The sequence below is a fragment of the Fundulus heteroclitus genome, unplaced genomic scaffold, assembly GCF_011125445.2.
Source record: "Fundulus heteroclitus isolate FHET01 unplaced genomic scaffold, MU-UCD_Fhet_4.1 scaffold_546, whole genome shotgun sequence".
Taxonomy (NCBI): Eukaryota; Metazoa; Chordata; class Actinopteri; order Cyprinodontiformes; family Fundulidae; genus Fundulus; species Fundulus heteroclitus.
In genome coordinates, this window is record NW_023396974.1 from 540 (window position 1) to 65,000 (window position 64,461).

The 64,461-nt window shown below is 41.9% G+C and overlaps 1 protein-coding gene across 1 annotated transcript; it reads right to left on the minus strand.

The window, feature by feature from the left end:
• Positions 1–12,982: 12,982 nt before the first annotated feature.
• Positions 12,983–51,366, minus strand: LOC105933426 (eukaryotic translation initiation factor 3, subunit E, a). Its single transcript, XM_012872963.3, has 13 exons — positions 51,224–51,366; positions 46,639–46,756; positions 46,273–46,390; positions 43,094–43,136; positions 40,876–40,980; positions 35,803–35,928; positions 35,373–35,497; positions 32,656–32,782; positions 31,228–31,329; positions 24,233–24,342; positions 16,119–16,221; positions 15,608–15,742; positions 12,983–13,136 (listed from the first exon to the last, which is right to left on the minus strand). The coding sequence occupies exons 1-13, from the start codon at positions 51,311–51,313 to the stop codon at positions 13,101–13,103; spliced, it is 1,338 nt and encodes a 445-aa protein (XP_012728417.1). The 5' UTR covers positions 51,314–51,366; the 3' UTR covers positions 12,983–13,100.
• Positions 51,367–64,461: the final 13,095 nt, after the last annotated feature.

Consider the following 64,461-nt stretch of genomic DNA (forward strand, 5'->3'; position numbering starts at 1 on the left):
CCTGGTCTGAGAAGGGCCCAGACCAACACGGACTTCCACCATCTGAAAACAACTCAGTCCCTAAAAAACATATAACTGGTTATCCGAATACAATTTCTTAAACCAGTAAGCCAATCCACCGGATAGTTATTTACACAGGCTACTATCATTTCATTGGAACCAAGGTTGGAGGCAGTGCGCCACCAACCATCTTCCTGTGTGAAACATATACAGAGACTGAAACGAGGCATTTCCAGTCAGAGTAACCAAAATAATAATGGTGGTAAAGACTAATTACTATAATAGCTTTGGTGAAAACCTTTTACTGATTTTTTTACACTGCCTTACTTTTCTGTCAGGCTATGAAAGTAATGGATGTCAAGAGATTTTGTGCTACAACATCTCTTAATATTAAAGTTTCACAACATATCTTGACAAAGAAAATCTCTCTAACAAAACGCAGTCTAGCTGCTGTTTGAGTCCTAGCTATTGTTGTGGAGGTGAGTGGCTGAAAGCTTTCCATTTGCTACTCTTATTTTGAAGTAAGAAAGAAAGTAGTTATGGATGTGTTGTCTATCTAACAGTATGACACAGTTGGCTAATGAACACCATACCTTAGACCAGTGTACAACACACAGTTACAAAAGCCCAGAACAAACCAGCCACTGCTTTTACATCATATTTGTTGGGTGGATTTTTGTATAAAAGAAAAAAAAAAGAAACAAGAACCAGATTCAAAACATCTGTAAGCAACATGAGAATACAGCAACTGGTTAACCGTTGGCTGCTAATGTTAGCATCTGCTTCTGAGCTTCCTAAGCTAAAGCTAAGCTAGCGGGCTAGTTCTAAAACTGAAACTGTTTTAGAAGCCGGCTTCGATCTTGTACCTCTCAAGCTAATTAATAGCTTCACCCTCCACAACCAAATTAATTTGATTCATTCAAAAGCATAAGAGTCACCAATTGCAGGCAAGATAACTTCTTCACTTTGTTAACTTCTTATGGTCTTTTAACAGAACTTCTCTTCAAAACTTCTCAAATATCCTTTTAAAATTATACTAGGAAAAGCTTGTTATAGCGGTGATCGCCACACTGACTTTCTGATGAAGGAATTGGTCACAATTAGAAAGGTCCTTTTATATAGATATATATATATATATATATATATTATATCTAATATAAATATAGATATATATAGATTATGTATATAATTATTCTCTCAAAATCTTCTCAATTAAAAATTATAAATATAGGTCATTTTCTGGTCTTCTTTTCTGCATTTCAAGTCTAAAGATGAATTATTTAAATTAAAATATTCATTCTAAAGTCCTTAAGCTATATGATTATTAAACGTCCTACTAAGTCTTCTACATTAAACTGCCACGCTTACAACAGCATTACTCTCAAACTCAAAACAAGAAGAGTCAAGCTTTAAAAAGGGCTGTGTTTCAGGACACAGATTTTACTATTCTCTGCTGGCTGTATGGATTTGTAAGCAATAAATTAAAACTAATTTCTACAATTGTTTTTCTTTCTTTTCTTCCCTTTTCCGTTCTTTTTGCATAAAAAACAGACCAACAACCCTCCGAGATGTTATGCCTCCCTGGACTCACTCCCTCACCACTGGTTTTATGCAGTCTCTTTGTCCTTCACAAACATCTGGAAACACAGCACAGTTACAGATTACACAGCTGAATATGATCTGGAAACACGCCGGGGCCTGCTGGGAATTTAGATTCGGGATTTCTGTGTAGAAGCGGAAGGGTTAACCGTATCACATGGCAACTTTTCACCACTCACGACCGCCGTTACCTATTCATTACCTGTTTAAACATCTTAGGGCCCCGCTGTGATTCTCTGTCCCTTCAGGCAGGGCTGCCTGGTACTCAGCCTGATTTTATGTAGTCAGCAGGTGGCATCATTAGCCCGAGAATAAAAATGAAAAGTAATCCCCCTGTGTCTTGCTATGATATCATAGTAGGGCTCATTGGCATCGTTTTCCTGTTTCTAGTGGGCAGGATAAGAGCTAAGGAGGTGTAAATTTAATATGTTTCGTCATCTGGTTTGCATTTGAAAAAGATGGATGTTGATGGTTACTGCAGCCAAATGGGTTGTTGGGTCATGCCATGCTGTGTGCAAGTGAGACAACACCAGCCAGGAAACCGCACAGAGATCCCAATCTGGTCTGCGCTGAAGTCATACAAAACTGTCTATTTTACGCTTCGAACCCCACCCCCTCCCCTCCCCTCCCCCTAATTACGCTGGCATCTCTATCCCTTACACCTCAGAGCAGTGCGGCGACGCGAGCACGGCATATCAATGACAAAAACGCTCTCTTCCATGCAAATGAAATAAGACGTTTGCTAAGTTGCGCAGGATGTGATTTGCGAGGCCAGAAACTGTCAAGCCGTAGGGAGAGGAATGTGCTCAGACAGAATCCGAGGCCTGCTGGGATGGTTCCCTGTGCAAGCCACAAAGGCTGCATATGAAGCTGTCACAGAGAGCTTGGAGGCTGGACATTCAAGTTCAAGCTTTGCATGGCAATAGATTTATTTTTACACATTATTTGTTAAAAAATGACCATTATAAGAGAAAAAAAGAAAAGTAGCAAATACTGAAAACTTTGAAGTTTGAATGGTAAATTTGTAGGTGCAGGTCTGAGTGCAAACTCATACATACTTTCAACAGTTACGGGCGTCGAGTTTTTAAAACCAATACGTTCTCAATCACACTGCTCCCGCAGTTTAAAGGCATTTTTAATGAGTTACCACAGAACGTCCCAGAGTGACCAGATGGTTCTCCAGGAGAACCCAGAGGGAGCATTGAGTTGCACCACGCTGCCCTTCTCCTCGCTTGGTAGCTGCACCCTGCCACCAAGCTGGCTGAAAAGGCCACCCAACGTTCCGCCTCCTGCTAACAAGAAGGGGACGACGCTGGGCGGTTTTGAAATGTTTCCAATGTGGCAAAAGTCAGGGACAAGATTAATCATGTTCAGTCATGTTAGCAGGGTATAGGACTCCAAAGGAAGCTTAATGAATAAGTTATAAATCTATAATACGATCAGGAAGGACACAAAACAGAGGTCAGCAGTAGTGGGGCTTCACAGAAGGTGGCCACCTAAGAGAAACGCTTATCAGGGCATCATGCAACTTTGTTCCGGCTCTACTATACACTCTGGCAGTGGGATCACTTTGACAAGTGGAGCATCTCTTTTTCTAAGCTTGTTGCACGCAAATGAAAGCTGTCTTGAGGTCAACGTGAAAGTTAACCTCTTGATCTCATCCCTGCCCTCTCCCTCACCACCCCCACGCAGTTAAAGACTCCCCAAACAAACAATATGACTTGACCATACCTGCTTTTTTTTTCTTCTTCTTCTTCTGAAAAGCTCTTTGAAAAAAAAAAAAAAAAAAAGACCGTGACATGCCGTCTCCCTGCACGCCAGCTCACACAGCGCACAGAGAAAGAAACACAGAGGAGCTGAGAACCGCATGTGCGCCAGTACCCCGCAGTGATTGCCCTGATTATTTGCAGAGGGCAGCGGAGGGCTCGCAGAGTGTGGAGGTTCCCCTGGCCACGCAGCGCATATGATTAAATTGGCGATTGCCTCAGTATTTACAAGTCCCCAACCTCCCTTCTTCACTCCTCCGGTGACTTTCCCCCCTTCCCTGTCCCAACTCCGTATGCTGTTCTGATCCGGCTGATGGGTTATGGGTATGTCACGGGTATGAGGTTGAGGGGGGGCCAGGGTTGGGGGCACTTTTCCTAATCCGAATGTCTCCTCATTCATTCGCAGCACAGAACTGCTGTTACAGAGGGACTGATCCCCCCGGCTCGACTCCAGCGCCTCCGCTGAGCGATTGTTATGCAGGTTTCCGACCAACTGTTTAAAGTGGTTATAAGATCAATTAAAACCGGCTTAGGGGTAAAGCTGGATGGGAGATGTGCAATTGCGAAGTTTTGGGTTTGGGAATCTACAACAATTCATTTTGGATGGAGCCGATCAGCAACTGATTTTTACGTTTTATATGTAAACTACGACAGAAAGCGTCTCTAATGATAAAAGAAAAAGACAAAACAAAACTGCTTGTTGGATTGGTAAACCAAAGACGAAACACGTTTTTCTCTTTTAAGAGAACGCGCGTAATCGCGCGTATTTTACGCACCAATAATTAGCTCTAAAATTGTTAAGTGACGTAAAGAAAATGTTTTACAATGATTCGCACGGATAATGATATGCTGAAAGCCTGGTGCAGCACGGACTTTGTTTCCCTGATGGAGAATTTCTGGAGAGTTCTGGACCGACAGCTCTCACCTATCATTTTTGATGGATTTTTCCCCCCACTCGTTTTACGCGCAGCGTTCCAGAGATCCTCTATGTTGTTCTGACTATACTAGAATATCACTGTCTGTCATGCACAATCTGTAAATGTCACTCTGCTTAACGCAGATCTAAAACACCAAGCTTTGAACTCCGGGTTACCTCTCTTGTTTCTCCTCCAGCGGTGCGACGGCGCCTGACAGTTGCTGTACTCCATACAGTTCAAGACGATCAGGGCAAATGAGAAGAGTCGAAACTGCATCTGGACGGCGGTCTGGTTTGCTCGGAGTCCAATAAAGAAAAGGAGAAAAAAAGAAAAAAAAGAGAGCCCACCGGCTTGGCTTAAGAGAAGTTCTCTATCTTTTGGTTTTGTCCAATTTGTCCCGTTTCTTTTAGCTGATCCTTGAATGTGTCAAACGTCAGTGGAGACGCGACATGGCATCACGTCTTCGGCTGGAAGCATTTTTTTTTAAAAAAGCGCGCTGGTGATTCTCCTGTTAATGTGTCCGTGGAGGAGCGCTAAACAGAGGTGTGATAAGAGAGAGTAACGAAATCAACACCTTCCCGTGATCGTAAAAGATGAAAGCAGAGATTCTTCTGTGTGTTAATGTCCAGATCCTCCCCGAGCTGCCCCCCTTGTAACCCCTAAAAACTGGGCACGAAACGGTGCGTAACAGCAGCCACGGTCACCCCTGGTTCGCTTCTCAAGAAAAGATGAAGTGTAATTCCTCTTCTAGGTTCCGTCTGAGTGCAAGTGCGGCTCAGCAACACGCAGCATCCCTCTCTCTCTCTCTGAATGACTGTAAGGAACTCGCGTCTTGAGAGTGGAGGTCCGAGAAGGAAAGAAGAAGAAGAAAAAAAAGGTGGTGAATGGGAGGGAGGGTTGGTTCTTCTTTTTTTTCCCTCGAGCTCTCTTTATGTCTTGGACAGGCTTTAACCTGAGGTTTTCAACCTCGTTCAGTCTGCCCCGTTCTCGGCGTGCCGCTTCGCTTTAAACGTGTTGGAGTTGGAGTGTGCGTCCTGCGCGCCGCTGACTGAATGGTCCTGATGCTCTCAGCCGGTTTCCTCATATAGCGGCGTGTCGCTGTCACGTGCGGAAATTTCCAGCTTCCAGCCTCTTATTTAAGATGTCGAGGAGGGTATTCTGTTCATCAGCCCCGCCGCTGCCCCCATAACCATCCACACACCCACCCATCCATCCAGCCAGCCAGCCACACTTGGCCGGTTCGAGGTTGCCCCAGGGTCCTAGTGAGCGTGAAAAGTTGGAGGATAATTAAGAATGGAAAGGAGAAAAAAAAGTTCCCTTGTTATTTCTGAGATGATTTCCTTTCTTGCCGGCTGCGGATTTTAGACCAGCTCAATATCGTGGGCCGAGCAGAGGCACGCCTATCATTTTTAGGGCCCTGAGCAAAGTGGGATTTAGGGGAGCCCACTTGTAAAGGGGAATTTACGATCTTGATAGAAGTTAGGTTGCAGTGTTTGGAAAAGAAAACACGTGTGTGGCTGGCAGCTTGTGAGACTGAACCTCATTTTAGCTGAATTAAGCCTTTTAAGCACAACATCAGAATGCTTGTATCCACGGGATGCCATTCCATATTAGTGGACATTAAACAACTATAGCTTGCTTCTGCAAGAAAATCTTTTCTCAGCTGTACGACTTCTGTGTTACTTCACTAATATGTTCCTGAAGGCTGCCAGCCGTATGATTCTGCCTCATCACAGGTAACCCACCGGTCTGTTCCAGCTCCACCAAAAGTGGAGTAATCTATCAGACTTTGTGCAACGATGCTGAAGATGGTCTGCGTCTGTTCCGGGTCTTGTAGTTGTTTGGAAGTTAGCCTGTTCGATCAGCTGACCATTACTCTGACATCCCGGAAGCCTCCACTAGTGCAACTTTCCCGCAGTTAAACTCACATTGTCTGGGAGAAAAAAAAATGGCAACGCTAATATTAGCCATATTAGACTATTATAGTTTGTGTTGAATGGACATTTTTTTTCCTCTGAGTGGTTTGAAAATGCTGAAATCAGCTCAAACAGACGTTCAAGACCGACTAGCTTTTAGCCTCTCGTCGCTCTTTTCCACAAATTCCCTGTGATGCAACATGGTTTTGCTGCAGGTAAGAGATCTGCTAATGAAAATAAGGTCAACGACCTCACTTTAAAACATCCAAACTACTACTTTAATCACTCACCAACCATAACATTACCAAGAGTGTCGCTTCTAAATTGTCATTTTCTAAATTGTGTTTTGTATAGAAAATCACCAAATATTGTTAATGAGCCAAAGATTAAATTCACTAAATCTTACCTGACCCTAACATTATTTAGAAAATCAAAAGCATCAAACTAACTGGAAATTTTATCAATTAGCAGGAGGTTGCTCTGCTATTTTTGGATTGATCAGGGCTCAGGGTTATATTGCTTAAGAGTTCATTAGCCCAAACAGATATCAGAACAAAAATGAAATAAGATCAGATAAAGCTTTACATCAGGTTTCCAATATTTTTATGAGCATTTATCACTTTGGTTCAGAAAAACAGCTCAAACACATCTGTCATAAATTTGCAGATGCATTGCACGTGAAATGTGGCTCCAGCCCAGACAGAAGTTGCAGAAATGATTCTTTTGAATGTCATATTTTAAAAAGTTCAATTCAGATTTAAATGTTCGCTCTTTGTAAACAGAATTACAACGTTGGAACTTGGGCGTCTGAGTCGGGGTTGGGACCCCACTGGGGTGGGATTTGCAAATCAATCTGTGAGATCAAAAAGTCCTTTACGAAAAAAAGTACATTAAAAAAGCCCAATATGTTTATGATACAGGTACATAATCTTTTAAAAGAAAAAATAAATTTGAAAATAAATTAACCATGTATTGGTTACCATTATTTAACTGCCTTGAGTAGTGTGCACACACTCCATTAACAAGTCTATTTTGGGGTCAGAAGCTGAGGTGTGAAAACCACTGCTCTAAATTAATTATAATTCCACCTGATTAAATATTCATTTCTCATCCATGTTGGGATGTTTCTAATAGAAGTTTGACATATCTCCTCACACTTCCATTTTTTTTTTTGCAACCCCTCCATCAGTGCTTTTTTCTTCTCATTTGTCAGTGTTGTTCTGAGGCCTCTTCCCTGGTTCTCCAATCCATTTTCCCCTTTTTTCCTCTCCCCCTCACCGCTGCTGGCTCTTTAGAACCGTTCCATCTTTTCTTCTGCTGCCTGAACCTGCTGTGGTCTGCTGTAGCATTAATTCCTTAAGTCCAGTTGGTCAACAGGGGGAATAACCCATTATCAGCCTTTTTGCGGGGCTAATCTGCTCCGACACTGCCAGGCAGCCAGACCCGCTGCCTCGTTTATTGAGCGGCCAAAACACATGTTAAAAAAAATTAAAATAATCTTTGTATTTATTTGTGGAGGATGCAAAAGTGCTACGAAATGATGATGTCCCCCTCATCACCAGGTGGTCATCCTCTCCTTTACTCAGGCCTGCCTTACCTTCCCTGAGAGACGGAACCCTGGCAGCAAAGCGCAATAAAAGCGTCGGTGTGAAAATGGTGGAAATCAGGTCGTGACCAACCGATGCTGCAGAGTTCATTTGTGGGAATATATTATCTCTCATCCATCTTGGAATGCGAGCAAGCCAATGTTCTACTCCTTTCAGCCACTAGGTGTGGCACTTAATCTTTTAGTTATTTAGGGAAATATTTTATAATGTGAAAGCAACATTGCCCAAGAAAGAAAAAAAAAAAACAAGTTCTCATTCTTAACTTTCTGTGTAAGTGACATGACAAAAGGTCTCCTGACTTTAATTTACATGCTGGTTTTACAGTTTAAAAGGGCAGAGAAACCAGTGGGAAGAAAGCCTTTGGTAGTAAAATCTACTCTGAGGGGAAGATCTTTGTTTTTGAAAAAAAAAAAAAAAAAAAAAGGCTTTCTGAAACCTTTGGTGACCTTTGTGCTGCCTTTGTTTATTTGTCCGTCCAGAGAGCAGTGACAGACACTGCGGTCGGCACGGCTGTTACAGCCACAGGCTCTGCTGCTGGTTTGGATTCCTCTCTACAACAACATGCGAGAGTGCACGGTTAAGGTGAATGCGATAATTTAGGCCCTCTGGCACTTTTATTTTCATGATGTGTCACGGAGAAAAGGGGGCCGGTAAACCTATCACTCTGCCCTCCCCTCCTTCGCTTGTTGCAGTGCACACAAGTGGAGGTGACGTCAGCATTTGGATGGTCTGGCTCGGAGCCCTCAGCGCCATAACGGCAATGAGGGGAGCCGCCGTGCGCTCTTGCTCATCGGGGACCCACGGCTGGACGGGCTTCGTTGTGGGTTCTCTCATAGTTTTCCTCGAACAAAAGAAAAGAAAGAAGCGGCGAAAAAGAAGCCCAGGCCACGTAAAAGTCAGTGTCTGAAATGTCAGGGATTCAGAAATAAAGCCAACATGACATTTTGAAATAAAGACAGGCCGCCGCAGCCCGTGCATAAAAGATAATCACAACGCAGATCGAGGTCCTGCTAGGAACCGTTCTTTATCTGGCGATGAAGGCCATTTGATGTGTTAGGCCCACAGAACAGATATCACAGAAAGCAGAACTTGTACAAAAGAAAAAAACAGTTAAATTAACTCATCAGATCAGTCGGCCAGGAGCAAAAAAACCCAAAAGGAAAATTCATACCCAATTCAAAAAAAATTCAGGCCTACCTATTTATTTGTTGAAACATACGCCATGTTCTTTGGTTACAGCTACCTTTCTGTTCATAAACAGATAATCTGTCCCACCTGTCCAGAAAGTGTCCGTTTTCCACATTTTGTTTGGCCACCTTTAGGATGGGTGGCCCTATGTGACTGGTGGCAGCATGACGTTTGCTAATGAATGCTGACAAAGGAAGGTGGCTTGTGGGTCCTGATTGACACGCCAAGGCACCAGCAGAGGATTCTGGGATGTGTAACATTAGCTGTGGATGTGCCGTCTACCGGCAGGCCAGCTCTTAAAAAAGAAAACATCTGGAATGGTCTCGCAGGCCAAATATAATTATGTTGCGGCCTGAAATGTTGTCCACGGGCCTGGGTATGGCAAATGTGATCTATCTTTTAAGGCAGCATCTTAGATATTGGTCTGGAAGTGTTTGGGAATTTACATGTTTTGTATTTTTTTGGCATCGACTTGCACAAATTCGAGTTAAAACCATTAAAGCAGGGGTGTCTAAAGTGCAGCCCAGGGGTTAGTCAAGGCTGCTGCGTCGATTTTGTGGAGCACCAAACCGCAATTGAAGAATGATACAACTCTGGCCCGTCAGCAGAGGTGGCTGATGCTCACTAAAACATTTTTAGGATGAGCTTTTCCCTGACAAAGAAAAAAAAAAAAAATGTTATTGAAATGGAAAATCTTAGATAAAACACAACATATCTCTTTCATTAATTGTTTTGTTTTATTTGTAATTTCCTAGTAAGTGGACCACAAACATTCATGGACTTTTACTTAAAACCATTAAACTTCCACAGGAGCTGTGAGCTATCTTCTACGGGGCTATTATTCAGTCGGTTTGGTGCACATCCACAAAACGGGACTGCTCCACACTACGATGGACAATTAGGACTGCATGGCAGATCGTTGGGGCTGAACTTCCCTCCATCCAGGACTTGTACAGGTCTAGGATAAGAAAAAAAAAAAAAAAAAGCAGCCAGTATCTCTGCAGACCCCACACATCCTGGACACACACCGTTCAGGCTGCAACCATCGGGTCAGCGCTGGTTTTATTTACAAAAAACAGCCGCCTCAGAGACAGTTTCTTCCCCCTAGGCAGTCAGTCTGAGATAGAGAGAATTTCCCTTTTTATATATCTATGCTATAGTGTCTTCAATGAGAGCAAAGTGGAACCAATGTCAAATTCCTTCTGTGTGTGCACAAACTTGGTGATTAAAGCAGATTCTGAAATTATATCCTTTTTAATTTCCTACTGCAGAGATGTCTTTGTTTCTAAACACTCACTGTGATATCTGTCTAATAAAGATAAGGAATTCATTACCAACAACTTTCAAACAAAACCACAAACAGTTCTAATGACCGAACAGTTTCAATCTAAACTTAATTCAACTAGTCTGGTTGACTGTTTGGTCACCACGGGTCAGGTCAGGCAGGGCGCCAGAGAAAACCATAGCAGACCAGTAGAATAAGTGAAATATCCCACTGTGTCAGAGGCTTTGAGAGATTTCTGCTTTATTCTTTCTGGTTTGAGTGATTGAAGTTCTATCTGTTCCAAGAACACCAAGACTTGAGGACAGCAGTCCTTTACTTCGGAAACAAAACAGCTAATTCCCTAGCTATAGGTATTCACCAAACACCAGAGGGTCAGGAAGTGAGCAGCATACCCAGCATTTATTGGTGGGATTGTTGAAAAATGAAAGATGGGCTTCAAACAGCAGGAAAAATTGCTCAACTGAAATCATGTGGCTTTCCCTGAAATAATAGCCATTTGTTTAGAAAAAAAAAAACATTAAATAGGAAATTTTGACTTTAGCCACTTTTGAAATCTAAAAAAAGTATATCAGCCAATATCCTTGCAGACCCCAAAGTTCTCCAGTCTGTGTGCCGCTGTATTAACAGCAAGCCGTTAAGCTGTAAACGAGCGAGCGATGGGTGGCAACCAGCAGGTCTCAGTAATACTGATGTTTGAAGGCTGTGTGTAAAATCTGTAAACATCTCACATGCAAGTCACTCAACATGGCTCCACCACCACATCTATGGAGGCATAGGAGAAAGAAGCCATGGCTTTTCCTCCATTTAAGAAAACTGGTACAAAAAACTAAAGAAACTGTAATTTCAGACCCCAGGTCAACAAATTTTACAACAGGGAAAAAAAAAAGAAAAACCTGTAAGCCAAATAAATAAATGTCAGCCTGAAAGATTGGCCACTGGCTGCCCCGTTTTCTTAAAATAAATTAAATAAATTAACTATGTGATGGTTAACCTCCAAAACTTCTCAGGAATATTAGATTTGGGGCCGATTCGAAGTTTTTTAAAGCATTGACTTGTCGATCCTATATTAGCTGATTCCCAATTTAAGATGCAAAATTAATAGCAATTCAAAAAATATGTCTTCATAGACTTCATTATTTATATCTGGAGCTGAGGCGACGCTACACCGCATCTGTGAGAAAGCAGCCACAGTAAAACAGGTTTTCACCCATTTAAAAATAAGGAAGTACGATGTGGGGCGCAACTTGCATTTATGGACATGATCGGACGGAAAACTCGAGCTGTCGAAAAGGTTGTTAACATTTCCAAATCCAGCATGTCGGGTAGCAGAGGCAGAGCGCTGAAAAGAACAGAGCAAGGTTGCTTACGTTTAAACACATCTGCTGCAGCAACCTGAGGAGTCAGCCGACACGTCTATGTTCAAAGACAAGCTTCCAACTTCGTAGTGAAAACGGGCAACTTTGATTCTTCTTCCTGCTGTGAGAACATCAACACCGAAGAGCGTGGGGGGAACAGTGTGACCTGGCGCCGCATCGGTGCGTCCACTGATCAGCAAAACGGTTGGATTTTTGAGTTTTTAATGAGCTGATTTCTTGTTGCATCTGTCATTCTACAAATGACAGCTCCTCTTTGCAGGAAAGCGGGATTTACCAATGAAACAAAATCTATTCCATCATTCAGCCACTTTTTGTACAGTTTTACACAAAGTTTGCCCAAAAGCCTTCAGTGTGTTAGCTAAACCGCTTCAGGTGGAGACGCCCTTTGTTCTGGAACCTAAAACATTAAGGCAAAGGGTTCAGAAAAGTAACAACTTTGTTCATTTATACTTACACTTATCATGGCGAGTCGGACTGAATCCATTCAGCCGCTGTCTGGCAGACAGAGCAGGTATTCGTGTTGCTCCCGTTTGCCCACAGCGCACTCATGTTTATCAACCGAGCAGGTCTGTGACGCATTACGGACAAAAATAAAAGGAGGAAGGCACCAATTATCGGTCTGTCCTCTGTCTCCTCTGGACGGAACAAAGTCACACGGGGTCCGTTTGTGGGTGAAAGCATACACACAGGTGATGCAAGACACGCTGCCCTCTGCTGACTTCTGATTCCACCCTAAAGAGCAGGTGCATTTTACATCAAATCCTTATTTAGTTGTTAAATTACACGTAAGGAAATTACAGGCGTATCTGAAAGAATAACAAGCCGTTTGTGAGCGAGTGCAATAAAGTAGGTGTGTGGGGGGGAGGGGGGGTAAAAGAAGAAGCGAGTTATAAGAAGGTTAAAAGCAGAGGAAAAGAGCAGCGGGGGCTGGATGGGACATTAAAAAGACGGTGTCTGTCTGGCTAATGGTTCTTTATGGCTCCCCCGCGTCCTCAGATGGACAGGATGACTGGCAGAGTGTGTGACCGTGGGGAACTGCACGTCACCTCTGTTTGCCCCCCCCCCCCCCTTCAGCTGACGTCCCAACTCAGCGAGGCTGCCTGCCACGGTGAAGGGAACCACCGAAACACCATAAAAAACCCAACAGACTAAACAGCCATTCATCATTACTGCGCACTCACGAGCCGCATCACACGCGGCAGCCTGGACCGTCCCGCTCGCTGGCTCACTGTGCACATTAAAACTTCATCAAGTGTTACTGATAGAAAAGCGCTGACCGCTCAAACCTCAGCGTCTGTTCGCAGCGTCCAGAAATAAAAGGCAAGTAGAATGGTTTTACTGGTCACTTTTATTGAGTTGGTGATGACTGGAACCAAAAGCATGACTAGTACAGCGTTTTCTGGCAGACAAGTGTGGGATAACGGATGATCCGTCTTCATCGGGTAGTTAAAATCCGCTTTCCTGACCGGCCCAGTTTGGTGTCTGGGGAAAAAAGAAAAAAAAAAAAGAAAACACAGAATTAGACTTTTTGCTGATACTTGGGGTCGATCAAAACCAATCTTTTGTCGCAGAGTGTGGTAAATCTGAAAAAAGGAGGGAAAAAAAAACAGATGCAAGCAGTTAACCAGTAAATGTGAGTGTGTGTGTGTTCTGCTGGTGAGTGCTGGGTGGCTGACAAGGACCCAGTCGGTCCAGATGGCAGGCACTAAATGTTCTCTATATGCAAGTGATTTGTCGTCTTGGGGACAACAGGATGTAGCGGCGCTCTGTAAGTTGTTTGCAGCCTCTTTTGTCTAATTACAAAAACTTGGTAATGAAGCCGCCCGTCTTTAACTAGAGCGGTTTATAGCGGCAGCCGGCTGCAGATATTCAAACAATAGGAAGGAGAAGTTTCTAAGTAAACATGAAGTTTTCAGCAGGATCATCACTGTCAGAGGAGTGACCCAGGCTGCTGGTTTTAATGGAGGCTAAAGTGCCTTGTAAAAGCGTTCATACCTCATGAACTCTTCCACATTTTGCTACACTGCAACCATAAACTGCAATGTATTTTATTTGGACATTATTCTTGTTAACAGGAATCTAATCTGTAACACAGTCCACCTTTTGAGTAACTTAATCTGGGTATAAATCCAGGCCTCAGAGACTTGCTAGAGAGCATTAGTGAACAAACAGCATCACTGAGAACAGGGAAACAGAGCAGACAAGTCGGGGAGAACCTTGTGGAGACGTTTAAAGCAGGTTTGGGTCATAAGCATCTCCAAAGGTGAACATCTCTAACCTGACAACAGCCAGCTGCATGTATCGCTCCGCCTAGCTCCACTCACATACATCTGGGACACGGCCATAGGCATTGCCTTTACTGAAGGCTGGGCCTTATCAAAACTCCTTGCATATGATTGGATAAGCCACTTGTCTGTCATCTTTATCAACGTGCTATTTCAACCACTCACACCGAAGCTAACCCGTGACGCTGATGAGACCGACGCGGAAAAAAAAAAAACTTTTATTTTTTTTTTATGTGTTTGCGGCTGTAGTGCAGGGTTTCCCGCAGCGCTATCCTGGCGAGGCGGCCGCGGAAAACGTGTCGTCCACCCCCCCGCTCCGCGAGCCGGTCCGCGGAAAACGTGTCGTCCACCCCCCCCGCTCCGCGAGCCGAGGCGCTAAGAAGAGGGTGGAAGACAGCCGGCAAAGCGCCGCGGGTCGGAGTCGATCCCGGGCTGACCGCCCGAGCCGTTCTCTGATGTTCTTTTAATGAAACAATATCAGATAGATTGGACAACATGGAAGAAATAGCAGCATCAATGCTAACGCTTGCTTCCTCGATGCGAGCCGCCATTGTTGTTGGAATCTCACGGTGGCTTCTCCACTACGTCACATCCATGAAACACCCGCCCTGCGTCCTGATTGGCCAGACCAAAAATTTGGTTAGGGAAATCATTTTCAATGAGCCGTGTCCCAGATGTATGTGAGTGGAGCTAGGCGGAGCGATACATGCAGCTGGCTGTTGTCAGGTTAGAACATCTCACAGAGCAATACCAATGCAAGTCACACTTTCAGATTTGTATTTAAAAAAAAAAAGTAAAATCCTGTACCGGTGATATGTGGTACAGCGATAGAGCGGACAGCTCCCACATGGAGGCGGCTGGTCCTTGGTGCAGCCATCTGTGGTTCACTCCCTGACCTTCAGACCTTTGCTACATGTCTTCCCTATTCTCTCCGTCTGATTACTGTCAAATACGGCCGCTAATGCCTCAACACCTTGAAAAAACACTTCTTCCTTCAACATCACTTATGCACTACTATTAGTGTGTTGTTGCAATGTACAAACATTCAAAGGGTATTAATTCTTCTGCAAGGCACTGTAAATCTTCAAGAAACGCAGCTCGAAAGCAGCTGCACCGGTTCAAAGTATGATCATTTTCTGGTAATTCTGAGAATCCGTAGCATCGGCGCAGTGGTACGCGTCATAAAAACACACAGGGTCAAAATCCAACTGACTTAAAAGGGATTTGTGGACCCTAGGCCAGCCATCTGCAGCAGGTCTTAAGAGCTGGGAACTGCAGTCTTTGAGTAATGTTCACCAAAACCCAGCGAAGGCATCCTCCTCATTTACACTGCTGAGCTGAGTCACTGCGCCCAGGCCACATTTTATGGTTGTTTGGAATCTACCTTGTCATTAGGCCTTTGAAGAGAAATGGTAGGATGAAAGCATTAGTTCTGTTAAACCTGCTCTTACTGGCTCGTTCCGTGTAAGGAGAGCTTTTGTTGATGGTTGTTCATCAACATCCTTTAGCCTTGTTCTTTTGAGCCGATCATTTCAGGTTCTTTGAACTGCCCCGGTTCACGTTGACCTTCAATCTGACCATTTGATGGGAGTTATGCGCGCCCTACGGCGACAGGCTGGAAGCGAGTGTTTGTGCAGAGTTTAAATGTGCAGTGAGAGCATTACTCACCTCGTTTCTGTTGCTAGCGGCCTGCTTTTTCTCAATGTTCATAACCAGCATTTGGCTGCGGAACGAGAGGCTCTTGGTTTTCTCAATCACCTGTTGGTAAGGCGATATGGCGTTGTTTCCCATGACAACGTGGCCCTGACACAGAAGAACGAAACAAATTAGACACAATCCTGAAAACGAGACGATCGCGCAGCGTTTTTAATGTGATATTCTACAAATGCCAAGCTAAAGTTAAATGGTTCTTGTTCATTTCCACTGTCGACAACTCTGCATGATTCATCTGGTCATTCAGGAGGACTGGCCTATGTTCTGATAATTACAGAGAACCTTTGTGACGTGTATGACCCAACATACAGGTAGCATAAAAAGCCTCACAAAGGGAATGCAAAGCAGTCCAGATGTTTTAGCTATAACTTCAGAAGAACATGATTCAAAGTTGTAAAGAAAGAAAAAAAGAAGACAAATCCATGATTTAAGCAATGAACCAACGGAGAAGGACAGAAAGCCTCACCAGTTTGGAGTCGATCTTGGCATCCAGCCTGGCGTTGCGGATCAGGTTTACAATCCATCTCTCAGCCTCCTCAGGTGACATGTTCAGTTTGTCAGCCAGCATGCTGGTGATGAGAAGGACAAGGAGATGAGGAGCTTCAACTTGCTTTGAAAAACAATGTACTGTACAGGTTGATGCCATATTAGTAAATCATGTGATATGACCTAACATATTACTCAAAGCATACAGGTTAGTGAACACAAACACCTCAGATTTGACCTTTCACCTACTTTAACCTCTGGAAAAAGGGTCATGTTTTGGAGATCTTGTCAACATAACATATTTTCCTCAAACAGACTCTCTAATGCCTGTTGACACTCCAGTAGGGGCGATCTCATTTAGTTTTTAAATATTAAGACATTGCTGCTGGTGACCCGGGTTCTAACCCCAAATAACCAGCAAATGTACAAAGAGAGTTTGCCCAGCCTAACAGGGTAGTAGGACGTTGGTTACGTACTGTACCCCCAGATTCTGTGAGTATAGGTGCGGCCCTTTAAGGATAGCGCTAGTGGCCAGTGTTGCACTGCACAAGAGGGATAAACCCACTAACGATAGCCTTAAAGAGCGGAGCCTATACAAAATAGAACTGACCGTTGTAGCGTCGTTTTTGTGTTAATGGCCGGTTGTGCAATCAAGCCATGAGGGGGGGGGGGGGGGGGGGGGGGGAATCTGTCTATATTGTAAGCCGCAAAGAAATTCAAGACTTTTACAGACACCAAGGAAAAGCCTGAATTTAAGTATCATGAAACAATATGTTTTATTGGGTTTTTTTTTGAAAATCCAATACTGCCTTCTACTTCCAGTCTGGCTGTAAAACTAGCTGCTATCACACCATAATGCACTGCTCTGAGGAGGGAAGGAAAAACTAGAGACGACAGTCTACTGTTGCCCATTTAACATCTTTATTGCTATATTCACCGACCTTTCATTAACCTCTAGAATTTTTCCCAAAAAGCGACTAGCAACAACGACTTTTAGAGACCTTTATTTTAATAGTGACTTTACCGAAAACACCAGTCATTAAGGAATCACTTTATTGAAGCAGCAGCAAGAGCTGCTATGAGGGTTCCTGCTTCCCTCAGCACTGTCTTACAAACACACCACAGCTGCTGCCTCGTCATAAAAATATAGTCCTTATAGTAGTCTATTTTATCTTTAAAACTGTTGCACTAAAATAATTCTCTGAATTTGACACACAATCATTTATTCACCTTGTTCACTTTGTGTGCCTCTATTACTGTCTTTTTGGTACAGTTTGTTTCACGTGGTGTGGATTCAGGCATTGTATTAAAATTCATAAATCATTTTATAAAAAAAAGGTAATTTTCAGTTCCAAACACATTTATTCACTATTTTTTTGGCAAAAGCTCTTCTACAGCCTGGGTCACGAATGAACAAATATGCAAATTAGACGATGACGTCTGAAATTAATGACCATAACAGTGCTACGTGCTAAGCTAACAGTACGACAGATGTTTGAGAGCAACATAGGTCAGAATTGCTTTAATCGTGCATCATCAAAGATGTAAATCTCCAGAGACAACATAAGCTAACGCTAGATGTTATTATCTTGACGGACGGCTAAGTGACGTGTTTCTGCCTGTGCTCTCCCCACCTACCCGATAAGGACCCTGTCAGTTATAACACCTGAATACATTTTAGTCCCGAGAAACATGTACATATCTTTTTAATTAAGTTGTCCCTGTAATAAAGATTGCTCCATTCCAATGACTAAGAAGTGATGCTTCAGAATTGTACTGAAGTTACAAGATTTTTAATAAAATATCCACCGACTGGTTTATAAACATTAACATATTTCAATTTAGCCTAATCACATATAAAAAGAGTAGATGTCTTTTTGCTTTGGAATTATTAGAAACAGACTTAGAGGATAACTCACACAGATACTGATAGAAACAATATTGTTTTACTTGCTTCTGGGTCTGGCTGCTGGGTTGCTAATGGTAGCGTGGCAGTAGAATCTAAACGACCAGTAATATAAAAATGTATCTTCAGTGGGTAAAGAACAGCTCACGTCTACTAAAGGGCACGTGAAGCTAAACATGTGGAGGAAAACGGCAGACTCCCACCATCACTGTAATACAGCCTCAGAGAACCATTAGAATAGTCCAACAATATCCAAGGAGCAAGCGGTGTCTTAAAACATTTGCCTGAACAACATACGTGCAGCTGTTAAAAAAAAAAAAGAAATATCAGATCACTGTAAACAATCTCTTCAGCTGAATATGCTGCAATAAATCATGCAGAAAATATCTGACAGAACCAAAAACCTTTTAGTTAATGTAACAATATGTATGATTAATGTTCCACATTTAGTGGTAAATAAATAGTTACCATTTCATTTTCACAATGGCGCAATGTGTTTTGCTTCAGGCAAGGTTTATAACACAAAGCACACCCAAAGAACCTCTAATGGTCCTATACTAATGGGAGCGTGATTTACAGACTATCAGGAATTACTCCATTAATGGTGCTGGGACTACCCCATGTCGTGAGCCTTCATTTAGGTACCTGTGTCCATGTCAAACACACTCCGTCTGGCCGCTGAAGCTGGTCATGAGTCACTGTTCCAACCTGTGACTGTCGCCTAGATAAAAGCCAGGGTGGACACAGGCTAGCTCCCTCAAACATCTCGATATGGATGTGTCACAGAGGAGGGAGCCGAGGTAGCGGGGCGCTGGTCCTCTTTGATCCAAGGCTTTCCCCACTGCAGCTGGCCTCCCTTGTGGCTTTCTAAATAACTAGACCCCCTTGATACCCTCATCTAGACCCCCTCCCCCGACGTTTCCTGCCCTCATCCTCTGACCCGCCCCACCACCTTCCGTTTCCACCACATTTCATATAAGGGGCCCAATAAATATTCTCAGCCACTTTGACTCTTTAGATGAGGTTGCAGTCGTTATATTGTAAGCCTTGCTCAAAGTCCAGCCCCTACCACAGCTGAAAAACCTGATCTCTGAAGGGCTGTCATAAGGTATAGCGGGGTGGGATTTTTTTCTGTATAAGAGGTTATAAAGGCCAATATAAAAACTATTTACTCCACTAATTTTCACTTCCTGGTCCATTAATCTCACTTTGTGAGACTCAGTCAGTGTAAACTCAAAACTTACCAGACCCAAAACACTTCTCAAGACCACTGCCCCCCCTTCAAGAGTTTATTCACTACATTCTTGTAGTGGAAAGTACTCGTATTTGGGAGTTTGAACTTACAATATGACCGTCTTGCCCTTAAGGCTCAAAAAGAAAAGTTAATAAAAGCCTGCCACTTTCTAACCCATGAATGTTGCTAAAATGGTGGCAAAACCACATGAAAACAGGAAGGGAAGTGATGTCAGTCTGTGGAAGGGGCATAAACAACAAATAAGTGGCATTACCTCAGCATAATGAGGCAAATAAGGGTTGGTTTCCCCAACCCTAACTAACCGTGCACATCTCATCAACGTCCACCACAGAGGCGGGTGAGAAAGGCAGGTACCGAGTTTAAACGGCGACGTGTGTGAGCAGGGCCCTGACTAGCTGAGAAACTCAGAAGATGGAAGCGGATTCAGGAATCTGTCAGTCACAACAACACTACGCTAACACTCGGCATGTTGAACAGCTGATTACAATTCCACCCTTTAAAGCCAGGAAAAATGACTCATGACAACTAAATTGCACCGATGGATCATTATTGGGAATCGGACAAGTTCGAAGAAGTGTTCAGGTTGTGATGGAGAACACATGTCACAGATAGAAATGTGACACTTAAATTTCCATGCCTCAAAAATAGCTAAAAGGAACTATAAGTAATAATGACACCTATGGCTAAAATCAGATCAACACGTACACAATGCCTTTCACAGAGTCCCGCCATTTACAATGGTAACAACAGGATAAGTATATGATGTTGTCTTCGGTTCCATTTCTGGTCTGCTTTTCTTACTGGCTTCCATGTTTGCAGGGTGCTGCTCTTTTGCAAAAATAAAATAAAAATTGCAGCGCTCTGCTTTGGGAACCCTGGGAACTGTCATATGATTGGCTGAGGAACCAGGAAGTAAACACGGCCTACACTCTGAACTGAAGTAGTTCCGGACCGTACCTCTAGGTTTGAAAGGAGAAAACATGACTAAGACATTGATGATGGAGAGGACCCATTGTTTATAGAGAATGTTACTTCCATCCCAGGTGAGAAATTAAAATGATTTAGACTGATTTTACAGTAAATATCTTATTTATAGCTCCTAGTAAGATATTAACTAGAGGAAATAACAGAATCACCAGCAGTTCTTCAATAGGAGTGATCTGACAGGAGATGTCAAAAGCATCACCAACTAATTTTATAGAAGACCATTTCTGAGCAAATTATCTCATATGTTCGGTATATTTTCCACTCGAAATTGGTATCAATTTCAGCTTAGTAAGAAACCTAGCCTTTTCAGTTTTTTTTCCCCCCCTAAATACATAAAATATTACATCTCTAATTATATTTTATGTACAAACTCCAATATGATTTATTTGGAATGTCTGGCATTGATCAATAAATGTAGTGTAAAATTGGTTAGTAGCAGGATAAGGATATCTGGCTTTTGATTTTCTTCCCACAAATAAAACCTTAAAAGTGTGATAAGATCCAGTACTTCTAAAAAACCGTAGACCAAGTGCTGTATTCAGAGAAACAGCCAAGATGCTTCTGGAAACTGGAGAAGCTACAGAGATTCACAACTCAGGTGGGAGAATCTCTCACTAGAACAACTATAAATCTGAAGACCAGCAACAGGAAAGCTATTGTTAAAAGAAAACCATAACAGGTAACATATGGAGCTGTAAAGAGCAAAGCAGGTGACATGGCCAACATGTGAAAGAAGGGATTCTGGTCAGATGAGACCAAATTTAAACAGCTTGACCTATGTGTAAAACAATTTGTGGTGTAAAAAAACTAAACCTGCAGATAAATTCCCTATGAGGAAATATGGTGGTGGCAGGATCATGCTATGGGGATGGAAGGACGGGATAGTTGGACGGAGTTGAATGGACCAGAGATTGAGCTAAATGAAGGGAGTATCTTGAGATAATACTTGCAACTTAGACAGAGCTTTAAAACAGCCAGAACCACAATGACTTTACTGTTTTTACTAAGACTGGGTTTAATTCTGTATAAAATATAGGCAATTGGTGCATCACACTGAAGATAAAGATATGAAGGTGTTAAAAGCGTCTCAACTCTTTATATATTCCTTCATCTAACTTTCTTTTACTTCCAAACAATCAAGTAACCCGAGAAAGTTGGGAACGACACCTGGCTTCCAATTTTCCAGCAATGATTCAATGATTGCAGCACAGGGTGGTGTGGCTGTTTTGCTTGATAATTTAAGTAACTGGGGGCACATGTCAGTCAAGTCCAGGTCAGATGTGGTGATCAAAACAAACATGGTCTGGTTTCCTCACCAGGGACTTAAGCTAATCTCCAACCCTTGTCAACAAGCTCTGTTCAGCATAACACGGGACCACCAAGCGCCCCCAAAAGGCCCACAGGCTTGGCATAGATCAGGCAAAGTTCTCTAATCTAATTTATAAAATAAAGTCTGGCAATGTTTTCCTCCCAGGAAGCACATCAGAGGTTCTTTACCTTTATGTCTCAGTGAAACGTGTTTAACAACCCCACTTAAGTCCTCAGTGAAAAGAAAGAAAAAGAGTGGAAGGGTGAAAAGAGAAAGGGTGGAAGATGTGCGAGGGAACAAGGACTGGGTGGGATCTCTAGAACCTACACTATTGACATCTCCTGACCCATGAGCCAAGGCGAAAGCCTCCATGGCTGGTTTTATTTTACACAATCATGATCTTGTTCCCTGGGGTACAGAGATCAGTTTCAGTTCGACCCCTTACTCTCTCTGGCTCCTGAGCTTTCGACTTCAGGCTGGAGAGGGTGAGGGGGGGGGGGACTCCTGTGAGTCTCAATCCCAGCCTCACACTTGAGGAGAGGGGTCAGGATTAGGGTCTAACTTGGTTAGAGAGGAGCGAAGGATGGGGGAGCTATCCCCAAAGTAGCTCCCTTCTTAACATAACTGCTCTAAAAATGCATGCATTGTTAAACAGCAACACATGATAGGGGCTACAATCCATTTGGAGCAGCCTTGCTCTGGGCTTGGGGGTAAAATTGATTTTTTCGGGGAAAACCAGCATGATTGTGTGGTCTTTTTTAATGACTCAATTGTGAGGTAGAAAAGATCTCCAGTGCTACATCCAAAATACCCGAGCACCTCCTTCCAACTACAAGCGAGCTGTTGTGTACAAATACGTTCTAGGGATGAAGTGGAGAAAATACTCCCCCAAATAATCACATCTCAAGCGTTTATACAAAATCTCAAAAGACAAGTGAGCACTTGAGGTCAAAAGAGAATCTTGCCACTCAAACATTCATGGAAAGAGTGAAACTAAAGCCAGTAAATCAAACCAGGAAAACAAGGCTAAATTGAAAACATACACTTTGGACAGTGAGAAGTCTAGACAAGATGGTGTGTGTGTGTGTGTGTGTAGGGTGAATCACATTTTCTCTGCCTACAGTGCGTTTTACATAAGCCTTTACTGCATAAAACGACCTAATCATGCCCGTGTCTGGTCCACTTTTTTGGGCCAAGCTGTGGGCGCAAGGCGGGCTAAGTATCTGCGAAACCATCATGGCCAACGGCTGTAAAAACCTCCTCATTAAAAAGCAGCCATCAAATTCATTAAAATCCACGCTTGGGTGCAGCAGGCTTTTGGGAAGGGAACTAATGACTTGGAATCCGGCTGTCTGTCAAAAATAGACCTTTTTTCTGTCCTTCGTCATAACACCCACCAAATAGACACGGAAATCCCTGAAACCACCCCTAATTTGTGTTGCTGCATCCGAAACCTCAACAAGCGAGAGAGTTGAGGACACCAAACAAAAAAAAAAAAAATCGCTGTTCAACTTCCTCTTTCAGTGTTACCACTAACCTTTGTGGTCCTTAACAAGAAAATGGATCCAATTGCAATAAGTCTGCCAAAAAAGAACCAGGAGTCCTAATCAATTCCAGACAATCTGCAACAGGAGATTTAGACAGGCCCTGATCATGTTCCACCGTTCAACCTTGACAACAGACCTCCAAGGCTCTACAAAGCAGCCAATGCCATTGTTTCTATGTGGACAAAAGTGATTAACTCTCGCTTTGCATTGTTTGTTTGCACACCAAATATGAAACCTTAAGCATTAAACACACGTCTAAGGCCGTTTCTAAGAAATCCAGTGAAATAAAAGCTTCAGGAACCAGATTTAACACAACTGAACAACAAAAAGCTCTGATATGAGAGACTGAATACTCTTATGTGTATGAGGAATCATTTCTAACCAGGCTGAATGCTGCCTTTATCGCTGCTACTTTCCAAATCTGATGCAAGAAGGCAGCCAAATGCTATAATCTCTCCTAATTGCAGACAATTAAAAACAATCTTTTGACTTTTCTCTCCGCTAATGCTATAATTAGCAATTACTACATTTCTTGGTTTGGGGGACACATCCAAGGTCAACTGTATTTCGCTGTAACTAAACCGAATTTCAGAAATATGACCACTGCAGACGTAAAGAACCCGCTAACCCTGATGTGCCCTGCAAATACCAGCAACAATGTTTCTGCGCACTGAAGCAGCTGGGAACGTCTACGACCGTCTAAGCCTTGACCTCTTCCTGGGAGAAAGAGAAAAAAAACTGAATTGGCCTCGGACAGGTGGTCTTCAAAGTCAAGCCAGCCGAGCAACCTGAGGAGACCTGGAAGCAGTTAAACCGCATAATGTTTAATGCTAGAGATGTGTGGGGTCAGCATGGTTGTGTGGGAGATAAACACTTATCTATGAGGAACATATATGACATAGCAAAATGCAGACCACCTCAAACGTCTAATTTGAGCTAAAACTACACAGTCCCTTTTTTTTTCTTTTCTTTTTTTAAGAAATATCCCTTCTAATCATTGCATCTCGCCCCAATTTAGACTGTCTAGTGGGAAAATTTCTGCTTGAAGCGAGGCCTCCCATTGCTCTGGGGCTTGTGTAACAGGACCAACCTGATGCTAATGCACTGATGAATTCTGCAGAATGTCTCGAAGATGAAGAGTCGGGCATTTTCAATGAAGTCCTCCAGGCACGCAACCAGAAAGAAATCGTTCACTAGAACCTGCGTGACAAAAAGCAAACACATACATGGTAAATGTTCGCTCGGTTAGTTTCAGTGTTCAGCCTTGAGTTCACACCTGTCACCAATTACAGTGAATCTGCTCAACCAGGAATTTAGTCAAGCTCTCCCCGAGCAACTGCCATCCTTTAGCTAATGGAAAACGTTCTGAAATCTATCATCGTGATTTAATTCCCACCCCTCACCATCATAAAAACCTGCCATTTTACCAGTCCTGTGCACACTTATGCGACCCACTATATACATGAGAAGCTCTACCTCAAACCAACAATTAATCACTACCAATGTTTACATGCGCAAAATTCCTTAATGGGATTTAAATGCATTTGAATTGAAAAATCTAAATAAATCTGAATACATTGTTTATATTGGCACAAAATCAATTAACCTGATCATGACCTCAATTTACATACACCAGGCTTTATTCTGAATAAAAGTGCTTGGACATGTACAGAGTCCTCAGATTTCCTTAAAAAGCACAGAAGAAATAGTTAGGGTTTTTGATATTTTTTTTCTTACTTTATCAAACAATCATATATAGAAACAAACACATAAGGGTGTTGGTTCTATGTCTTTTGGGTGGCCAGAATAGACCCGTGCCAGGTTCCAAGAACAGTTGAGGTGTTACTGCTCTCGCTAATAAAGCTACAGGCTTAGCAACACATGCTGTAGGTATTCCTGGGTTACAGCAGGCGCCACATGGGGTACACATGCGCAGTCAATGCAGTTTGCCATAATCTGAATGACATGACCGGAACAAGTGTTTAGATGGACGCTGTTCGGATTAACAATCGGCATAAAAACCTCTCTCATTCAGACTTTATCCAATAACAATATTCTAGTTTACCTGAGGCATATTTATTCCAATCAGCCCTTTATTCTGATTGCTATATGTCCATGTAAACATAGCTAATGATCATCTAAGACAAGTTTAGGGCCCATAAGGTGGCCCATAACTGTTGGCCTTTAAACCTAAAAGAGGTCCAGTGCTTGATAAGAGCTTGTGCTACACTCGTTTCTTAACTAGGAAAAGTTCTGTTTTTCACAACTACAGAACCAGGTTTGTACATATAAAATGTATTTAATTTTGTATTTGCCCCTACATTCCTGACAAATAGCAAATACTTATATTAATAAGTATATTTTTCTGTCTTCTGTTTTTACCTGGCGCTTTGCAACAACATTTTGCTCAAAAGTGCCTTGTGAATCTGCAGATAAATGCAAATGTCATCCTAGTAGTTTTGATCTTCCTTTTGCATTATAAATTGCTCTATAGCAGGGGTTTTCATTAGGTGAGGCGCGCCTCCCCTGGGGGGCGCCAAAGAGTCACAGGGGAGGTGCATGAAGACGGAGAAGAAGACAGCACTCTGTGAAACAATGTAGCGATATTCGTGCCTTCTGTTTGAGCGAGCAGGAACCAATCCAAGCGCGCAGTGAAACAACTCTCAACGGTCAAAACCGGTCTGGCACGGTCTGAAAACTCTTCTCAACCCGCTGTCCTCGCGGTGAGTTCCATCTCTGCTCGCGCGCACCTGCTCATTCCACGCTCAACACCAGCTGTGCACTCGCTCGGCTGTTTCAGCCAATCACAGACAGTTTTTTTTCCCATCCAATCAGAGTATGGCTTGCAAATACTGCATTCAGATGAATTAAATCAAAATGCTGCAGCCTTTGGCAGAAATGACTAAACATCACCGAGGGATTGAAGAAAAACAAATAAAAAATGTAATATTTTAGCCTAAAATATTTAGGCTAAAGTATTTAGACTAAAATATTAGAGTTACTAAGTGAGGTGTGAAAAAGAGACAAAATGTTTTTGTCTCTTTTCTTTCCAGCTTCTGGGAGGTGATGCAAAAGTTTATTCTGATCATAATCATCATGAATGTCATCATTATTTAAAGAGCACTTTAACACGAGGTAACACTAAGTGCCAAACATCAGAAATACATCAGATAAAAGATAACAACTAATAAAATGCTTGTTTGTTAAAATAGCACTAGGTCTAAATTGTGTATAATTAGCCTAAAAAGTAGATTGGAATATGGAATATGTTGACGTCTGTTAAATTCAGGTTATCTTTTTTATTATTATTTCAGTTGACGTCTCCTGTTGACATGACTTCAGTTTGACATTGGCATCTGTTTAGATCAGTTTGTCTGCTGTTGAAAACAATTGTTTATGAATTTGCTCTAATGACAGTTCAATTTTAAAACTAAGCCCTCTGTCCGTGATGTTTCAGTAAAAGTAGCATGTAAGATGGAAATATTTGGATGTATATTATTTTATGAATGTACTTTGTTAAAAGAAATACAATAAAAAAACATGCTTTGGGCTATCAGTTGTTTTTGAAACGCAGCATTCTAGGAACACAAAATAAACATGCATTTACTGCAGGGACCTGTGTGTGGTAGGTTTGTGGTTGGGGGGGGGGGGGGGTGGTCATGGTTATCTTTACTTATTCCAAGGGGAGGTTCACATTCAATGAATTTGAAAACCCCTGCTCTATATTGATGAAGGATAACAGTTTAATAAAGCAGTAAATTATTTTGTCATATTTATAAACACATTAATGCCATGTTTGTGAAGACTCTTTGCTATCCTGAGCAGCATTTAAAACGTTTGATTGGCATTTTAGAGGGTCGCAAGATTAAAAAAGGGGAATTATAAATAAAAGCAGGCACCCCAAAAAGGAAACAGACCCACCAATGAGGGCCCAAAAGAATAACTCAAGATAGTCTCCACCTACAAAACTTGTCTAACCCTCGACATAAAGGCTAAAAAGAAATAACCTGACTAAATCTTTAGAGAACAGAAGAAATCAAGTTTTCCGTGTTTGTAACTTCTTCTAAGTCATGAACTTTTTTTTTTCCCCTCCTTTTTGCATACGTCTGAAGTTTGATGGTGACAAAGCGAGGACAAAGTGAGCCGGGTTTAAAAACAGGGCTCCATTGTTGTGGCTCCTAGCACAGAACGAAATAGTGGTTAAATGTGATGAAGACCGCTAACGTCATTATGCCCCCTTCACCCGTCCTAAATTTATACAGACAACATAAAAACAGAGGTTTTACAAATACCCACCATGGAAAGCATTAATAAAAGCGTTTTTTTTTTCTTCTTTTTCCAGAAACACAATTTAATGCAAGCAAAAGCAGCAAAGGCAAAAAAGACAGACTAGTTTTACAACATGTTAGAGACGGAAGAAAAACAGCAAGATGAGCCGAGCTCATTTCAATGCAAAGCCTGTTTAGCGTCCTTAGAATATTCCAGACTTTTTATAGCTGTTAACCCAAGCTGACTGAATGTTGTCAACATTTTTAAACAACACTTGCTCTTCAATTTTCTTCAGGTTCCCAGCTGCTGCCAGAGCAGTCTGTTAACCTAACCGTGGAAAATGGTAGTGCTACTGTTCTGCTGGGTTTTCAGCACCAACGTCTGTGATTTGGTGTCTGAAAGGGGGCGGAGAAACAAAACTTGTGCTAAACAACTGTATGATCTAAAACCATGGAGAAAAAGCCCTGTGGGCTAAAGTCTTCCAGTTGCTGAGGGACATGTATCGTGTTTTAAAGCACGTTTTTCAGGAAATTCGTTTTAGGATAAACGTTATTGGTTTATGGTGGCCATGAGACGAAACCGGTTACGATTGTGGAAGGCACAGGTAAATAATCTCTTGGATAATATGACTCTTAATGGGATGACATCTTGGAATACAGTCTGTCCAGAAAAAAGCATTTGGTGAGGAAAAGCCCAGCGAACAGAAGTACCACCTGAAGGTACTGCCCACAGACAGGTCCTTACCAAGACCCATTACTGGCGCTTAGACGAGACATGAGCGATACAGTCTTACTTGAACCTGTTTTTTCCCTCATGAGAAAAACAGTAGAACATTTGCTCTGTTCTACTGTAACCGTTCGTGACCCAGCTACGGCCCCAGAGGTACCACTGTGTGAAATTTTCACATTTCTCACTGCTCGTTGCATTCCAGCTCTCCACTGAGAGCCATTTTGCAGCACAGGCTTTCAACTTTAAAAAACGTATTAAAGAATTACTCCCCCTTTGTGCTCTTAAGCCTAAAACGCTGTTATCGGCCCAGGGTCCCGGTTGAATCAATCCAAACTACGTGGTGCTATCAAACAACGCATTCTTCAGCTACATCTGTGCTTATCTACGCTTGATAAACTTTGAACAGCTAAGTACCCCAATTATTGTCATCTGGGATTTAGACCACAAAACTTAAACAAATTCTAAAATGGGCTGAAGAGCCCTTTTGTGCACGATCTGTGGGCCTCGCTACACGTAGTCCTTTACTTTTCGTTCAGAGACATGAAGGCATGTCACATCTGACAGTGATTGGAGATGCGGGTAGAGTGGGCACGGATCTAAAAGGGAACCTGCGAGGCCAAAACGGGATCATTTAACACAGGCTAATTTGCCCATTTAAAAGCACTTTTATGGCATTCAGCGAACTTAAAACAGGACAGCTGAGAAACAATACCAACATCTGGCTGTTGGACTACCCTACGAGCATAGAGATGCTCTCAATGACTCGAAATTGATGCACTGTTAGGAAAACGCATGCGAGCGGGGTATCCATTTACCTCAATAGCCACTGTCTGTGAAACATCCCTTTTCCTTTGAAGTAGCCCGTTTAGTTTGAAGCCTGCATGTGTGTTTCTGATGCTGGGCCAGCTGCTTTAGTGGCTTCAAACAAGCCAACTTTGATAAAATGTTCATGTTTGCAGACCAGCACAGGTAATGCACTGAAGATACTTTCAACCATTTTTTCTACCACCACCCACGTTGTTAGGTTAGGTTAATGGGCTTTTGTCACAACTGAGCATACTTAAGCAAAGACGTGGAATGACTTGGGTTCTGACCCAGGAGGAAATGTGGAAGCTCATCCCTTTACAAGAGAACTGTGTGCAGCAAAGTCACAACCAAACCACAGGACACTCAAAAAGTGGCTACAAGTATTTAACAAGCCACGTGATAAAAAGAAAAACAAAAAAAGTATTATTTTAGCTGAAACCTGATGTTCTATTGTTGATGGCTTCATGTTTCAAGGTAAACCTTAAGTTTAGTGGGTTTTTATTCAATGTTTATGTTTCGCTCTATGTCTCCAGATTGGTGCAGATATTATTATTCCAACTGGCATGATAAAATGTTCATTATTGTGGTAAACAATTACTGTTTTCCTGTTTTAAATAAACTCTTATGAACTGGTGACCTGGCCAGGATGTGTCCTGCTTCTCGGCCAATGACCACTGCAGATAAGCTCCAGGTCTCCAGCAGAGAGAGTGGGGTGGGGAGATTTGAAGGTTTTTATCAGACCAGATCTATTCATGCTGCAGCTTTATTAGCTAAAGGCAAAAGATTAAAAGGAATAGTTATTCTAATTATTGAATATAGTGATACAGAGAAAGACCTGCCGTGATTTTTGTCTACTGATAAACCCAGAATCCGGTTTAAAGTGTGTAATCACTGGACTTAAAGTATCAATATAACATACTGTCATAAATTTCATCTTAATGAAAAACAAGTTTAAATGCACGTTTTAGAACCTTGGGTTTTTGATGCACTGCAATAAAAAAAGCTTTTTCTACAAGTGGGCTTCGAGTCACTTGAGACACCCTCTCTTCACCTTTTCAAGCCAAGCCTGAAACACTGTCATCCACACGTTTAATCACTCTTTATCTCAAAGTGTAAAGGTTTTGATTCTGGTTACATCAGAGGCAAATCTGTGCATTAAACGATAAACGGGGGACAGGCGGAGCAACTTAAAATGTATGTTGACAATCAGGTAATACATGCTCTTAAGGATTACTAAGGGACTTGTATCTGTGTGTGTACCTTGGACGGTCCTCACCCATGAAAGCGTTGAATCAAACCTCTTGATGTTCAGCTAAAAGCAACATGGCTCCAAAGAACGGGTAGAGAGGAGAACTGTGCTCCTGTAATTTCCCTACATTCGGGCTGAAGTACGTTGGGGATATTGTACAGAGATCAAAAACCATGTCTTGTTGTATCAAAGAGGGAATGATTGGTTTCTTTGAAAATCTGCACGTGTTTCACATCATCGTTGTATTATAGATAAGAGGTGCTCAGCCAACCTCAGCCTTCTGGGTCTGGTTTGAACATAAAACCATCTGTCCTATGCCTTCCTATCAGATTTTTGAGCACGTCAGCTTAAGCAGCGACCGCTTTTTCTTTTTTTATTAAAACAAACGAGCAACAGTCCTCCTCCACGGTAAATGATAAAAATCACCAAATGTTTATTTCAGCTGTAAAACCCTTTCATCTCCACCATTCTACGCGTGTTTAGTTTCGGAGTCAACACCCAAAGCCTTCGCTGTGTACCACTCGCTCTATTTTCAGGTACTGTAGTTACATTTAGCTTTTATGAAGCAGAATTGGACCTCCCTAAATAGCGGTCCAATGACAGATCTCTCTCCTGAAACAAGTGTCTGCACGCCTCTGTGGAGGCTTTTGCTTATAAAGCTTTCACTGTTAACAACCAGCCTGATGGGTCAATTACAGGCCGTAGTAAAGTCTGACTAAAGCCTGAGTCATGCAGCATCCAAAAGGACCTCTATATGAGACGGTGAGATCCAGCGGACAGACCCCTACTGTTCGGCAGCGGCCCCCGCACCGAAACGCGGGCGGAGGGTCAGACAGATCACATGACTGTTAACCGTGTTTACTGCTACGGCCTGTTAGACGGTTCACACGGTGACCAATAAATCAGACGTCTGAGAGCCACCGTATTGTTCCGCGGAGGGACAGCACAGAGACACAGAGTGTTTCCCCGTCATCTAGGAGTGAACGGATGAAATGAAAGATGCCGACTGCGTCGCTGAGGTGGTTACTTACAGACTCGCACTCCCTGAGCTTCCTCTGGGCGCTGTCAAAGTCAAAGTTCACATACAGGCACTCCACAAACTCCGTGATTGGGTCTTTGTAGGTGTAGGACTCCTAAAAAAACAAAAGACAAGGATAAAGTCATGTATCGTTTTCTTTACTTTTGTCAAAAAGCTGAGTCATTTTAGATTCAACAAAACCAGCCAGAAGGCTTTCCAGTGTAATCATATGGTGCCTTGCAAAATGACCCATATCCTGTCAACCGTTTCGCATTCAGAAGTGGACAGAAGGTTTTTAACAGATATGTGAAAACTGTGGTGAGATAATACTTTATAGATCCAACTTTTGCTTTAATTGCAGCCGCTAAGTCTCTTGGAGTACGCTTTTGAAAGCTTTTGACAATCCATCTGCCCTGGTCCTGCTGGGAAAGAAAAAGTATCACCACACATGATGCTGCCACCACCATGTTTCACTGTGTGTGTCTGCGTCTGTGTTTGAGGGGGGGGGGGGGGTAGTTTCCTCCACAGGTGGCATTTAGATCATCACTGTCAGTTCTGGTCTCATCTGACCATACTACCATCTTTCACTCTTACATGGCAAACTTCCTTTTAGCTTCCTTTCTTCAGGTCCACCATAGGTGTCATGCACTAATACAAACTGTCCTGAGATACAGAGACATTCACAGCTTGGGGTATCGTTTCCTAACCTGAACTCCTCCACATCATCTCTGGACTGTCAGCTTTCAATTCAAATCAATTTTATTCAATTCATGAAACATGTCATCTCGAGGCCCTTTCCAAAGTCAAGTTCAATCAGATTATACAGATTAGTCAAAGAATTTCCTAAGGGAACCAGTTGATTGCATCAAAGTCTTGACAAGCAGCATTCACTCCTCCTGAAAGCATAGGGCTAAAGGGAGAGTCGTCTGCATTGTCTATGGCTTTGCAGCAATCCCTCATACTGAGCAAGCATGAAGCGACAGTGGAAAGAAAAACTCCCCATTAACGGGAAGGAAAACCTCCAGCAGAACCAGACTCAGTATGAACGGTCATCTGCCTCGACCCACTGATATGTAAAAACTGTGGTGAGATGATACTTAATAGAGCCAACCCACTTTGATCCAAGAGATGGCTTTGACACCACATTGGTTGTATTGAGAGTTATTGGAATAAAGGAGGCAGAATATAAATGAACATCACAAAAAATGTTGAAAACAATTAGTCCTTTGCCTGCAACTTTACTATTAAGTGCTAGTTTGTGCTAGTCTATTACTTGAAATCCAAATAAATTAAACTTAATGCAGTCAGCCAGGTTACTGCCAGGAGTTTAGCCTAAGAGGAAGCAGTGGTCACTTAACCATTGTTTAAAACCTAATGAATGTGTGCACTTTATAAAGAAAATAAAGATAAAAAACTTGAGTGTTTTTAACAAAACTCTTACCTGCTGGATGACTTTCACCAGATCCTTCAGAACCTGCCGGCGCTTACGGACATCCTTGTTGGTAATGACCGCGGTGGTAAGGTAACGCAAGATGTGGGGGCACATAGTCTGGATTGCATTGAGGTATCTGGAAGCAGGGAGGGTAAAAGTAATCACTTATTAGAGCAATGTAAGCAAAGACATGATCTTTACAGAGACACATAATATAACATTCTGGCTGCCTCCCAGGCCTTTGGCATTTTGACTTAAGAAGAAGCCCTTGCAGCTAAACAGATAAATGTCCTAACAGGACCTTCATTTCTGCACATGGGCTCCAGCTTTAAGCTGCCTCTTTCATTAGAGTCCTGAGAGGTGAGGGGGGGGAGGGGGGGGGGGGAGAGGAAACCCTGGCAAGAAGATATAGATCAGTGAGCACAGACGTGCCCAGTAGCTGAAACTCAATCCATCAGGGACTGATGCACCAACCACAGGTCAACTTGCTAAGGGCTGAACACAAGGTACACAATGTTGTTACAGGCTGATTCTAATCCCACGCCTGCTAGGGAGTCAGTGTGTGGCTGAAAAGACATGAGCCCAGCTCTGCTAGCCCCAAAGGCCAGAAATTCACATCACCTGTATCACCGGAGCCGCTCTCCACCAGACTAACTTTGAACTTAACCTCAGTGACCACATCAATTTAGCAAAGAGGAAGCTGAGTGGGGCCCTTCGGGTCTCCCATAGCAACGGCTAGAGAAACACATGGTGCTGAGGAAAACAGCACTGACAACGATTTAATTAGGTGAATCAATGAAAGGGACAGGGGACCTGTGGCAGCTGTGATGTTGAGTCTCAAGCCAGCCGTGGGTTCCTCTGCAAAGCCTTTCATTGGTCTGATTTTAGGAGGGCTCCCTCCTCCTCCTCCTCCTCCTGTGAGAGACCACAACGCTTCATGCTGTGGTCTTGATTAACTTACACCAACTCATTCTCTACCCCCCCCCCCCCCCCAATAACAAAATGTCCAAATTCCAGCCTTTTCCAGAGGCCATTTATTGACCAACTCGGTCCTTTTAGGCAATTTCTAAAGTATGGATTCAGAGATATTTCCACAGCTGGTTGGATTCATAAGCTGCAAAAACCACAGACTGTAAAAAAAAAAGTCACAGAAGGGACCGAGCGAGGCGTGGTGGTGGAGAGCATCCTCATATACAGAGGCCGTTTGTCCTCAACATCTCATCTTGGGTTCAAATCCCAACAGAGCGACCTTTGCAGCGTGTCTTCATCCTTCTCTCTCTGCCCATTTCCTGTCCCCCGTGTTCCTGAGTAACGGCAATAAGGCCACTAGTGCTATGAAAACAAAAGTCAAACTGGAGGAACAAACAGATGGACGATAAACTTGGCGAACGGCTAATTAGCGGCTAAATAGACGACAGACCTTATGATTGGCTATAAAGCTCAGAAACATAAACTCTGTTGCCCAAACTTATCCAGACCGGGGAAGGGCTTGAACTAAGTTCCAGATTAACTGAGCTAAATAACTAATTTCTTTGGCGTTAAAAAGGAAACCCACGTATATTACGACAACAGCCCTTTTCATTTGTTGATCTTTGAAGTGACAAACAGCAGGTGATGTATTGGTCAAAAGCCGCTGAAGCTGAAAGGCAAACGCTGGGCTGCAGGTGAGAAAGGATCTCTATGGCAGCCCGTCCTGCAAGCACAGAAACATTCTGACTGACAGTCGACGGATCGCTGCTCACTTCCTCAGCAGCGTGCAACGTCTGTCAGTAGAACACAAAGCGAGCTGTGGACAAACATCTGCTGACTGCAGGGGTAAGGGAGGTCAAATGTGAAGCTGGACCAAGCCGCCGGTCACCGACTGCAGCCAAAAGGAAGTGCTGGTCAAGGGATGGGAAACCAGAGCCAAGCCAAGCCTCAGCGGGGGAAAACATGGGGTTTCTACACTGTGAAAATGCAAAGCACACAAAACTACCTCAGTTTGTCCAAACAGATGCTGGGGTGAGCTGTTCATGAGTAATTATTGGCCAGGCCTCCTTAATCATCCACAATAAAATTAAAAACGGAGTAAATCTCAGGGAACCAGACATTTGAGTGTGCTGTGTTGTGGTCTCCGGTCATACTGTCTGCGGAGCACAATCATCTGTACAATTATAAAAGCCTGCAATCACAACGGGGATGGGGGGCATCAAAATAGGTGGGGTGCAAATTTTAACACACTGTGTAAAGTTTCCGATCTGCGATACACATGGCCTGCTTCTCGCCTCGGAGAGTAAACAGACCACACGGAAAACACGCGCTTCTGAAAGCACTTTAAAAATACCAGCAGGCTTCGCGAAGGAGCCCAGCACCCAAAATGTGTTACTAAAGCAAATCGTTCACACTGCATCTTCGGCGTTGAAAACCAGAGGAGCTATTATGTCAACGCGACAAACCCAAGCCTCGCGCGGCTCGACCCAGAAAGTGTCCCAGGCGACCAGCGCCAACGCCGTTAGTCTCAGCGTTTGTTCGTTACAGAGACGGCTCTCTGTTAAAGCACCAAAGGTGATTCTCACCAACCACATCCGCTCCTAGTGTCATCTAACAGGCCAGACGAATGAAAGTTTCCATTGCAGAATGGAAATGTATTAGGAGTTGGTATCTCTCAGCAGTTGGCTTTGAAGGAGACTGACATTTTGCTTCTTAACAAAAAAAAAGAAACGTACTGGAACACGAGTTGTACTCACTGCGGCTGGTAGAGGAAAAGGTCAATGATGTTGTCTCTGCCCTTTGGGTGGTTGAAGAAGACGAAGAGGGACCAGTGAATGAGCCACGTCCGCTGCTGGAGAGACTGGAGCGGGGAGCTCACGGACTGGACGGGACCAGACGGGGAAAAACGGTCAAACCGAGAGGAGCGACGGAACGAGCTCGTAAACACAAACACAGGGAGGCAACAAGGAAAAGGAAACGGTGTGTGCTTGCCCTCTAAATGGCAATCAAATACCAACGACGCCTTCGTACGGCGGTCCAACTTCTTATGTGCTCAGATGAGTGTGTGTGTGTGCGGTAAGAAACAAAACGCCACAGTGGAGCTGTTCTGCAAGTGAAATGTCAATATGGGAGTCTATGTAAGGGAATCTAGATGCGGTATCAAATTCTGAGAAGTGGGGCATTTACGTTGTTATCGATAGTCTCTCTCAGGCGGGTCAGGTCCTCCATGGCTGCCTCCCAGTTCTGCATCAGGATCTCAGAGGCCAGCTTGCCCCACAGCGAGTTCAGGGCATTCCTGTCTGTAGACGGCACCTTTGGGACAGTTTCACAGAGAACACTCGTTCAGAGCGGGATCAGTCACAGCAACCGAGACAATACAGCTCGCCGTGATTAAGCGCGTAAATGTGTCCGACGAAGCGGAACCGCGAGAAACAGAACTCAGCACTGAAGACCAAATGCTAAACAAGAGAATAACTGGTAATTACTGTTGTGCACTGGCAGTCAGCTGGCTGAAAGAGGATTACTGCACGTTTCCTTGCTCTCAGCAAAGACAAATTCAGGTGTCTGAAAATATTTCTGCTAATGTAATTATGGCAATGCAACTAAAGGTGCGTCACCTATCATAGAAGCATTACACTGTGTTCACACTACAACAAGCAGCTTGTTTGTTAAGCCTTCCTCCTCGGGCTCCACCGGAAAAGGTTCAGCTGAACTCTGCTACTAATTTTAGCAGCTATTTACTTCGTTCTACCTAATGTTTCAGATTGTTGTATCATTTTAACACAAAAGGAATAAATATTGCTCTTCAGTTTTCTATAAAACTAATTTAATTTAAAACAGTCATGGTGATCATTCTGGGAGAATCTCTTGCTGTTTTTGCTGTGGGCCAGAGAAATGATTTAAATGAGCTTCAATATATCTGTCCTCCCTCTGGAAAAAATTACATATATATTAAAGGGCAAACAGAACCTGTTTGAGTCTATGTGGAATTCCTTCATTAATTATGTCAAGAACTTACATCCATATCTCAGAAGAGATATGAAGAAGAAGGTGCAAGTGATTGAAGAACATGTGAACTGCAGTTCCCAAAGACAATTTATTTATGGACATATACTGTTAAACTTAATTCTTAATGTAAAGAGGTTATGTACGAAAAGTGACTAGTTGCACAGGAACTAATACTGTGAGAGGTTTTTTTTTTCTTCTTTTTTCTGTTTGTATTTTATTTTGACTTGAACAAGTAATACTACTGCTGCTGATATCATATTTTGTAGAGTGTTCAAGATGTTTGCTTGAACTGCCAAAACTTTAATAAATATATTTTGGGTGGGAAAAATGAGCTTCAATATAAAACTGATACTTTTACATAATTTTGCTGAAAGAGAAATTATTTGAAACATTCCCATTTTGTTACTTTTTTAATTACTGTTTATTTCCCCTGACTGCAGTTTAGCTCAGACAACAAAGAATGGAAATTGCCAGAACATTTCAGGCTTTTCGTCGCTCACTCTTGCAGCTACCGCGGGTTAATTGGACTGAAGTACGAAGCGATTCTGACAGCACATCTCGGGGAGGACAGTTACTCCAACATGCTGCAGGTAGCTGTTTCTGATTTTCAGAACAGCCTGACACAAAGAAGAAGCAGGTAATGAAACACAGGTGGGAACCCCCCCCCCAACTCTGATCCTCTGTCGGTGGCAGACATTGGGCTGCACCCAAGGCTTATGGGAAACTTGGACTCATTAGTTCATGACAGCGTCAGACAGCAGACTGATGACACGAGTGGAGCAGGAAGCCAGGGTGGACGTCTGCTGAGCGTCCAGAGAAACCTAGAAGCCGACCACATAGCCGCGCTGCTCCCTGGACGGCCACCTGAAGGGGACTATGAGACACGACCGACAGAACGAGAAAACACCTAAATGCAGCTGCTCATGTTGGTTGGATAACCCCAAACGGATCAGATGGCATATGATGGAATGGTGGCGGTCTCGGTGGAAATACAGAGGACTACTTAGACGAACAATGACGGAGCTTTAAGTGCCCGGCGACAACAAAGGCCAGGGCAGCAGCTCTGGCTGCACGGCTCTGGTAAAGGTCAGGGTTTCATCTGTAGAAGTGGCTTTTTCTTTTGCTTTTTTGGTTTCCTATTTTTTTCGCTCCTGGAAGTCCCTGCCTGCTACATTTGGCTGACCCCCAGGCCATTATGGCAGCGTTCGCCACACACACACACACACACACACACACACAGAGTCCGGCTTTTACTAGTGGCCACGCTAGAAAAGTTTCAATACCTGGCTTTTTCCAGCAGTTACCTTAAGTTTCCACTGGTTTGTGAAACGGGCACATTTTCCCTGACTGACCAGCAACAATAAATTTACTGTGCTGGGGTTCAGGCGGGACACCCAATCTTTATTCTGAACATCCAATCCCTGCATTAAGTGATGATATGAATAAGTTGCTCTTTTCGGGCTAGGCCACACTGTAACAAGACCTGAGGCATGGATTTTGCAAGGCTGGCTTCCTTCGTTTAATTGACTGGGTTTCCCACGTTAAATGACTTTATGGAGCCTCACCTCTCCCCTACGGGGGAGGGAAAGGGGGGGGGGGTGAAGACAAGGGGCTTGTGAGGATGGGAGGTCCACAAAAGCCCTGAACAGAAAGGAGAGGGAGAGCCGTGCACACACTAATGAAATCCATTTCTCCCTTCTCCTGAAAAGCCCGCTGCATTGTCAAGTTTAGGCAACAAAGATCTGGTTACAGAGTCCGGTCTGGCTTGAACTTTACACCGAGGCTCTAACAAACTGCGGGGCTTTTTTGTTTTTTTTTTAAGTCTACACTAGACTTTGAACAACTGAACTCAATTAGAGCAATTTTGGTTTATTTAGAATGAGCTGGAGAGCCACAAACAACTGTCGCTGGAACAGGCAGACAACTATGCAACGGTCATGGACACTTTTAAAAGCCTTTTCTCCTCCTGCACAAATTACCCGTCACCATGGATGCGGTGGGACGCACGCATAAATAAACAGATGCGCTGCTCTTGGGGGAAACACGGTTCATAATTGCTCAAAATCACAGCTCCGTTTTCAAGAAAGGAAATCCTTCCGACGAAACCTCTTATCTTCTTGACTCTGGTAAGAGGGGGACAAAAGTAAATCTTAATTAGAGCGATGGTCAGAGTTTGTTTTTTTCACTCTTATGAAGGAAGAAAAAAAAAAAAAGATGTTGATCTTATGGTTGCCCGTTCTTTGAGGACTGGGTTTGGCCTGAGCGCTCGCTTTCCCACAAAGCTAAATGCTGAACCAAAGTCAAACCAAACGTAGCGGCCAAATGAGTGACATTTGGAAACCACCAGTTATGCAGGCTGGTTGCACCGGTAATTAAAGGACCTTTAGCTGAGTTTAACTCGCTAACGCTTGATGCAACGTCACATCGCTAGTCGCGTTCAGAGTCCTGCTCTGCTCGAGACGAGTGACGAACCCGTTTACGGAGAAAGTGAACCTTAAAGACATAAGGAGCTACTTTTACTGTGAATAAAAACCAAAGCCACTAATCTAAAGTTAGCTCCGAGTCAGAGTACCTACTGGAAGTAAGCAGCTGCTAGCTGAGCTTTAGCCACCATCCTGACCTTCACGTCAGAGCGACTGTCCTGATCACTACAATTTAAAATGATCACATCAGAGACTCAGACTTTAAATCTAGATTACATTTTTAAATGATCATCAACAAAAGCAGGGTAGTAAAAGCTGTAATCTCTTCCGATCACCGACATTAATAAGTAGTTTTCTTACTCCAGGCATTCATGCTGTCTGAAACCTCTTGTAAACTGCCGGTAACTCGCGCTGCCAAGTCAGAAAGTGTCTCGCATAACTAAGCAGAGCAGCCTGGGAGTCGTGACTGGGGACTCTGGCCACAGTTGTGAAGTCAATAAGCAGTCTGGCGGGGCCCCGCCCCGTGAGAACACTACGGGCAGATTATGCAGCCCGCCGCTGATCGTTTGGCCCAATAAAAGATCCCACTCAAGTACAACAGCATGCACTTAATACACGAGATGTGTGAGGACTCAAATAGGCAATAACTGAAGCTTTTCACATTTATTAATTTCCCACTGCTATCGTGCTCCACCGTGATAACATCTGGCAGAACTTCCACATACAAAAAAAATAGAACCCAGCTAAAATAAAACAATTCAGTTCTGACTGAAGGAATGGAAATAATGGCAGAACTAGACTATGAATAACTTCTGTGCCTAAAATGGATAATAGTTTACAGCTAACGAGTTCCTGCTTTGAGGTTAGGGAAAAGCAGATTAACATGTGCTGATAAAGTACACCTTTTTTAATTTGGCCGGTTTTCACAGGTTGCATTTACATATTTACAGGTTTGTTTGTTTTTTTCTGTACTTCATTGTTTTTCACAGATTTTACTGTTGAAGCCTAATTTTTTTTAAATGAAACTTAATTTACTGGAAACTGAAGCTGGATGATATGGACAAATATCTAAATATTACGTTTGTATTGATCGATTTCCATAACAATCATGATCCAGTTTCCAAATAATCCAGTGTCTAAAAAAAAGAGCATATTTTTCAATACAGACGGAAGGAATTTAAAATAAAACCTTAATAATGTCTATTTTAAGAATGTGACTTAAACTAAGCATTGACGGACATTATGGATTACAAACAATGAAGTCTAAAAAAACGACTTTCTCAACTATCCATATAGTCAGATCAATAAAACTCCTTTGCGTTGTTGTTTAAGAGGACAAATGTCTTCCAGTCCATGCATAAAATAATGAAAATCAGTTTAACAGGAAGCTGTTGTAGATCTCTACTCTTAACAGTGAGCTGTGCCTCCGTCAGCTGAAGGCTGCCTGAGCATGACAGCACCACCACCGTGCTAAACAGGTGGAGATCTTCGTCCATGTGGTTCCAGCATCTTCGTCTATTTGTGAAACCTGAACACTAGAGCTGTATGGCAAGTTTTGACAACACAAACTAAAGGCCTGTCGTGTCTTCTTGTCTGCACTGAAATAATACTTATCAATTTTCATTTTTATTCAACAAAAACTATCGAATAGTGTCTTAACTTTAGACTTTGGCCACCAAATTGAACTTTGTTTTTAAATGGAAGACGACAGAGTAGGTGAACGTACATCCCAGAGGAAACTGAGGCCGCGCGCCATCTTGTTCAACAAAGTGAGGAATGGAAACATCAAACTCTGGAACTGAGTCCATCGTGTGTGAGAAAAGCTTACCAAGACACGGAAGAAGTAGAGGTACTCAGCGGCGCCGGAGTAGTTCCCACACTCGTACTGGAACTTGGCGTATCGGTACAGGGTGTCCAGATACTCCTGACGGAACTTCAGAATACAGAAAGCAGCTGTTTTAATATCACAGCGAGCACAGGGACGCCCGTCAGACCAAGCAAAACAACATTTGAGCCCGTTTTCAATTTAAACTTTGTGCTTGCTCAGTAATTCCGTGCAGCTGTCAGATGTATGGAAGCCGGCGGTAAACGGTGAAAAGTGTTGAGTGTATCTTCTCAGAAAATCTACCGCGTAAGGAGGTTTCAGATTCGATCTCCTAAACTGCAATGATTCCCCAGATGTGTTGGCACCGCAGCGCATTAGCTGGGACCCAAAGTGACGGGCCAACGCCAAGCAGCTGATCATTGAGAAGTTGAAGGAAACTAATTCGTTGTTTGAGAAATCTCTCTAAATGAATAAAAATCTGAAAAGTGTGGCACAGATTTGCTTTCGGCTCTCCTGGTGTCAGTACTTTGCAGAGCCAGCTTATTGCTGCAGCCGTGGCTCCGGGTGTTTTTGGGTCGGTGAACCGCTTTGTGGTCTCAAGTCCTTTTGAAGCATTTAAGACATTTTCTCGTATTTTATTTATCTTCGTCCTTCCAGCCAGCATCTGTCGCCAGCTTCCCTAACCTTAAAGTAAAAACCTCACAGTAAGGCGCTGCCACCTCCATGCTTCCCTGTAGAGACAGTATTCCCAATGATGTGCAGACTTAGTCAAAATACTCGCCTGTGCCGACAAACGTGGCGAGTAAAGCTCATTGTGTTTTTGATCTACACTGCAAAAACAGAACTAACAATAAGTAACATTTTCTTGAAACTAGTGTATTTGTCCTTGATTTCAGCAGCTAAATAAGATTATCTGCCAATGGAAGGAGTAATTTTAATCCTAAAATAAGATAATTAGATATAATGCACTTGAAATAAGTTGATGGAGATGAGTTCTTCCTATTCTAAGTGCAAAAATCTTATTCCATTGGCAGATTATCTTATTTACCTACTCAAATAAAGAACTAATACACAAATTTCAAGAAAATTTGAACTTATTTTAGTTCCGTTTTTGCAGTGTACTTGGCCGGCCGGCCAGCTTAGGTGGACGGCCACATCTCTGCAGCTTCACATTGAACCGGACCTTTTCCGTCTTTGGCCGGTGGATTAACTAGTGGCCAGTGAGATATTAAAAGCTTGGGGTATTGCTTTCTAAACTAACTATACTGTTCAGTTCACCACGGTTTTGTTGATGTCCTGTCTGTGTTCTTCATGATGCAGATGGTTCGCTAATGTTCTCTAACAAAGTCAGCCGAACTGACTTCTAAAGGCCAGCGCTTGTATCGGGGGTGAAGGAGCTGAACCTGAAGGCGTTTACAGATATCATCCCTAAAAAAAATAAGTCTTAAAGTAAGAAATCATCTATCCTTTTCCTTCAGCTTCACAATCATGCGCTGCTCTCCAACGTACTAAAAGGCATTAAAGTATGACGAAACGTAAAGAGGTTCAAGGGGTGTAACTACTTCAGCGAGGCATCGTACGTAGAAACCACTGCCTCAGAATATCCCACCAGAGGGATTTTTCTTTAACTCACGGGAGACTTTTTGTTTTCTTTGCTCCAAACTGGCGAGCGGTGGTCGTGTAAAATGTAGTGAGAAAACAAATGTACACAGGGCGTCGCTTCCAGCACGCTGCTTTTCCTTTATGTGACGGTGTTTGGTGATGTGCGGCGTGTCAGCGGGACCCGCTGATGTCACCCAGCCCAAAATAACGGCTTTACAACAACAGGTCCGGAGAACCGACGCCTGAACTGGGCGGAGGTGCACCGAGGAGAGCGTGCAGGTCAGCAGGATACCGGAGTGGGACGGGACCGATGGAGGGGAGGGTAAGCGGCCCGACATCAGGGTAAATATAGAACCTCCGGCATTCTTGCGGTTCTATCCACGGGTTTCCGAGCTATTCCGTTTATTCTTAACAATTCACCACAGAATGTAAATGTCCGCAGAATTTGTGCAAGCCATACAAACCCCGAAAATGAGTTAAGGGTTTTGGGAAGTAATTCAGCTGCTTCCCCGCTCGGCCCCGTCCCTCCCACTTTGCCCCTGGAGTGACCATGGCTTCACCCCGGAGCCATGGGAAACGCAGGCAAGAAGTGAGGCGTCAGCAGATCGGGTCGACTTACGTTGTGCTTTTCCTCCAAATAGTCAAAGAGCATTCGTCCATCCCTGGAAAATAAAGAAAGACAGTTCCTGTAGTTAGACGCCGTTCAGACCCAGCCGTCGATTGGCCGACATCCTGCCGTTCAGAGCCTCATCCAGGTGCACTCTTCAACTTGTGGTCGAAAAAAACAAGAGGAAAGTGTTCAGATGTGTGTGATGAGCTGTTTATTAGATTTGGTTTGGCTTGAGATGTTCGCCGAGTGAATACAGTGAGGACTGATTCCTCGGCACAGCCTCTGTGTCTCTCTGGGTTTGTCAAAAATCGAGGAATGCACTGGCTCCTCGACACTGTTGTATCCCAAACGCATTTTACTACTTCGCCTTTGACCAAAAAATTCTATTTATGTGGACACCACATCCAAACTATGCGTCTTTCTAGGGTAAATTCAGTTTTATAAAAAGGGGGAATGTGTGAGCGTGCATTCGCTGGCACGTAAGCGTGTTGTGCTAAATGGATTTCGTTGAGGCTGAGGCACTCCTCGCTGTTGCAGGCCAGGTTGAAGCAGCAAGAATGCTCCGAGGTTCAAGCTGGGCGGTTTGTACGAGCGCCTCGCTGCTCTGCCCCGTGTGTGGAATGGCGACCCGCTGTGTGTTGCAGAACAACGTTTCCAAAGATTGATTAGAGACAGCGACTGCAGCACGTGTATCTCTCTGCACAGCGCCTCCAACCATCCAACAAAACCAGAGACTCTGCTTTGGATTTGTGTTCAGTCTTACTGGAGTACCAACACAGACACACAGCCATCACACATTTGGATGGGGGAAAGAAACAGAAAAGTTTCCCATCACAGAGTTTCTAACAGACGCGTCGTTGGGCGCGGGTTCGCACATCAACGTCAGCGCCATATTGTATGTGGCAGAAAAAAGTGAACTTCTGTTGTAGTGAACGTGGATCAGAGAAGATTCCTCATTCCTGTGCTGCATGGAAATGTATTCCGGCTGATTCACTACTTTTATCTGCCTTCTATAAACTAAGGCTGCACCATGTTGCAAACTGGACACACTAAAGCTGCAGAGTGGCAACACTAGGAAGAAGCTGTGCAAGACCATTCTTTTTCAAAGTTTTTAGCTTGCATTCAGTACAGACTATTGTATTTAGACATAGATGTGCATATATAGATTTTCAAGTATTATAAATAAGCCAAATAAATAGCTGTGTGATTATATATATATATATATATATATATATATATATATATATATATATATATATATATATATATATATATATCTATATATATATATATATATATATATATATATATATATATATGTGTGTATGTGTTATGAATATAAGGATCAATTTGTTAAATCTAAACATTGTGGTCTTTAGGAAAATTTAGGAACAGACTTTTTGGGGGAGTATTAAAGAGGTAAAATTACTAATATGAGGAAAAAAAGACCTAGGACAATAAAGGTTAAAAAAAAAAAAAAAAAGTGGTAATGTTATGAGAAAAACGTCATTATGTGGATTAAGAGGGAACATTTCCAGAATAGTCAGAGTTTGCAGAATTATTTCACTCCTGGAGTAATAGGGCCAGGTTAGATTATTTTAAATATTTTTATTCTTTAGGAGAATAAGTTCAGGAGAATGAAGCTAAAGGGATACGAAAATAAACTTGCAATATTACAAAAATAAAAATATTACGAATACAAAGTATATTTAGAGATTAAAGTCCCTCTGATGCTGTTTAAGTGACTGAGTAACTGCAGATTTGCCACATTTAAGATGGCGGACGCTCTGACGCATCGCAGCAGAGGCAGAACCCGCCCAACGATGCGTCTACGTATATAATGTCTATGGTTTCTAAGGTTTTAAGTCTTTGACATGAGAGCCGCATGTCAGGTTTTCTCTGGCTGTATAGTGTGTAAAGTATCGTAGCCCCACCCCCACTTGTTACTGCACAAGCTCAGTCAGCCGGCGAAGGATAGGCAACTATCCGTTTGCATCTTTAGCAAAACAGATTCATTTGGCTGTTTGGAAATATTTGCAGGTGAAAACCATATCTGTTGTCATCCCAGTGTTACAATGTAAAGAGTTAAGTGACAAAAAGGCTAAATATTTTGCACTTCAGAAACACAAAAACTAACATTAAACATACATATATCTTCATATATGTATGAATCAAAATCACATCGACAACATCCCATGCATCATAAGCGTAATAATCTGTATTTTTAATCCTTTTTGCAGCAGTAGGAATGACAGTTGCTCGTCTTATCTCAATAAAAATAAACTTGATCATTAAACACGTTTCTGTTTTTAAGTTATTTTTATTGTGTCTTATTGGTGGACTGAATATAGACTAACAATGATATCAAATCTAAAATGGATGGTAATTGGATCTGTCTAGAATAAAGAAAGGCATTGGGTAACTAATGAAAAAGTTGCACAAAGAAATTGGATTTTATTTTGTCAGTCAGTGCAACTATAATGCTTCTCCTTAATAACCCCAACAGACCATTCTGCAGGTCAGAATATCCACATATTACAAGATAAAAAAAAAATAAAAAAAAAATACAGATCAAGCAACATCAGACTTAATTCAGAGTGTATTGACAAAATAAAGAGCCGGACTGTCCGTCAGCGTGAGAGACGGATTTTTGGACACCAAACGTGACTTTCCTGTTGTGTTGCAAACCCAAATATGTGGCAGAGATCATTCATCCCTGACAAAGAAAATTTTATCTTACACGTCAACATTTGGTAAAATAAAAAATAAAAACACTTCTCTATTTTTTGTTACTGGTCACAAACTACCAACCCGTTTTAATAGCTACAAAATGTATTTTAAACCAACATGTCTTTGGAACAGAAACATATTTTCATTAGGTTAAAATACCCTCACAAGGCCCCAAAGGATAGTAAAATTAAAATATGATCCAGTTTTTTTTTTTTTTTTTAAACCAGAGCAAATAATACAAACCACAGCAATAAAGTTGATTTCAGCCAGTCTCGGCCGGGTTCGCTCTAACCACAAGAATATCTTTGGCGAAGATCACCAATAGCCAATAGATTTAGCGCTCTCACACCAAACAGCATCAGATGGAAATTAAGCAAGCATCTGACGGTTTTTGGAAGAAGACAAAAAAATAAATCCCGCAGCGTACGTTTTAATATGTTGGAAATCAGAGGCTTTACCTGGTGGACTGCATCTGCCGTGTCGTCTCTGGGTCCTCGAACATCTTCACGATCGGCTCCGTCTCCCCCTGCAGCTGCTTCAGCTGGGCCACAACCTCCGTCCTCTTCTCCCTGAGAGCTGGAGAGAGCAGGAGAAAGAAAGATATTAGTTACAGCAGTATCTACACAGTCTGGACACCCAGTCCTGAGCAGGGCTGTAAAATAAAAGTTTACTGCTAAATCAATGCTGAATGGAGTGAGTGGCGCCCAGCAGTAGCCTTTTATGATGTCTATCAAGCGATATTAACTGGATTGAATGATTTGGTGGGTGTTGGCTTAGGGGAAACAGGGCTAAGCGGCGTGTATACAGGAAGCATCAGCACTTACTATGGGGAATTTCCTTGTCAGCATAGAGGTTTCTGTAAACATCCATGGCGAAGTCCACCATGTTGGTGTCGCTAAGGAGGTCCAGTTTGCCACGGAGAAGCTCCTCCTCATTGTAGATCTGTAAAAGCAGCACATTGAGAAACATTGACAGGTGTTCGTGAAAAAGCAGAACCAGCTTTGCCAGCTTCTACATCGCTGTGAATCACAAGAAGTTTCTCTTATAGCCATGGATTAAGTTGCTCACATTTCTGCTGCACCATCCCAGAATATTCCAACTAAATGAACGGCCTGGGCCTTCAATGGCTGACGGTGAGCTCGACTCAACACTGAATCTCGTTTGTACTAAAACCCCAGATTGTCCCGGTGAGGATTACCGCTGTACTCACATCGTCACTAGCTGGGCCAATATTTACTTCAATCTATAGTTTCTAAAAGTTTCCTTGTGTCTCCAGAGATGTTAATGCCGCAGAAGTGATGAAGAGTTAAACATTTCAATAGCCCATTCCATACAAGTATTCACACCGGCCTGGACCAAAGGAGGAAACAAGCTCTGGGCCGTTTAAAGTGGACCAATGTGGCTGGTGTGAACGGAACCTGTCTGGTAAAATGAAGTAGGTTAGAATATCCTACGTGTGTGTCTAGGTGCAACAAGACAAGGCATAAAAAGTTTGTGGTAGCAAATTAAGATGAAGTATGAAAATACAGTTTAATCAGGGAAGGTCCAGTTATAAGTTATTCTTATGTTTAACCTTAACAAATGTATTAATTGGCTATAATTAACATCTGCAATTAATAATGGGATGGTGTGACTTATTGTTCACTCACCCTTTAGCCAGTATTTGGCTTAACCCACCCTTCTAAAAAAACAAGTTGACTGATTTTCTCACTTCATATTAATCATATAGCTTATATTTATATTTTAAAGCCCCAGTGTGTATAATATTCACACTGGTGAACCATCTTGTGGCGCTCTAAATGCTTTATAAACAACCTCTGAGTTAAGCACGTAACAATGATCACAGAAGCCGTGGGGTGTCATAAATGTGACGATGTAAACGTGTCCTCAGTGTATTTGGTACCAAGCTACTACTAATAGCTACGGTCATCGAGTGAAATGGTTTCTGGCCCTGTTGCCAAGTCGGCTTGTTTTTTCTAAAGTTGCTTGTAAATCCTGTGGGTCACGGTGTTTTGGCCTCGTTTCTGAATGTGAAGTCTTATCTGGGCTCTAAAAAGGTGACTATAAACATGAGTAAAGGGACTCGCTTCTGCTGCTGCACTGCAGACGGTGAAGAGGCCAGCTGATATCCCTACGCCAAGTTCCAGCTTCAGAGCCTTGGTGTCATACTGGACAGCCTCTCCATCCTCTCCTTCACTTTCCACATCCACATCATCACCTGGTTAACTTTCATCTTCACAGCATCAAGTTCTTCTTTCACACTTTTACCAAACTGGTTCACAGTCCACTCACCTCTCGACTTTAAAATTTCATCTCCCTTCCCTCTCTGTCCCCCAGAAAACCCTCCATAAACTGCAGCTAGTAGAAAAGACAGCAGCTTCATCATTACATCATCTACTTCACTCCTGTACATTAACACCTCTGGCTCCCTGTCACATTCAATATAAATCCATCCTATGATCATACTAGGCCAACCACAGCCTTGTCCTTATGTACATTTCTTACTTTCACATCTGATCAAGTGAATGCCAGTTCAAATTATTTGCTGTAATTAATTATTATTTTATTTAGTGCCATGTTTATCCATAGAGTGATCTTAAGGTGGTTATAAATAAAGCGTTATATGACAATAAAAGAAGAACTCATACAAACCACACTACTGAAATACTGAGGACAGCAGGGAAGTGATTTAAAATTAATTTTGCCTTTAACATGTTCAAATTTTATGTTTTTCCAGCTATTTGCTAGTTTGACAGAGTTTAAAATTTGATCATACAAATGAAAGACTATAAATGTTTAGGTTTATATTAATGTTTTTGCTGTTTGGCCGACAATTCCATTTTATAGTGGGCATCGATGCTATGGATGCAGAGATAAGAGGCATGTGCATACTGACAGTCTGGAAAGTGGAGTCTGATCTTCAACAACCGACTTGATCAGGTCAACCAGAGCCTGGGACAGCGTGAGGAACAGGTCAAGCTCGGCTATAAACGCACATGTGCAAACTTTCTGGTTACACACACGGTCGGCCATGGATACAGGTGAGTCGGTTCTGTGGCTGTTTCACAGGTGCTGCAGAAAACATGCGTATTTGGTGGCATATTATGCACATACACACACTTGGTAAGTTACGTTTTTTGCATCACGACACGTCAGTCTTCTCATTTTCGTCCGTTTCTCTCAGCCAAGCCCATCTCCATTTAATTATACCCCCACCGTCAATGGAAGATATCTGACCCTTCTTCAAGAATAAGCGTGTCATGCTAACTTAGCCTGAGCTAGCGCATCACTCTTCTTTGTGTTTTAGATAAAAACATGATAGCGAACCATGAGATCCCTGGTTGGTCACCGGTGTTTATCAGCCAAGTTACTGGAAAGAGGGAATAAACACTGACAGAGGTCACAGGTGGCCTTGTCATCTGATTCATTTAACAAGAGCAGCGATAGACACGCTTACCCAGGGAATTGTTCTCAGACGTTCAATCTGCCAAACTTTCGGACTTGTTGGTTCGCTTACATCCAAAAAAAGAATACCTTTGACGACCACTACTTTCATTCATGCCCCCTGTGGCAAGTTGGAGAGTTTCTTCCAATCAAAAGTTAAAATGATGGAACACCAACAAACCTCAGACTGGTAGATGTCTCTTTTGCAAAGACTTGCCCTACTCTCTTTCTGATTGGCCAATGTTGCAGCTCTGCCAGGTTTCATTGGCTGAGAGCAGCTTCAGTTGAATATCTTGAATAAAAAAAATCTAAATGAAACCAAGTGGATCTCATTTTCCAGTTGACGGAAATCCGTCGCAGCAACGGAGAACGTTAAACCGAGATTTAATGCCATACCTGTGCTTTGCTCTTCCACAGCCATTTCAGCAGCATGATGAGCTAAAAGGTGTTTGCGACACCGACATTTTCATTATTTCCAATCCCTTTGGTACAATAACATAAATCCCGACAGAATTACATTATCAGCTGAGTGATAAGAGGTGCGTTTTGGGTTGTCACACCAGCTTTGACAACTGTTGATGTCTTTGTGATCATATTTACTGTATATATGTAAATAAGTGACCTTAAATATCTTTATTTTTCCCATCCACTGTATAGATCTGGATGCACTGTATATACTTCATGCACCTTTTCCTCCTTTGTGCACCTTCTGTTGCTTACAAGAACCGATGTCACAAGTGAATTTATCTATTGTGAGATCAATAAAGTTCTATCAAACCTATTTGACTCCATAAATACCAGTAGGAGGTTATTACAGTTGGAACATCACTCCCAATCTATTGTCCTTCCTAAAAGTCATCTGACAAAAATTTAAATCAAGACCTAGGTTTTATGAAATTACAATATATTAGCCATTTGTCCACCTGTATAAATGTATCTATAATTGATGACAGGACTTCATTACAAGCAGAAATAAACCAATATCCAATGTTTTAAAAGGACCTGTGCAGGCTTTGTTCACACGGAAACAAACTAACAGCAAATGTTTTCAGGTGGATCAACCATATTTAAAAATAAATCAGGACAACCATATCCCCTTTACTGGTGAGAGAAAACACAGACGTGTTAACAGATGCTGCGTTCATGAACGTACAAGCACGTTTTCCAGACGTACACCCTGTGTTTTCATTATTCGTTCCAGGTCAAAAATGTCGCCTATACAAATGGAGCAGATGTTAATCTGTGAATGAGCCTAAACTAAGTTTGTCAAAGCAAACCAGGCGAGAGTCAGCTGGCAACAACATCACTGAGAAAAACTACTATCACCCAGCAGTAAGGGGAGCGTGTAAAACTAGTGCCTCGGCTAAGAGTTAGCGTTGTTGAGCCTTTTCATGCTAGGTTTGATTCTAGGTTGTCCAGAACATCCCTTCTAGTGCAGCAACAGCTCCTGTTTGCCTCACGACACTCTGGATAAAAGCTCCACATCATATCTGGACTAATATTCATCAGTTAGAAGGAGCAAGAGACGCATTTTCACAAGCTAACTGTGGATGCTAGTGTAAAGCTAATATAGCTACTGTAAGAACTTCCGATTCATTCCCTTCACACAAAAGCTCGGTGATATCTTAAGCGTTTCTCGTACGTTTAACTGAAGTGTTTTTTCTTTCGGTCTAATGGATACATTTCATCCTCTAAACAATTTGATGTTTAAACGATTAATTTCGCCACTGTTTCCTTTCAAATAGTTCCCGCCCGCTTTCTAAAATGCCGAACTGTGCTTTTACTTTGAAAACAGGTTTCCCTCTTTTCCGCCTGAAGAGGAAACACTTGACACGCGGGAAGAAAATGTGGCCATCTACTCCTAGGCGTGCTTCGGTGTCTACGGCTATCTAAATCACACACTTTAATTGGTTGAAACCACGAAAAACAGAAAACAATTGTTTTAATATCGATGTATGTTCATACCTCTTTGACGGACAGGAATTCCAGCAGGGGAAAAACCAGATGACGGTCTAAGAAGTGGGCTATTTTAGTGGTGAGGTCGTACTCCGCCATCTTTGCGTCGGGGAAAGGAAGTGGAAGTGTGATGCGGCTGTGTACAGAAGGATTGACCAATCAGAGACACCCTGAGCATCCTTACACACACACACACACAGAGAGAGAGAGAGAGAGAGAGAGAGAGAGAGAGAGAGAGAGAGAGAGAGAGAGAGAGAGAGAGAGAGAGAGAGAGAGAGAGAGACGCTAGTTTCATTTTAGTGTAATTAATAAAATTCTCTGCTAAATGTTTTGGCATATATATATATATATATATATATATATATATATATATATATATATATATATATATATATATATATATATATATATATAGAGAGAGAGAGAGAGAGAGCTTGTATTTCCAGAAAAATAACTTTTTTTTAAACTTTACCAATGTTTTTACACACTTTCTATACAAAAGCTTGTTTTTATTATTTTTCAACTGTAAAAAGTAAAAAAATAAAAATGCATTGTCAAATATCTTAACATTTCCTTTGGTAGTTTGACTTGGTTACGATGAGCTCCTAATGAAAAATATTATAATTACAATATTATACAAATAGTGTTCTACAAATAATAGATTTTCCTAATGAAAAATAAATGCTACATGGCTAATGACAGGTACAATGGAAAAACACTTATGAAAAAAGAAAGTCGACTACCTGTATACCGACTGAATTTTTTATCCAAACCATTTAGAATATAAAAATTTTTTCCATCTCTGAACAAGTACACTGCTCAAAAAAATAAAGGAATCACTTAAACAACACAATATAACTCTAGCCAATCACACTTCTGTGAACTCAAACTGTCCAATTGAGAAGCAACTCTGATTGACAATCAATTTCACCTGCTGCTGTGCAAATGGAATAGACACCAGGTAGAAACTATAGAAAATTAGTGAGAGCCCCCCCCCCCCCAATAAAGGAGTAGTTCTGCAGGTGGTGACCACAGACCACTTCTCTGTTCCTCTGCTTTCTGGCTGATATTTTGGTCTCTTATGAATGCTGGTGTCCACTTTAGTTAAAAGATAAACAAGAAATTTTACCGAGGCGCATAACACATATTCTTGGGTACATGAAAATGACTTTGCTCTAAATATTCAAGAAACATTTTTAGAATGTTCTTTACATTTTACTCAGATTACCCCATTGGCTGTGCTTAAACCAACCAACAGAAAACCTTGAAGGAATGTTCACCGAGGGTCAATGATTTTACAACCTTCAGATTACATTCTGGCATCGCTGATGTTCTACAAGGGTGAGACACTGTTTAATCCTCAGGGGAACATCACCTGAAGGTTCTCCTAAAGTCACACTAGGAAACCGTGGCAAAGTTTTTCAGGGAACATTTAACAAAATGTTTAATCTTGAAAACACATTCTGGTAACATAACATTCCCTGACGGTTACAGTCAGGAGGATAGGAATTTTTAGGGAGCGTTCTCTAAACATTCTACAAAAGGGAACAATGCTAATAGATCCCTGAAAGTTGCTTGCTCCGTACCAACAAAACTTCAAAGAACCATCAGTTAAGGGAATATTCTCTTAAGATTCACTTAAGATTCCATGGAGAAAGTCGTGGTTAACTTCCAGGGAACTTTTAGGGAAATTTATTTTGAAAGTTAGTGTTGAAACTAACCTTTAGAGAACCTTTAGGGAAGATCCCCTAAAGGTTCTCAAATGGTTTTTGAAGGGATATTAGTTTTGAAACATATAGGGAACATCACCATAATGTTATATGCAGTTTAAACACGATTTACCATATTCAGAATTCCATTCAGTTGTATTTATATAGAGCCATTTAGGGATGGATGATAATTCATTAACAATATATATTGATCAATAGACGTGTGTGCAAAAGAAAAAAAGTGTTAGTAAAAAGCTAAATAAAGGAACAGTTTCCCTTCCTTTTGCATTCTAGCCTATCATGTAAGTTAATACCATAGTCGCTACATCCTCTCGACCAATCACAAATACAAGCACTCTGTCACCAAACTCCGCCCCCTTCAATGAGTTCAGAGAGCATGTGTTTTATTTTTATAAAAATTGCAGTTTTGGTAAAAAAAAAAGAAGTTGGTTGAATCAAGGGTTGCATTTGAATTCAGTTTTCTTAATTAACCAACAGCATAAAATGGCCAAAGTTGCACTTAAAATATATGTTTTGAACTTTTTGATAACTATCGGTATCAATCAACATGATCTCTATATTATCCATATGATCTTTTTTTTTCTATATCGTCCAGCCCTGTTGCCAATTCACAACACATGTCATCTCAAGAAACTTTACAAAGTCAAATTCAATTAAATCATACAGACAGAATGTTCCCAGAAGATTCCGGCAAAGTCGGCGTTTGCTAGGGATAATGCTACATTTAGCTCAGGGGAAAACAAAGAAAGTTGCTTCAGTTTTACAAACATTTCAGTCTGTTGCCTTATAACGTTGCTGCTGGTTCTAACTGTGAATGACGTTGTTTTGATTTATTTTTTTTTTCTTTTCTACTCCATTAGGTCTCTCCAAAGGATGCATGAATGTAACTTGTAAACCTTTCAAAACTCCCATAATTTCCTTTGCGGTGTCGATGGAGTGAAATATTTCCTTTTTGACGGTGCGTTCCAAGTGAACACTTTGTTGGGAATAAAAACACAGGCTTTCCTCCAGACACCAACGATATTGCTCCTAAAACTTCTTTATGAGGCTGAATCCCTTTGAGGCCAAATGTAGTCCCATTGCCCCCCCTCACCCCCCCTCCTCCACTCACGAGGCTGCTAAATTATAATGAAAACAACCATGTCATTTCCATCCGCCTGACTTTTCCAAAAGGTTAGAATGTCTTCACTGTGACTCTGGACCATCCTTCTTTGTCTTCGCTGTTTTCAGCAGCTGACACATAAAGGTGGCCATGTGTTAACCATATCCTGCTGACAGCAGCCAATATCAGCTTCTAAATGGCCCATCTCTAACAGGTTTCACTGCTACCTTGTTTTCCTGACAACCCCGCTGCGCTGTCTCGTGTCCCTGCACAATTCCCCCCTTTGTTGGCTCTGGAGTCTCTCTCACTTCAACCCTCACTTCTCTCTCTTCTGGCTGTTGGCAGGTAGAAATGAGTCATGAGCAGCAGACAGCACTTTCTGTGGCCTGTTGGTGTTTTACTGGGTGCTTCTGAAATGGCCAGCTTTCGCTCAGCAGCAGCAGCAGCAGCAGCAGCCCTTTCATAAATGAAAACGGGGGAAAAATACAGCTTGTACCCCACCGAAAGTTCTTCTGTGTTGCCCAGTTTTCTTCAAGAGAGGTCGCTCAGTTATCTTTTCTTACCTTATCCATACCTTTGGCAGCTTTAACCTTGTCTGCATAGGAGCACAAAAATTGAGACGTATTTATTGTTCACTTTGAACTTTTTCCCATTTTTTTTTTCAACATTTTCCAGATATCTTTACAAACAGGAATCTTAAAAGTAGGACATTGCTTTTGTATTCATCCCCAGTGAGCAGCCCAAGAAACTTCGTAGAACAATCTTGATGCCTTGCCTCAGATTCCCAACTGCATTTAGGTCTAGGCTTTGTCTGAGCCAGTGCCAACCTGTACATATGTGTTGTCAAATAAACCATTCCTTTGTAGCACTGGCTAAGGGAGAGTCCTTCAGAACCAGTCTCAATATTTTGAAGCCTCTGACAACTTTTACTCTAGGATTGCACGCTATTTCACCTTGTCTATCTTTCCATAAAGTCTGACAAGCTTTCCAGTCGCTTGGTGAAAATTATTCAGAACTCTGGGAGATTTAAGTTTAAAGTAGTCTTTACATTTTCTAATTTTTTTCTGACTGGAAGTAATATTAACATGTTTGAAGTGACCAAGCAAGACTGCCAACTTAAATCTGGCAAAGAATCAATGGTGGAGGAGGCTGAAGTATTTGTTGATATCAAGGAGGTCTTCCATTCTCGAAGACTTGGAGCTCATCACCAAAGATAATCAAAATACCAGTGGAAGATCTAAAGAAGCTTTCGGCAGATTGCTTTGATTGCTGTAAGCTCAGTAAAGGGTACAACTTAGGTTCAACATGCCTTTTTCTACATAAAATGTAGATAACAGATACATCTTTTTTTCAAAACTGGTAATCCTTTTACAGTCGTCGTCCTTTGAGTGATGTTCGCTCATTTCAATTCAATATAGCACCAATTCACAACACATGTCATCTCAAGGCTCTTTACAAAGTCAAATTTGATCAAATCACGCAGACAGAATGGTCAAAAGGCTTCCTATCTGAGAAAACCCAGCAGATTGCATCTTGACAAGCAGCATTCACTCCTCCTGAAAGATCGTTTAGCCACAGTGGACATCGACTGCATTATCGAAGGCTTTGCAGCAATCCCTCACGGTGAGCATGTATACAGTGACAGTGGAGAGGAAAACTCGCCTATAACAGGAAGACAAAACCTCCAGCAGAACCAGGCTCAGTGTGAACGGTCATCTGCCTCGACTGACCTAGAGTGAGAGAAGAGACACAAAAAAAGCACAGAAGCGTACATTAATCCAGGAATCCCTTCTGTTATATGGTAATAGGAGATAAGCTGCTTCCCCTGGATGGTGTCACAGCTAACAGAACGCCACAACAGGTCTCTTTCAGAAACAAACTTCATTGCAAGAAAATCATTTGAAATCTAAATAATTTTGGGAGTAATTATATTAAGTTATATTGTTGTTGTTTTTTTGCAGAAGGTTTCTTTTTAAGAAAGGGTTATGAAAGATTGACTTCTTGTCTCGGTTATTAGGAATTTACATAATTGTTACGATATGTGATAAAGTCAAGGTTGTATTTTCTCCACAAAGATGTTAAAGATAACAAGGTTAGCTCTTGGAATTTGCTTGATTTTTGTACATTGTGAAACATGTGCTCTTTGCAATCCTATCAGTTTCATAGACATTTGTCTCCTTGCATACTAAATTTCTTCCAAAAGTACCAGAACTTAATAAGCGGTCCACCATGAAACAGAAATATGTGCACTGTATTGTGTGCGATTACAGGTTAATGTGGGGTGTGCACTGATATAATATACTTATTGAGAACTGAAGAAGGAAAAAAAAACACCATCACTGGCTGAGGCAAAACCAGCACACCCAGCCAAATGGGTTAAATACCGCAAATTAGATCTAAAATGACAAGAGCTGATGTATTTTAAACAACGCTTTGATGGCCAAATTGCATTGGTTTCTCTTCTTCGACCAAGAAATCCTCATAAGAAGGTGCCTGGAGAGAGTACTATGGAAAACACACCACGGGATCCTTTAATTAAGTCGTAGTTTGATTGTTTTTACTGTTCTAAAGCCAACCTTCGTTTGTGAATCATATGTAAATTATGTGTCAAACTAGACATGTTGAAAACCAGACTCCTCGAAAAATTCCCGCCGGACATGTAAGTAAAAGACACATCTGCTTCATTAGTTTAGAATTTGATGCCTCAAACAGCTTTCATAATAAAATGTGAAAATTAAACAACCCATACCACTAAATAGGCCAATAGGACCTAATATATACTCAACCCAAGCACAAGTTTTGGAGAGAGGTTGAAAAATGTGGGGCAAAAGAAAATCAAAAAATGTATACAGCACCTGATGAGGTGTAAGGTCCATCCACAGAAATCCTAAAATCGTTACTGACATGTAGAAGATGAGTGCCAGATAGAAAACCTAAGGTTGTACTTCTCGAGTTACTGTAGGAAGTACAGTCCATGTGTGAGGACCGGCTCTGGTCAAGAGAAAGGGTGGTTCCTAGGAACCAGAAGTGATCCACAGCAGACACAGTGTAGCTGAGGATGTTGAGGGGAGGCAGTGTGGTGGACGTTCTTTGGTGGGACACTTGATCTTGTCTGTATTTTGGATGTTCACCCCATGACCAATGAATAGAAAGTCTGGATGTTTTTCTTAATTTCTATTATAAGCTCAGCAAGCAGTTTTTCAGCCTTCAATGCGCAGGCTGCTGGAAACTTGTAAACTCCAAAGAAGATAAGATAAGATAAGATAAGATAAGCTTTATTGATCTCACAATGGAGGAATTCACTTGTCCCATCGGCTCAATAGTCAAAAGTCAGAAGAAGGTGCCAAAGTAGGTAAGTAGAATCAGTTAGATACAGTTATACAGCTATATACAATTCTATACACTTCTATGTATAAATAGGTTATTGCACATATGTTATTATACTCCCTGGATGATGTTATTAGAACTCCCTGGGTGAATAAAAGGGTTTGCAGTTTATATATATATATATATATATATATATATATATATATATATATATATATATATATATATATATATATATATATATATATATATAAACTCCAGGTAAGGCATACATGTCTGATGTAAAACTGCCATCAAAACACCAAACTTAGTTTGTATAATAGCAGATTTCACCTCCTCTCACTCTTCCCAAAGATATCTGCACTGCGGTCCACTCGACTCAGCTTGAACCCCGGCATTAGGAGTGCGCAGACCAAAGTATGCTTGTGCAGGCAATTGTATGTAGTCGGGAGCGGTGTCATGATGTCCCAGCTAGTGGAGCTAGACTATGTTTTTCCCAAGTCTTCGGTAAATCTGAGAGAGCTTCCACACTTCTAACACGGATCTCAGAAAAACTCTCTTGATTGATCGAAAACCACAGAAACACTGCCCAGGGAAGACTGCCTAATGCTTAGGAATGGCTTTCTGGTAAAAGTCACAGCAGTATACCAGCATATTACAGTGAAAATACACAAAAACTACAAAGTATGAGCGAGTGTAGAGGTGGCCATCCCAGATGCCATCTTGAATCAGATCCTTCAGATTGTTGTAAGTTGTAAAATTAGTTGGATTTGCTGTTTTCTGCGAAACACTGTCATAAACACAAGTAGATGCCGTTGCATATCTCCCCATTTTAGGTAGTTAAACACAAAAAGAACATATTCACCCTAAGAAATTGTATGTCCTGATGTGTACCCGCTTTAGTATTACCAATTCCTATTAAAAGTTCCTTACTTTCAGCACAATCTAAATACTAACTGATCATTTGCTCACAGCCTCTACCTCATGCTGCCAGGGGGCTCAGAAAGAAGTTGGGGTTAAAGGCTTATCAAAACTTTATGCAAAGCCAATAAAAGTGGAGTAAACATAAACAGCTAGCCACAGACTGAAACCCTGCAAATTAGTGTGTGTGTGTTTTTTTTTTTCCAGCAGGATGATGCAGTTGCCGACAGTGATGGTTCAGACCACACATGACATCCAGGTTCAATGCTCGGATGCTGTCAGGACCAACGACGCATTTCTGCATGCACCACGGTTATCCATCATTCTTCTTGTTTGCGTTGCAGAAAGTACTCCTCAAGCCTTAATGGGATAAACTCAAAAGGGCGCTGAAGCCCCTGGCCAAATATTCCATGGAAAACCTCAACTCTTCAGTTCTCTGAAAGCTTTCTCGGTCAACAAATGAATCCAAGAGAGGAAGAGGAGATGACACTGCCAAAGACACCCACCACTGGCCTTGTGCTAATATCTGTCAAAATATAAATCAATAGGATCTGAAGATAAATGACCGGGCATTTAATGCTGCAAAGCCAAGCATCCCTCTGCTGAGTCTGAATTCCAGCATCTCATATGAATTTCAATGATTCTTCTGTGAACTTTTTAGATATGCATCGCCTCCCTCCTAGCGCACGTCAGGTTATAAATCAGCAGCCAACCCTCCGGATTCATAGCCCAGTGCTGACTTCAGCACTGTCTCACTCAATGGCGGCGAGATGGAGGTTATCGACCAGGCCGATGGGGCTGAAAACAATACCGATTCCCCGTGAGCAGCCCACGGTGCAACATGTGTGCAACATATGTTCCACCGCTCAAACGAGGGATTTTTTTTTTTTTTCTTCACACAGATTTGCAACATCATAGAAAGGATCCAGGAAAGCAAATCAAAATTCTCGGCCTTGTAATCCTTTCACATCCACTTCTGCTCCTATACTTGCTCCTCTTGTCATACACCGATTCACCTTTCCTCTGTGGTTCTGCTTGAAAATGCGAAGAAAAGCGAAGTCTGACAACCTTACACCGCGCTGTACACATGCTACCGGGTTCCGGCCCATGCGCAATGGCACGTGGTTATGCTCCTTCCTTTTGCTTTTTTTCCTTTTTGGCAGCGACTGCTACTGAAAGGATTTGTTCGGCTCGCTGGGATTCTCCGAATGAATCGTCTCCTGCAATAGCAGAGAGAAAAAAGTAAGACCAGATAACAACAGCACTTCCCTATATCAAACACATCATCTCTTGTTTAGATGAGAAGCTCATTGAGTTGAAATATATTCCAAGTTCCAGCAAAAAAAAAAAAAAAAAAAAGCTTCTGGCAGAGTGAAAGAAATCTACCAGCTGCCTTAACTTAGGATGAAAGTTATGTGATTCTTGGATGTAAATGGGAACCTAAATATTCAGTGTTTAATTCTGAGTTATCAAAATCGGCAGATCATTGCCAGATCCTCTGTTAGAAATCAGCCCCTCTCTTATAATACCGTGTAGGACTTATGTAAGCTTAGGCTCAGATGTAGGTGCATCCTTTCTTATGCTCCCCTTTTATCGGGCATTCCGATTAACAGAGCTCGTGCTCATGGGGAAGCCCATTAGAGCCTCTTGTGAAAGCAGCCCATCACCTGCAGATTATTCTGGAGCGTGCCGTCAGCAGACGTTCGTATTGCAATGCTTACTATGCGTCCAGGTTTAACGAGAACAAACAATTAGTCGTTCAATTCAACATGGCAACACGTGGGATTGGACATGTGGTAGTACTCCAGCGAACATTCTGGTAATCAGGCAACCTCGCCGGGTGTCAGGGGAGCCATACGTCCTAGCATTTGTGCCCCGTGTGTGCGTCAATTACCAGCGGGGTCCTGCTCTAACACGGGGCTGACTATTTTTCTTGGCACCGGGACCGCAAGAGCGAAGCACCAAGAGAGCGAGGGGGCCGAGCTTCGATGTGTTACAACGTTCTCTCTCAGGGGTTCTCCATCACGACGTGGATGAGGTCAAAGGTACAGTCGAGGGACTCCATCAAAGGCAAAGCATGCTCGAAGTCATCTGCGCAGAGTTATCCGCGGCGAGGTGAAAGCAACTTGTTCGGCCGGGAGACCTAATCAGATTTCAAAACAAACACTCGAAGGCAGAGTCCAAACATCGCCGCTAATTGCATCTGCCTTCGTTTTTTTTCCGCAGCCCACTGTACAGCACCAACGCAACAGAGGTCCCAGTGGAACAGGAACTGTTTTCAAAACCACAGGGAGCACCTCAGCGTGCCTCAGTTCCTGAGCCGCAACTGTTCATTTCGCAGATTGCCAGCTCTGATTGCTTCTGTCAGAAATCAAAATAGAATGTCTGTGAAGTATTTCTTCTGGAATATTTCTTTTTTTTTTCTTCTTTTTTTTTCTTCATGCAAGGAGGCTGAAAAGGAAAATATATATGTGCTAACACTGGGTGCCATATGTTGGGGTTTTCTGGAGTATGGAAACCCGAATGAGAGCGAGTCAGGTTGCGCAGTTTGGGTTTTCAGATGAACTGTCATACGGTTACACTTCTACGCATGAGAGCTGCACCAAGGTAAAAAAGGCACGTTATGGTGCAGATACATGCACTCAGTATGGGCATGCATATTTTAACAATACAGGATTTTAAAAGACCCATTCAAATTATTATTTTTTTTTTTAACATTTTCTTTGCAAGATGGAATGATTATAAAACAAACCAAATCCTGAGGCTTTTTAGCCTGCTCCAATTCCAGGTTTTATTTGGGTTTGGAGCATTCACCTGTTGGAATGCCCCACTGTGTAAATCTAACTAGTTTTTAATTAAATGTAAAATTGAAGAATTCAAAAGTATCCCTCTTCCGTCATCCTTCTGTCCACACTGTGCAGTGCACCACTGACAGTGAAACAGACCCTCAGCATGATTCTACCACTACCATGCCCTCAGTGATGGGCAGTAGCGCCGCTACATGTAGCGAAGCTATTAGTTAAACTATAGTAGTTTAACTAATAGCTTCCAGTAGCTTGACCGTAGCATCGCTGCTTTATCAATCAAGTAACTTTCCTGTAGTGACGTTATTTTTTTGATCAAGTAGCGACGTAGCGTCCACAAACGCTACAAAATCCAGGACATAACTAAGAAATGAAACCAGGTTTGCTATTTTGAAACAACATTCAGAGTGAACAATCAATCTGAGTTGTTGGTTGGACATGTTCATGCGCGAGCTTCTACTTTGCCTCTCCTTTCTGTATCTATCGAAACATGCACATGCATACGGCAGTGGAACTTATGGCAAGCCGATTAGGCAAATTATCGTCCGTACGTGCAGTTCCAACCTGTATTTTACACGAGCGCGCGTAACCCTAACCCTAACCCTAATAACGTTTGGTGGCGTTTTTTGCACATTATATTATCAGGAGGTTGTCTTTGCTCAGCCACTAGATTTAAAGGTGTTTTACCCAATAAAAACACTGCAGCACCAGACACAACCAGGAGGTTGCACCTTCATTTCTGATCCTGTCTAAATCCTGCTTAGTTCAATAATAAAGTCTGATATTACACATATATCACTCTGCTTGTTCTCCCTACTTATGCCCTTGGTGCAGAAGATAAATGAAATCTTTAACAGAAATGTTATTATTAATTCTGAAAATATTATCATGTGAATATAAATACAAAGCATACAGAAAATGCAGCTTTATTAAGTGACCTGGTTTATTTTATTTAGCTTTTAATTTCTTTTCATTTTTTTTTCACATTTAGTTCTACTACTTGGCTTGTGCTTTGGTAGTTTCATGTTTAAAATGACAAAAGAAATATGAAAAAGCTTATGGTGCATCTTCTTTCTGCCTTTCCCCAACGATCAGGGACCTCCTGGTTGTGTCTGGTGCTGCAGTGTTCTTATTGGGTAAAACACCTTTAAATCTAGTGGCTGAGCACATAAAAGACAACCTCCTGATAATAAAATATGCAAAAAACGCCACCAAACGTTATTAACGCCACCGCACGTACTAGGCCAATAACCTTTTTGTTTTATTTCTAGCAGTAATTACTTCAGTTTGTATTTTATTATGCTGCTCATAGAGCAATGTCTACACTGTGTTAGGTCATTGGCTGATCTTTAATAAATGTTTTAACCAGTGTATCAGACTAATTTTGAATTGATCTGACATTAGGTTGGTACAACGTTAAGTAGCTTCTGATGTAGTTAAGCTACTTTTAACACATATGTGTAACTTAGCTTGCTATATTTCTATAGGTGGTAGCTTTTGTGTAGTGAAGCTTAATTTATTGTTGAGTAACTGATAGCCTAGCTCACTACACTGGACAAGTAGCTTGCCCAACACTGCATGCCCTGCTGTTGGTGCAGTCCTCTCATGTTTGAAAACCTCACCTGGACTCCTCCAAACATACTTTTTCATTGTGGCCAAATAGCTCAGAGTTACTATACTGTATATCAACATTTGCATGGTTTGTGGAGGCCTCTGGTTTTGGAGCTAGAGCTTCTTTCTTGTTTGACACCCTCTAAATTCATGCCATAGCTTCCATGAGCTTTCAGTTAATGGTAGGCTTGAAACGTACTTGTTTCTTGGTTGATTTTGAACATCCAAACAAATTTATCTTCCTCTGAGCGTGAGAGTTGAGGTCGGACAAATCACTCTTGGAGACAACTGAATGTTCCAGCAAGACAATGATCCCAATTAGAAATCAAGCCTAGTTTTGGAATAGATCAAATCAAGCTTCTGGAATGTTCCTGACCTAAATCCTTTTGAAAATCATGAACTATGATCAAAAGGTTGGTCAAAAAATATATTTCCATGATGCCCGAGTTTTGCTCATGGCTACAGAAATGTGAATCTCAGTGTACCTAATGATTGATTAGGTACATACAGTGTACACAACTCTATTAGTTTTAAAATAAAATCATTTGAATCTTTTCAAACTCTTTTCCACATTGTCCACAAATGTGGAAAAATGAAGTGTAACATTTATTCTTTATTATTCAACTGAAAAACAGATTAATCTGAAAAAAAGGCTGGACACTCTTATATTTTGTTGAGGACCTCTTAATCCAATTTCAGTTTTTAGCCTTTTTTGGTAAAGATTTATCACCATCCCATGTCTTGACTTGAAAAAACCTGGCCATTCCACCAATGCAAATGTTCTCTAAATCTCTCAGGTTGTGAGGTTAAATCTTGCTCTCGGCCCTCTGGTGAGCCCACTGGTTTTCTCTTGCATTTTTTGTCCTGGTCTTTGCTTAACCGTTCCAAAAGTTGGATTTTCCTCTCATTGGGCCATTCTTATGATTTGGATTTATGGGTTGGACTCAGAGTGAGACTGAAAATCAAAATTCCTCTTTATCCTCCACTTTCTAGCAGACATCGGAAGGTTTTGAGTCGGATTTGTTTGGTATTTGAAACAGCTTATGATATCATCCACTGTGATGCAAACCCCAGTTCCATCTGTCAAAAAGTAGCTGCACAGCATCGTGTTGCCAACATTATGTTTCACAATGGGTTTGGGGTTCATTTGGTGATCTTCAGGGTTGTTTTGTTTCTAAACATACCCAATCCCCCACAATGTTTTTTTTTTTTTTTTTTTTTCGTTTTGTGTGTAGATTTTAAAAATGCCAGGGCTGGACTTTTGGTTCGTAAAAAAAAAAAGGCTTCTGTCTCTCAACCCGACTAATTTTACCCCTCAGCCTAGACACATGGAGAGCTCAGCAGAGTGTTGCAGATGTGAAACACAAAAAAACTGCTGTAAATTCCTGCAGCTCCTGCAATGCTGCTGCCAGGATGTGGAAAAGCCAGAAATGTTAAACTGGGACAGCTGAATTTTATTTCTGGTTAATGAGATTTCATATCACCAATTAGGTGTGAGCTAAAGAAGACTGAGAACTGAAATTGAATCACAACATACTTTAACAAAGTATTTGAACGAGGGTGTGTAAATTTAAACATTACACCATCCTCCCTCCCCTCACAGATTAGATTTTTTACCCCCAGTTTAATTGTATGGGATGCATGCCATATTAAATACATGTGGAAAAGTTTTGTTACATCACAAAAACAAAAAAAAAACTGCTATTTTCATAGAGCTGGGTAGATGTTATTAGAGCTTGTGAGTGTGATTTT

Coding starts and splice junctions, on each gene's coding strand:
- LOC105933426 (XM_012872963.3), bottom strand. CDS start 51,313: ATGGCGGAGTACGACCTCACCACTAAAATAGCCCACTTCTTAGACCGT. Junction 40,981..43,093: donor ATTTGGAGGAAAAGCACAAC/GTAAGTCGACCC, acceptor TGTATTCTGAAG/TTCCGTCAGGAGTATCTGGA. Junction 24,343..31,227: donor AGCTCAGGGAGTGCGAGTCT/GTAAGTAACCAC, acceptor TTTGTCACGCAG/GTTCTAGTGAACGATTTCTT.